The sequence below is a fragment of the Falco peregrinus genome, chromosome 8 (assembly GCF_023634155.1).
Source record: "Falco peregrinus isolate bFalPer1 chromosome 8, bFalPer1.pri, whole genome shotgun sequence".
Classification (NCBI taxonomy): Eukaryota; Metazoa; Chordata; class Aves; order Falconiformes; family Falconidae; genus Falco; species Falco peregrinus.
The window spans coordinates 30,595,155-30,666,082 of record NC_073728.1 but is presented as its reverse complement, the minus strand read 5'-3'; the positions used below and the strand labels follow the sequence as shown (position 1 = coordinate 30,666,082).

Below are 70,928 nucleotides of genomic sequence, written 5' to 3'. Positions count from 1 at the left end.
ATTTTTCCTGCTTTGCCTTTTCATACACATCCTTGAAGTATGGAAAGGGCCCTCCCCGGTGAGCAGGAGCCTGCTGGGAGAAGGTTCAGTGCAGAAATTCATGTAATACTGACCTCAGGGAGGAGAGTACAGAAGATAAATCTCCATCCCCTGCTGTGATGAGGAAAAAAGTCCTGCAAGAGTTTTGGGAAGCTGCTGGGGCGACACAGTCATGGAAGTCAGCCAACATCAGGCTGGGGTAGAGGGTGTCTCTTGCTAGTTTAGGTCCAGAGAAAGACCATCCTTCTTGTGACCCCCAGGCATGGATCCATTAATGGGTACCATGGGGTTATAGCTAATATGTGCCTGTGAAATGGGCTGGAGGAGGTTGTTGCAGTAGCAGGGTCAGTATCTGAATGCCTGCACTGTGCACGGCTCCCCCTGCCAGGGCAGCGGTCATGCGTGGGTGGGAGGACCATTACACCGTTGCAGCCGCTGTGCTCCCCCGGACCGCTGCAGCTGTAGCACACGAGATCCTTACTTGCTTCAGGTTCTCCCTGGTGATCTGACTGCAGCCAAAGGCTTGGGAAATACCGGCCTGTTAAACCCCAGGCCCTTACGCAACATCACTCCGCTCTCCATCCTGCTTTGTCATAACTTGGCAGGCACCAAAACAGGCCAAGCAAAGCCATTGCTTTCCAAAAAAGGACTAGTTATATCCAAACACGAGTGCCAGCTCATTAACCAGGAGCCAGCAACTCTCCTTGCTGCCCGGCGCTGGGGCCAGCGGGAATGGGCGCTTGTCCCTTGGGGTAGGCAGGGTGCATGGGGACAGTGCTCGTGGGGCTTCAGCCTGCTGAGGGACCTGGGGCCAGAGGGCTCCGCGGCCAGCAGCCGCTCAGGTGTGATGGAGAGCCAAGAGCTGTTTGGGAACAGAGGAGACGGGGAGCAGCTGAGTGGGCAGCAGAGGGGAAAGCAAAGGCGGCACAAACCAGACGGAGCTAACGCGGGGCTGGGGGGATTACAGGGTGCCGGGGAAGCTGCTCGCAAACGCACTGGGGACAAAGCAGTCCTCCAGAGCTGAGGGGTAATGAGTAATTAATAAGGAGAGGGATGAAATTCATAATGACTCAAAAATGGCTGAGATAATGAACTGCTTCTCTTTAAATCCACCTTTAACAAGAAAGCTAAGGGAAAGGATTTAGGTCAATTAAGAAGTAAAGAAAAGCAATCTTGTAAAAATAGCTATTGACACAAGTGCTAGAACAGCTGGAAACTCTCTCTGTGGCAGAGGCAGCAAATGGTTGAGGCCTATAGCTGAGGGGGGAAGATCGGTTCTTAAATGATGGAGAATCGCCATGACACCTCCCCGGACCCAGCCTCACATTTGTGCCGCTGTCCCTGTGCAGGGAGCAGGGGTGATCCTGGACCAGCTGGCCTTGAGGAGCCACTCAGACTTTGGAGCTAGAGGAGATGAAATGGAGTGAAAACATGCTCCCCTCTCTGCGTGCTGGTGCTGGTGCAGGAGCTGCGTTGCTAGTGATGTGGGACAGCCGGTGTGTGTCCACACACCTCTCTCGGCGATCTCCATCACGGGCAGTGGTTGCTGGACAGGTACCAAACCCCAACTCTCAACTAAGCAGCTATGGCATCTTTTTTTTTTACAGAATCACAGAATGATTTGGGCTGGAAGGGGCACCTACAGATTGTCTAGCCCATCCCCCCCTGCCATGGGCAGTGACATCTTCCACTAGACCAGGTTGCTCGAAGCCCCATCCAGCCTGGCCTTGAACACTTCCAGGGATGGGACATCCACAGCTCCTCTGGGAAACCTGTTCCAGTGTCTCCTCACTCTCACCATAAAAAAAATTTCTTTCTTACGTCCAATGTTGCAGCCCTTTCTCTTCTCCTGCAGATAAAACTGGGTTATACTGAAGTCTGACAGTGTGGCAGAGCTAAGCACCTCTTTTATTCTGTTTAGCATACCCCAAGGGCTAACATCGAGGGTAGGTTTTTTCATAATGAAGCTCACCCTCCCCAGATGTATCTCTGCTTGACATCATTTGTGGTGAAATCCAGACCTGGGAAAACAGGAGACTGAGAAAACTGGCAATACCCAATTTCTGTACTTAATGACTGTGTATGGCATAAAGGCACCCGTAAGTGACAGCAGATAGAGTAGCAGTCAAAGGGGAGCCTCAAGAGTATGACACAAGTGTGCTCCTGGACCTGGGGATGTGCTGACTGCCCTTGCCAGGACCCACCATACACTTTGCCCGTCTCCTGGTCCCAGCCATCGGATGTACAGGGCACTTGCAATGTGAACTCTACTGTTTTTGGTGTTTGCATGACCTCTTCCTGGAAACACTCATAGATTTAACAAATCCCCATGAATTTGGCCGGGAGCTGGTGATTATGTCTGGCTGTCCTCTTGCCGATGAGCTCTGGGGTGACCGTGGTGGGGAGCAGCGGAGGGTAGGGGCCACAGTCCACACAGGTGGAATGGAGCAGCCCTCTGTGAGCATCAGCAGCCACTCGTGGGCAACAGCTACACAGTGGCCCTCAAAGTGACGGCTCCCATTACCTTCAGCTGTGCCAAAGCTCAGGGGTCACAAAAGAGGCTGGAAACATTGGAGTTGCCCCTAAAACCTGTTCATTACCTTCCCATTAGAGGAAATATCTTTGGTTCACTCTTACTGCTGTGCAGCAGGGCACTGGGATATTCTCTTCCTCGTCCTGGTAACCCAACCTTATACCGTAACCCCATCCTTGCTGACGAATAGCCCCTGTAAGGTCCATTGTGCCCGGATCTGCCTGCTGCCCCCTCTGTGGGTGCCCCAGCGTGGGGTCTCTCCTGCTTCCCCTGTGCTAAAATGCTCCCTCACAGCACAGGCAGGGGCTGGCTCAGCACCTCTGGGTGGGTGGGTGCTCGGGGCTGGAAGGGTTAAATGGATGGCCCTGTCACAGGGGCAGTTTCTTGACTGCTGGTCTATAAATAGGAGCTGGATTTCTAATCTGCTTGCCACTTGTTTCCACTCCCTGCCAGTTTTTTCCTGCTTTTTCCTGCAAGGAGTTACCTGCAGCCACAATGGTCTGCAGCCCCGTAGACACTGCTGGGAGAGGGAGGCAGCAGCTGAGTTCCACCCAGCAAGACTCGCAGTCTGTCAGTCCTCCTGTAACTTAGCCTGATTAAAAATATATATAAAAAAAAAAGGAGGGGGGGGGTGGGGGGTGGAAAGGAAGAGGGGAGAGAAACAAAGCCCTCCTCTGGCAGGTGCTCCATGACCCTGTCTGTGCTGCAAGTCCCCGTCCTAGTTTACTCCCTGCCTTGTCCCTCCAGGGCAGCATCAGAGCCATCCCCTGTTTTGGGACAGGTGAAACCCCAGTCCACGTGCTGCAAACTGATGTTGAAAACCCGGCTTTGCTCCCTGTGTACAAACTCCCCGCCCAGCGGCTGGAGAGGGAGCAGGGAGTGGGGGCTGGCAGCATTTCTGGGCTCCCGGCAAATCTCCTATCTGCTGGCTCCCACCATGCCCACACCTCCTGCCCTTCTCCTGCACCCCTCCAACAGCGCTGACAACTCCATTTCCACCGAGTAACATCTGGGTTGTAAATCCTGTGAAGGGCGTGAGGACCTGCCGGGAGAAGGCACTAGGGATTTGCAGAGAAGGGCTGCGAAGAACGGCTGGCTTTGCACTGGCACAGGGAAGATGTGGGCAGGTTGGAGGGAGGCCAGAGATCAGCAAGGATGTGATGACTCCCAGCAAGCTCAACCTGCGTTGGATAATGGGTGACAGAAGTGACCCAGGGAGACATGAAAGCAGCCCTCAAATATGCAAGAGGTGAATGCAGAGAGGGGTGATAATCTCTTCTCTGCAGATGGGGCAAGAAATCTTGAACTTGGCAAGAAAAATTTATATGAGGAATACTTAACAGTCAGACTAATGAAATAGACTTATTTCCAGACCTAATTTTGACAAACCGATGATTTGACCAAGCACGCAAAGGGGAAAGTAACTCTTAAAGAGTGAATGAGCCAGTGGGTGAATCCTTCTATTGTGTTGACCCAATGCATGGTGGTCTACTTAACCTGAAAACTCAGCTTTGATGACCTCTTCTGTTGACGGGGAAGGAATAGACTGGAGGGGAACTGGACAAGAAGTGGGGTGGTTTGTTGGCATGGCTCTTCCTGAGCAGTGTCCACGCAGCCAGGCCAGGTGTGTGTCCCAGGGGCCTTTCCCCATACACACGCCTCGAGCTTCACTGCTGTCAACAGGCACTTTCCAAGGCTGCTGACTCACCAAAATGGAAATGTTCTGCCAAAAAACATTGTTTGATAAAACTGCTAATGGGATCCTGCTGGCTTCCCTGACAGCTTGGCTCCGTGCCATGCATTTGGAGTAGCTGCTGGGAGGGAGGTTGGTCTTCCCAGCTGAAGGAATGTGATGCTCAGGGCTCCCAGGGTGATGGCTCTGCTGAGGCTCTGGATAGGCTGTGCCAAGCCAGGGCACGCTGGTGGCATCTGCAGCCCCACATCCTCTGGCACCCCACCTTGCAGCTGCCCTTAGTGCTTGTTGTGCCATGGATTAGCTTCCAGGGAACATGTCTTGTTTCAGACACCAAACTAACCTTTTACCTCAGAATCTTGACTTTTCATTTTATTTTATTTTATTTTATTTTATTTTTAGGAGTGAAAATTCAGCCTCCTGGCCAGCTTCAGCGTTGCCTTGCAGCACTGGCCTGAGCTAAGGATGCTGTGCTGGAGACTGTTAAATAGGATGCTCTTATCTATACTCCAGCTCCTCTTGCCCCGGGAAGACAGGGAGCACCTACCCAGAGTGACAGTGGCAGCAATTTAGTCCCCGTCTTGCAACAGGCCAGCTCTTCTTGCCAACGATGAGAAATAAATGGAGGTAGTTATTTGCTTTGCAGAGTTAACCCAGGTAAGCAGAAATGCCCAGTGGCTTTCACATCCCATTGACGCTGGAGAAGCAGCACCAGCCCAGTGCAGCTTGGCTCCCATCAGGCTCAGCCTGCGCTGTCCTTAGCTGAGCCCTCACAGGTGCCTCAGAGCCGGGGCTGAAGGTTTGGCCACCCTCTTCCTCACAGCTGTGCCCTCTCAGCATGCTCATGGGTGTTCCTGTGACCATAAAAGGCTCCTGGTGCCTCTTTGTATGTCCCTAGTCAGCCTTTACTCAGCCCCAGTAAAAAACCCAACAAACTGATTAAGCATCTAATTCCCCAGCCCTGCCTCCAACATCCCCATGAAAACCTCAAACCAGGCACCTGGGCTCTTCAGCACAGTGCTTGGTGCCCTCTAACCAGCTGGGCCAGGCATCTTGTTGCAGCACAGAAGACCCACAAACCCAGATTCTTTATCTGTGCTCACCTGAGCTGTTGTTCCCTCAGCTTCCTGGTGCGGAGCAGCTCCTCTGCGAGGCAACAGCAACACATGCCCTGAAACCCCCAGCCCTGCAAGCACTTGCCCTTTGCACCCTAAACCTCTTCTGAAAGCAGCAATTCCTCCTTTCTCTGGAATCATTTTATTTGTGTTAATAAGTGAAAAAAATACTCTCATTTATTACAGAATGTGAACAACATGGAGCAACCTCTCCCCAAAACGCTACGTGTGAATGACAGGCTGCCCTGCTTGGAGGACATGGTCTTCCCAGTGTATAACTGCGAGGATACCTGGTTCTCCCCTTCACACACAGTTTAGCCTCTCAGCTGCGTGTTCCCATTGAAATACAAACTGCAAAAGCTGTGTCCCTGCTTCCCTTGCATGTCCAGCTGATTTCCCACAGCCAGCGAGCATCTGTCTGCTCCTGCGGGCTTGGGGGGAAGCACCACCCCACAGCCAGGGTGGCAGGAGCTGCAGTGAATGGTTGTCTGAAGCTTCAGGGTGTCCTTGCCTGGGACATTGTGCACAAAGCAGGCTGTTCAGTCATGGCTGGACCCAGGGCAATGCTGGGCTCCACCGCTGCTGAGATTTTTACATTCCCCAAAACTCCTTCCAACATCTTCAGCATCTGCTGCAATGGGTCCTCTTCACTCTGGGAGCACCTCTCCACTCGGGTGGGTACTGGGGCTGCTGCTGTGAAAAGCTCAGGCTGTCAGCCTCTGCTCCCAGCTTTAGCTGCAGGAAGAACATCTCCTCCTGGGATTTTGGTAGATGCTCCTGCCAACTTGTACTGACATGCCTCCCTGGCCATCACCATGTGGCCTGGGTGAATATTGGTTTCACATTTAGGGATGTTTGCAAGACTTCTGCTGTGGTTCATTAGTTCCCACCACTTCTTGTTGCAGCTCCCTGATTTATACCTGTCTGCAGATGGTCTCCACTAAAGGACCATGGTGGGATCTGTCTCTGAAGGTTGAATGCAGCTTGAGAAGTCCCTGGAGGTTTTCCTTTCCAGTGAGCTTCTTCACTCTGCTGGAGAGTCAAAGCTGTTCCCATCAGCCAGGGCCTGAGAGCCAGGAGGTGGTATCCTTCCCCCCCTGCTGCTGGGAGGAGCCTGGGTCCTACTGCTGGCTAATTCTGGGTCTTCAGCAATAGGTGATGGATCCAGGGTTTCCTCTGGGACAAATCCATGCTAGTGGGAGGCGGGCACAGGACAGCCCTTTTCCTTCTGAGTCAGAGGCTTAAAATCTTTCCCCTGCCCAGGAGTAAGCCAACACTCAGAGCAAGCAGGACCACTGGAAAGGGATCCCTGGAAGGCATCTCAGCTCAGTCCTTGATAGCTCTGCAACCAGGGGAGCGTGCTTTGGCTCTCCAGGCAGTCCTCTGAGCGCAGTTAGGCTCACTGCAGTGAAGGGATGGAAACTTCACAGCTATATGTTTAGAAAAGCAAAATCCCTGTGAGTCGCTTGGCTCTCAGCATGCAGCGTGGCAGCAGATTCCCCTCTTGCTTGCTCTGGGATGTTGCTGCAGATTGGCGCATTCCCTTGAGAGCAGCGCTGCTGGGATTTGGGGATGTCCTTGCAGTATAATTTTGCCCTGCAATCACTGCTGGCACGTGGCTTCTCACGCCATTTCCTTTGGCATTTGTCAACCTCCGTGTTTTGGGCAAGTGCTAAACTTGTACTTAATTACTTAGTGGTGTGTTTGGAGCCCAGTGCACAGGAGGAGACACACTCAGCCCCCTTCCCCTACCCCTGTCAAAGGTTTAGGAATGCCAAAAGAAGAGAGTTTCATTGAGTGTGCACCAGCGTTCACTGAACACACACCTGTGCTTGGCTGAAGGCATATCCAGGTGCCCACCAAGTGCTCTTTTCATCCACCAAAAGCCTTTGATTTCCTTGATTAACATAACTAGGAGGACCTTGCTGATTTGAAAGCAGAGTAAAAAACCTTCTCAGCAGAAATCAAAGCCCTGGAGGGGACCGGTATGTACAGGAATGGCATTAACAACTAATCCCCTCTAATCCAAGATGACATCCTTATCACATGAGGGCATAAAACGTAATTAGACTTATATAGTGCTATCTCCAGAGTACTAAGGAAATATTAACCAATCCATCTCGCCAGTGCTGCTGTGGGAACAGCCCAGTTATCCTGGCTGTGCAGGTGGGGAAATCGAGGCACAGGATGGTGCTCTAGCAGGGTCCCTTTTCTGGAGAAGGCCACACAAGCCTTGCATTCAAAACCCCTAAATTAGCAAAGCATTTATGACCACTAGGAGGTCTTCTGGGGACACGGAGCATGTCTTCCTTCAAGGCCCCTGTTATCAAGGGAATGGTGAGTCACTGCTGTTTCCCTGCACTTCCAGGATCCCTCCACAGCTATTATATATCTGTAGGGAGATGAAACACATTTTTAAACATGGGCTTCCTCTGTTGTTAAAACGTGGTTAAATGACATCCAACCATCTCTTCAGCTCTCTTTGTATTAGGGTTTGTTTTCTAATCTTGCTTATGCCCCAGATTGTCCCCATCTCACAGATGCTGCAGAAGGTACCTTTTGCCAGGGGGAGCTTTGCTGTCCTCCCCTTGGCTCTCCGAGGTTAATTGGCCCCAAGATGGGTGGTGCAACTGATGGTCCTTCCCTGCATGGAGTGATGCCATTGCCCTTGGGACTAAAGCCAGCATGTAGGCTTTACAGTCCAAACTAAGGTCTCCATCATCCCTCAGTGCTGAGGGTACCTGGGGATGGGCAAGCAGCTCTGCCTTAGACACCGTCTGTGCGATGCCTTTCACCAGGCAGTGGTGGGTTTTTATTTAACAAAATATAGGGCCTGATCCACTTTGAGCAGCAGTAGGACCATTTACGGCAGCCCCCTGTGGTCCTCTTACCAGTGTTGGTTAGTGTCGGTGCCCGTGGCCAAGAGCTGCTTTTGATGGAGGAAGACACAAAACAGCCACCAAAGTTTTCAAGGCCTTGGGATAAGATTATATGTCTTGGACTGGCAATGCCCTTTGTTTTAAAAAAACATTTGGATGTATTTGAGTGTGAAGTATAAATACCTGGGCTCTATCAGTCTCTAAAATCAAAGACACGCGGCAAAAGGCTACTGGCATTTGGGGGACAGAAAGTTTAATGGGCTCCTCTTTGGTGGGGACGGGATGGTATCCCTCCCTTAACTGGAGGACATTATCCTTGATCTGTCACAACATACATGTGTCAGAGGGCTTGGGAAGAGCTGCGCGGTGCAGGGTGAGCAGAGGAACAGTCGTGGTGTCCCTTGAGCCCTCCCTGGCTCCGGGCCACCTCTCCCTGCTATGAGCTCTCCCACACCCTGCAGGAACCGGTCAGTGAACGTTTTGTTCTATTTTCCTCTGGGACATTGGGAGTGAATGAAACAAAGCAGTGAACGTAAGTACTCATGGTTTGTTTTCTTTATTAATAAAGTTCCAGGTTTTCTGGAATGGAAAAGAAGATGGCATCTGCAGAAAACTTTAACGAATCTTTCCAGGCACAAGGAACTCCATCGAGACAGATAGATGTTGACGTGGTTCATGGAAAGCTGTTTTGCCACTGGTCTCTTTGGAGCTGAGACTGTGTTATATCCTCAGTGGTAGTCATACGTCACTGGCTGAGGGCAGGATCTGTCCCCAGCCCTCCCTTGGCTTCTTTCCACCCTGCTCCCCGCACTGCACTGGCACCACCAGTTGCCTGGAATTCAGATCCAGGGACTGATCCAGCTGAGAGGCAAACTGAAGACCAAAAAAACCATTGTTTTTTTTTTTCTCAGGGAGAACGAACAGTTCCTAGAGGGAGCTGCTCACCTCCCGGCACTGCTGGTGCAGGCAAGAGGTGCAGCGTGTCCTGCTGTGGGTGGATGGAGGTGCAGGGGAGGCAGTGGTGCCTCCTGGGCAGGACTGTATCACCCCAGAACCCACTGTGGGATACCTCAGTTGCTGAGAAGTCAGTGTCACAGTGGGTTTCTGCCTGCTGAGGAGCTGCTGCTAACTCTGTGTCTAGGATAACCGCTAAAACCCTATGCTCAAGAGGTTGCCTTCCAAATTGAGGCAGTTAAAACCCCAAAATACCCAAACACTAGCATGCTGCAGAGTAGAGAACAACATTTGCCCTTTTAGGCAGCTCACCTGACACTGCTTTTCTAGCTTTATAATGCTGCCCGTGAACTTGGTAACGTGTGACTTGGCCAATGCATCTTCTAAAAGCCACTAAAACTGTTCCTTTTCCTTGCCCAAGGGGCACTGGCTCCAGAGTCACTGGGTTTCCTCCCTTTGCTTCTGGAGCTCGGGCTGCCCAGATTAAATCATGTATTGAAAAATTCCATAACAGCTTCCGACCTCAATGAATAGCATATTCAAGGCCACTGGAAAGCTCTTGCATTATCTAGTTCAATGGTTTTCAACCTTTTTTTTCTGTTTTGTTTTGGTTTTTTGTTTATTTCCAGTAGAGATGGGAATCCCCCAATATTCAGATCTATAGCCAGCTGGCCAGCTTGGTGCAATCACTTTCCACAGACACCTTAGGAGCAGCCTGGGCCCTTGCAGGGTCTCTGGGTCACTGGTTGAAGTCTGCTGTGGTGTGACTCCCATCTAAGAGAAGTCATAAGATTGCATCTGCAATTGCTGGCATCTAAATCACTGTAGGAAACAATGCAGAGGAACACTTCTGGTCACGTTTATGCATGCAAAGCTGGGCTGAGCTGGAGCTGGCAGCAATACACCTTCAGGTTAGATCAGGCAAACAACAGGTGGTCTACAACGAAGGACAGCCTACACCCAGGTTGAGAAAAAGCCCCAGGCCATCGAAAGGGTGATAGCAGGAGGATAAAGGCTGAGACTGGATTCCTGGGGCACGAAGGGAAGGGAGAAAGGGCACTGAGTCAGCCCTGGTGACCCACAGAGGTGGGGTGGGATGGAGAGACAAAAGAAGGCAGTTGTTGTCAGCTCCAGGGTTCAAAAAGCACATCCCAAAGCAATGAGTGGTGTCCCTTGCACTCTGTGTCACTGTGAGGGATCCCCAGCAGAACCTGGCACACATTTGGTGCTTGGATGATGGACAGATGCTTTTTTTCTTATTGTATGTGGGTACAAGGGCATGAGTGAAGGTGGATTTTTTTTTACAATAAAATCCCCTTCCCCTCCTCCAAAGTCTTATCTTGTGACTTGCTCTGTCATCATTAACCAATGGGCGAGTATTTCCCATGGTCTCCTCAGCAGATTGCACCCTGTGAGCAAGGCTGATGCTCTCTGTTCCAACCCTGTGCTGGTTGTATTAAAACACACCTTTTATTTTTTTTTTGCCTCTGAGCTAGGAGATTTGGCATGTCTCATGTGTCTTCCTCAGTATGTATCACTTGGGTAATCTTTGTACCTTCTGTATAGTTAATCAGATTTTAGATTTTTCTAAGTGAAAACTTAGAGAAAGAACTGTGGTAGTGAAATTATTGAGATTGGAAGGTCTGGCTAAGGAGTTATTTTTACTAAAAGCACATTTCTTTTGACTGAAAGGTGACAACCTGTGACTGTTCTCAACTGCCCGCTGCTGAGCTAGGATAACACCCCGTGTGTCACCCCGATGGCCTCCACCAGGAGCTATCTCCCCATATTGTCGTGTTATTTGCTGCTTGATTCCTCAGACTGGGACAGTTAACAAGCTACTTAAGGAATCCATCCCTCTTCTTTTTAAAATATTATCACAATATGGGTTTTCTTCTGGAATTCCCCATGGATTCCAAGTCATGCTGAACATTGGCACCAATGGCACAAGCTTCTCTTCAACACAGTTTATGCTTGGATTTGCTGGGTCAAACCCATGTAATTTTACCCACTGCTAAAGTTAGAAAAGTCTAGACAAGAAACCTCCAGGAAGAAGAACTCAAGAATAATTTCTTTGATGCATTTGGGAAAAAAAAAAAAAAAAAAAAGCACAGGTGGCATGTATAATGACAAAATCCAAATGGTAGGCACTCCAAATAAATGAAGGCTATTGAAAAGCAGCTATGAAGATTAGAAATAAATCTGACTGCTTGACACTACCAAGTCAATTTGGGTTTATTCTGTTTATTCGTAACAAAAATATGAGTGCTGTCTCATGTAATAACCGTGGTGGTTGTTACTGCTCGCAGCAGGTGTTAGGAGCTGGATGCTGGGCGGTGGGGTCAGTTTCCCATTCAGTGTTACTACCTCCCTTCTGTTTGTGTTACAAAAAGTTACTTCCCAAGAGATGTTTATAAACAATGATCAAGTTTCTTAACCTTGTTTTGATAAACGAAAGCAGATGTTTGGCAGGATTCATCAGTTTCATCTCCAGTATTTATAGACAGCGGGATCTCACTGGCATGGTCCAGGGAGTCTAGGACACTATGCATCCTATCCTGAACAGACGTTTATGTTAGGTCAAACAAGGAAGACAGATCTATACCTTGTAAGCAACTAAAACTATGACCACCGTATCCTCCTATTTCATACAGGTGTATGTATTTTTCACCTCTTTAATCCACCTACAATAACCTGCCTTCAAGACAGCAAATTTCTTTTACAATGGGCAACCTGTACCTATAGCGTGTAACTCTTGATTGAACTATTCTGTGATAATAGAGTTGCTTAGCTGATGCCTTATAAATAGACATGTCAGGAGCAGTTTATTCTATTCCCTGGTAAGGGGCAGCCTGGAACTAGTCCATGTTGTATTTCAGTGTCAAAGAAACCCATGTCCTGGGCTGAACCAGCAAAATTGTTTTATGGATAGAGTAATGTTGTATTTGTATGATCGTATGCAGAGGCTGGGTAGTAATTTTGTGTCATCTTGGCTCTGGTGATGGGAATAAAGAGGGTTGTGAAGGAGATGGTTTGGGTGTTAGACATTTTAGTCTCAGTTAATTGATTGCCAACTCATCTGAGGTGGTTAATAGGTTTGGAGAAGCTGATGGGATGTCTGTCTCAGGACATAATTATTTCTGTTATTCCTTTCTCCAGCTGAACCTAAATGTTGGTTAATTGGCACTGATTGATTAAAGGAGAACTAGGGAAAACTTCCTCTGAAAGTCTGAGGCTTGTCTTTACTATGAAATATGGGAGGACCTCTAGCCTGAGATAAAAATCCTACTGAAGACAACAGTTTCTGCTTGGTACAGTGAGCTTCGATTAGATCCTCAGTGTCTGTTGTCTCTGGTCCAACAGCTCTTCTGCAATCAAACCTAAAGGAGACAAGAAATAGGTAGTTTTTGCCATGATATAGCTAACACTAGTGAATACTGTGCATCTGAACTGCTGTTGACCTTCCCTAACTACATCATGGGAAAAGTTAAAGCAATGGTCCCCAGGAGGGTTTTGCAGTGAGGTTATTTATTTCACTATGAAAACAAACTGACAAGCCTTGGTTTGGAAGTGAGGACGTAGCAGTGCTGCACTTTGGTCACTTGAACCGTCTTATCTGAGGATATTCATCACGGTCCGTGCCCTCAGACTGCCATCCCGTCCGGATATGGGAAGTCTTTACGCACACCACAGGGGCACCTCAGTGGTCAGGTGATTTGTACGTTAAAAAGACTTGAAGTTGGTGCTGATTTGCCTTAAAAAATTTGCAAATGACAGTGTCTTAAACCACTGTAAGTACAGCTGCCCTGGGTTGTGTGGGAACGGGCTAAAATTGTCACATTCCTATTTCTCTCACGAAGTTTATTGTAAAGACGAGTCAATGTACCCCACTGCTGCTGTGGGAAGATAAAGGGTCTGATCCTTCTTCCACCTACATGGCTTTTACATTTCTGTAATCCACTATTTTTTGTCAAACGATTCTTAAGTTTATCTCTCTATGCATAAGAAGAAAGTGAAGCTGCAGACTTCAGCATAGCGTATCCCACCTTGAAAGAGTTGGCATCTCCCTGGTCTGACTGTATGGCTGTTACGGAGACCTAGTCTGTATAGGCTGGGACTCATGGCCCTGGGATTTTTTCACAGGTCTGTCACTGTCTCAGGGATGGGAAGACAATTTGCCCTTTAGTTTCCTGACCCATAAGGTAAGACCACTTGCTTGCTACCTAATGGTGGTAGGATATTTATTTGCATGTGTAAGGTGCAGCCACGCTGTGCGCCATCCTATGAAGTTAAAAGAAATGTATTAACTTTCCCCACAGGACCTGCAGAAACAAGAGGTGACACCTTGAACAAGCAGGAAATCTAGGATATTCTTGGGGAGAAAGGAATATTGAGGAAATAAGTGTATTTGTAACCAGCAGAAGAGATGAGTGTCTACTCACCTCACCTCACCTTACCTTTCAGGGGACTTGCGAGGCTTCATTATTGGACTTGGGAATTGCTGTGCAAACACAATAAAAAAGAGTCTTAAATTTGACTTATAAACATTAAGGGAATAATGTGTTGTTAGAATAATTGCACAAATTACTGTCATTGCAAAACTGCTTTTACGTATGGGTATTCTAGTTGGGAATAATTACAGTCAGACTATATGTAATACAAGAAAACCACACTCCCTTTTCCAGTTTATCTTCTTCTTAGTTTTGAATTTGTTGTGCAAATCATCTAACTAGAGCATTTCTATAAGAAAAACTTCATTTTGATGGAAGAGCACTTTGAAGCAAAGACCAAATATTATAATAATAATGCTCATTATTTTCTCATATTTTGAGTTTTGACAAGTCATAGTATTTGTGAAGGACCAGTGGTCTTGTGAGATGTAAATTGTGATTCTGCTAAGGTACAAAGAGTTGTCTGAGAGACTACTGAAAGGCATTTTGAGTACGTGAAGAGTCTTAAAATGTTTTCCTTTCAAGGAATTTAAACCCTTTCTGAAGTGTTTAAGGGGAGATGAAAGGCTCTGTAATGTACTTCTTCATGCTTCGTGCTGTCCTACAACAGATAAATGCCCTGGGGTGGAGCATTTCAGATCTTTCCACATGCTCAACTGTGTCTAATTATTATCCTGGAATTATTTCATGTCTGAGGAGTTTACATTGGAGATGATGCATCTGTTTGTCACTGTTGCTTTGCCAGGTCCAGATTATGATAATGCCTTTCCTCCAGAGTTAAAAATAACCACTTTTCAGATGGTTTTTGCTTAGAAGTCTCAATGGGGAAGGAAAGCACATGCAGTAGGACAGCATGTAGACTTTTTACCATGAGTCTCTTCAGAAGCTGGAAAGCTGTGGACATCCCACATGTCCTTGTGCATTACCTGTGTGGTAGAACCTGGACATTGCCTTGAGCAGGAACAGGACTGTGGGGCATGTACACTAAAACCTGTGTCAGGACCATAGTATCCCTTGCAGCTGGATTTCATAGACCCGTTGAAATGTTGGTGGGAAGGGACCTCTGATTGTTTCTAATCCAACCTGCACCTCAAAAGAAGGCTGCAGCCTACACTGCATTGAGTCAACCGTGGCACACTCCACTGGAATCTTGAACACCTCCAAGAACGGAGATGCTGCAGCATGTCTGGTAACCTGTTCCAGTCCTCTAATAAAAAAGTTCTTCTTGGTGTTTGATCTAACCCCCCAGTCACAGCTTGTGGGCATTGCCTTGATCACTGCTGCTACTGAGAAGGGTTTGGCTCCATCATCTTTTTAAATGCCTTTGCATCGCCTGTGGGCTGCTGTTTAGTCCTGTCTTCATCAGCATCGGGCTCAGCAAGCCTGATGCCTTCAAGCTTTGCTCACAGGAGAAGGGCTCTAGGCACTGAGTGTTTCAGCAGTTCACTTGCTGCATCGCGTCCAGCTTCTCCATCTCCCACTTGAACAAGAGGCTGAAACAGGTGCAGCCTCACCAGCACCAAGCAGAAGGGCAATAACTTCCCTTGATCTCCTGCGCTTTGAGGAGTGGTTTGCCTCAATTCCAGTGAGAAGGAACTGTTGTCTCCTATTTAAGATGGCTTTCAAGATAACCCATGGGTCCTTTTCAGTAGAGCTGCTCTTCAGCCAGTTGGTTCCCAGCCTGAACTGGTGCATGGAGTTATTCCAGCTTGGTCCAGTAGTTTGCACGTCTCTGCTAAACTTAATGAGGTTTGTATTGGCCTCGAGTTTCCCAGGGTCCAGCTGGATCAAAGCACTCGTGCTTGGCATGCCAACCACCCCACCCAGTTCGGTGTTGTCTGCAAATCTGCAGAGGGTGCCTTCTCCTTCTTGTTCAGGCTTTTAGGACTCTCTTCCCATGAGGAGAGAGTCTGGATTAGACATCTTCTGGCACCTCTTCTTCTGCTTTCACACCCCTGCCCCTGGCAAAGCTGGTTTAAGCAACCCCTGCTGCAGCCTGGCCCCAGCTGCTCCTTCCCCCCCTTCCCACTCCTTGGTTGAGCTGACACCAGCGTTTGGGGCAGGGTGGCAGACCAGACTGGTGGGTGGGTGTGGGATACACACAGCCATCACAGATATTTTCGTCTTGGCTACAGTTTTTTTGCTGCAAAGCAAAGCTTCCTCAGACAGCGGAGCTGAGAGCAGAGATGGTCTGTTTTCGGTTCTGGGTGATGATGCTTTGTCTCCAGCTGTTGCTCCCCACAAAGCTCCAGGTAGTGATGGTCCCCCTTTCTCTGCCAGCCTGGTGTGTGTGAGGATGCGGTGTTTTTATACCACTCCAGCCAGGCCAGCCGAGGCTGCTAGGAGCAGGCAGCACACACGGTGACCTCAGGCAGAGGGACCGCAACTAACCCCTGAGACGTGTATCGGTCACAGCTGTTTGCAGAGTCAGTGCCTGCTGCTGGCCAAAAAGTACATGGGTTTTGTTGTTGTTGTTTTGGTTTTTTTTAAAGTCATGTGCTGCTTTCCTACTAGTGCTGTCAGCTCCAGAGCCCTTCTTGCAGCAATGTAAACACAGCTACTGCGTGTGCTCCATCACAGAGTGCCGGTCCCCGTAATTGCAGCCTGTAGTTCACAATGAGACAGCCAATGCCAACAGATGTATAATGAGCATTTTAAAAGCGCTTATTTTGTCATCCAATCATCGATCATCCTCATTGTGTAAATATTTTCTGTTTCCACAACAATATGACTTTAAAAGAAATGTTCACCAGGAAGAAAGAAAATTTTGATTCTGCTGATAAAATCAGGACAGTCAAAATGATTAATATGACATTGGGGAGAGCTCGCAAATGAGGCTTAATTTCTGTGGCAAAAAGACCTCGTGGATTCATCAGTGCTTGGTTGCGCCTGGAAATTCAGTGGCAGCTGGAAATTTGATGGTGACCTCTGATAAGCAGGAAAATCGTGAGCATTTTAATGAATGACTTGAATAAGAAAATAAATAAGCCAGTCTGTGCGGCATCCTTTCTGATATTTGTTTTGCTATTAAGTTCAGTTAATGAGGTTCTCATTGTGTCATGATGACTGTGTTGACAGCACATCACGACATATGACCATTGCTGGCATTTTGGCTGTCGGGGGAAGGGGATACATCGCCTTAGACACACCAGGTAGGACAGGGAGGTGGCTGTAACAGGCAGGCATTTGCAAGCCTTTGGTGAGGCTACCTCAGAGATAGTAAAGATAGGAAGATTCCTGGTGAGCATCTTTGTTCTCTGTCAAACTGGCCACAGGACGTAAAGGAATTCCTTTCTTTTCTTTTCTTTTTTTTTTTTTTAGGAGAAAAAATCTAGTCTTAATTCACATCTAGGAAATGGGAATGGAGAAAGGGGGCTTTAGCCACAAACTTTGGGAAAGTTGTACTCATGGTTGATTACTTTCCTTGCTAAATTGTGCAGTCTGTTCTTAGCCTTGGTTTAGTAATTTGTGCTGTTTATTCCCTGACTCTTGTATCTTTGCTGTGAGGTTTAGAAGCATTTGTTATGAAATGCTGAATTCCCATGCGAGTATTTATAGACTATGTTTGAGTCACCTGTTAATCTTCCTCTGGGTAAAACCAAACTAAGCTCTTTGTTTCTTTCACTATAAGGCACATTTTCAAGACCTTGTTCATTCTGTTTTTCCTCTTCAGTGTCCTTCTCAGTTGTAACACCAAGACTACATTCATACTCCTGGCAGTAGCCATTGCCCAGAACTGCAGGCCACCAGCTATGCTCCGAGGTGCTGTTCGGTAGAGGGCAATGGGAACCCCTCTAGGCTGGTTTCCATCTGAAAAGTGGAACTGCACAAGATGAAGAGACCTCAGGCATCAGTGGGCTACATGGGAGAGCCTGCACTTGCCACTGGCTGCCCCAAACCTTGTCAAAGGCAAAGCAATGATTTTCTGGCTTTTAGAACAATAAGGGCTGCATAACAACTGGTCCTTTCTTTGCTCAGAACATCACAGTTGATTAAAACCTTGGGTTTTCAGTCTTTTCTAGTTTCTGGTACCTTCAGTGTGTTCCAGGGAAGGCAGACCAAATTAACCGGTCACAGTACAGACACTTCTCTTGGTTATCTTGCAGAGCCTACTTAAACATGGTTCCCCTGTTTACTCCTGATCTCCAGGTCAGAGGCTGGAAACCTGTGAGCTAGAATACACACAGAGGCAACACAAAAGGCACCATGCTGATCCTTTTTCATAAAGCATATTCAGTGCTTGGGTGACCATCCCAGTAAGTCTTCCCACGTCTCAGCAGCTCATTTCAGATCCCTGCAGTTCATCCACACAGGCTGTAACTTTATGGCCCATGCATCAGGAAAAAGTTGGAGTAATCCCTGAATAACCTTGACTAATGCCATAAAGAGCTAATGGCAGCTTTTGGAAGCTCTTCAATACAGTATAATATTCAGCCTTGATACTTTAAGTTTATTTTGGGCTTCATGAACACAGAATTGCTTATCTGACATCGAAGCTACTGTTAGGCTTTTCAGAAGCAATTCAGATGTTTATGGTGGAATTCATAAAGGTATAGAGATGCTTTGTTTCCTTCGAATTTGGTGGCAGTTAAGTGCTTAATTACTTTTACCAGTCCATCTCTGCAGTGTTATAATGCTCCACGCTCACATCCCTTTAGCCCCTTGGCTAACGGAAACACTTTTTTTTCCAGAGGAGAAAGGGAATAGAATATGTGACTGTATCTCAGTCACTTCAGTGCAAAGTCTACTAAGTTGGCTCTAAGTGCTAAGAAATTGATATAAATTTTCACTTTTCAGCAAAGCAGATGAAAAACACACATGTTTTCCACTCAGTGCTTAGCTAAAGGGATTATAATGACAGTGAAGCAGCAAAACAAACTTCTGGGGTAGTAACATCTTAAACTGAAAGTGCAGGTATTAATGCTTGAAGGTTTTGTGTTTGGCGTATTTTTGTGTGTGCTTGTTTCGGGTTGTTTTTTGTTTCAATCAAAAGGATTGACTGACTTCAAAATATTTTTCCTTTTTATGCCAGCTTGAACTCACTGGCACAGTGCTCTTGAGTGCAGGCACAAATGGCTACAGGAAAATAATTTTATTTTTAAAATACTTTTTCACATAAGGATTATCCCTAGGTCCCTTCATAGCGTTACCTCAAGTAGAAGAATCCAATGAACAAAATACTCGCTCAATCCCTTTTAATCATATGAGCAAAGCATTTTACTGTGAGCTATTGAAAAAACATCTAAAAAGAGAGATAAAGAGCAATCAGCGCAGCAGAGGGAAAGAAATTACTTTCATCTGGGAGGGAGTAGGAGGGCAAAAGGAGGTTCGGGTGAGAATGCTGCGGTGGAGAAGACTGCTTCACTGAGGGGCTCTGTTAGGGAAGGAGGAAGAGCAGACGCTGGGTGATCAAGGGAGCCCCAGAGGGAAGCAGAGGACGACTTGGTCTGTATGATGTGGTGGGTTTTGAAGATCAGGAGAGTGTATTTATTTGATGCTGTGATGCAAACTTCCGCACTGGGGGAAGAGCAGGAGTTAGACCAGAAGAGGGCTGAGATTTCTTTCAGGAGAGGTAGACAAAGAACAAAGATGTCTTTTTAGTTCATCAGATTTGGCTAAGAAAGGGATGGGAGGACAGGAAGATTTAGAAGGCAGAGTGGCTGGTAGTCTCTGTAAATTTTATTAGCAGATCTCACCTTATTTTCTACATTCAGCAACAGGCCCGAGAGGAAACGAATGGGAATATTTTCAAGTAATTTTCCCTCCAACATACTTACTTTCTAGAAAGATAGCAAAAAAAAATATTGACATGCCAGACTTGATGGGATCCTTTGTTTTGTACTGAGCAGCTGCTGCTGCTGCTCAGATGTTGTGTGAGAAGAGCAAAGTATTTTTGAAAGCATAAAAAGGTGACAAGGTAACTCCAGCCATTTTGCTTTAAAAGAACCAGCTGTTTGCCCAGCTGTGTAATAAAAGAGGAAAGAGAAACTACACTGAATGGAATTTTTGTGCTACTTCTTAGTATATAACTGAGACAAACAGATATATATATATAATGCATCTTAAAAACTTTAAGACTCATAGCACCTCTGTGAAGCTACTTGGTTACCCTTCAGGTTACCTCCTTCTTCACCTCATGACACATCAGGACACGGACTGCCAATGCCTACAGCTATACTGCATCCAACTCTTGGGCTCAACCTAATGATGATCTATAGGCGCAGTGTCAATATCGATATTCTATAATCGTAGCCGCATCTGACAGTGAAATGCCACTATCTCAGCTGTAAAGTATGGCAGTACATAATGCATGCCAGGAGATGCCCTGGGTAAACTGCCTTTCTCAACTGAAATGTGACTGGGAAGCTTGTGGGTAGGAAGCTTTCTCCCGCAAAACTGACGGGAAGATTTGTAATGACTTGGGGTCGTTAAGGGTCTGTTTCCATGTCTGCTGGTGGATAACAACAGGACCTGGCTCTCCTTTTGTTTCCCCTCCCCAAACTATCAAAGGTGGGAAGGACCGATGGGACAGGGAGATGCCCCAGGAGCCGGGGTTTCGGAAAACGATGGGTACGGGCAGCCCTGTAGGTGAGGCTCAGGATCTGCGATCTAAAATGGTAAAGAACCAGTTTCTCCTTACGGAGCAGGGGAGCTGGGCTGGGAAAGCCAGAAGGGTTTTGGTTAGGGGTGGCTTTTGTCCCCCACACCGTCCTCTGGTTCCTTCACGTCCCCCGGCAAACCGCTTTGGAAAACGCCCCCGAGACCAAGCCCAGGCCGGTGTGAGAGCCAGCCACCCAGCACGGAGGGGAACCCCTCGGCTGCCCCTCATCGAGAAACCCCAGAGGCTTCGGCGGGACCCCGGCAGCGATGTCACACGCGGGCCCGCACGCCCCGCGGCCGGGCCTCGGGGGTCGCTTCAGGAAACACGGGCAGCTGGGGGCCGCGGGTCCCCGCGGGGCCGCTCCGGAGCGGGGACCCCCGCGCCCCAGCCCCGCCGCCGCCGCCCGTGGCGGGGGTCGCCGTGCGCGTCCCCGCTCGCCCAGGGGCCGCCCCGCCGCCTCCGCCCGCCCCGCGGGGCCCCCCCGCCCGCGGCCGCCCCGTCCCCTGCGTGCCCGGCCGCCGGCGGGGCGGGGCGGGGCAGGGGAGGGCTCGGCCCGCTCCGGCTCCCCGGCCCGGCCAACCCGCGGCCGCCGGGGCTGAGCCATAAAAGCGCCGGGAGCCGGCGGGGTCGCGGTTCCAGCCGGCCGCAGCCGTGCCCGGCGCCTCGGGGTGGGCAGCCCGGCTGGCCCCCTCCTGCCGCCCGGCCTCCCCCAGCCCCAGGGACGGCGCCGGGCCCCCTCCCCGCCCGTCGCCCCCAAGATGCTGTTTTGGCACACGCAGCCGGAGCACTACAACCAGCACTCGACCGGCAGCTACCTGCGGTGAGTCCCGGGCAGCCCGAGCCGCCGGGGTGCCCTCGGCGGGGTTCCGGGTGGGCGAGGGCTCCCGCGGGGCTGCCTCCCCCCCCGCCCCCCGTCCGCAGCGCCCGGCCCGGCGGTGCCCGCAGCCTCGCCGGGCTGCCCGTGCCGGTCCCCCGCAGGGGCGGGGGTAGCGCGGCTCGGAGGGGAGGGTGCGAGCGTGGCTGGGCGCTGTCAGGAGGCGGTGGGAAACCTGCCGGCAAACCGAGAGGGCGCCCGGTTACCTCGGGATGGGATTTCTTTCTCTTCTTCTTGGGACGATGCATAAAAAGCTCAGATTTTCACTTTCTAAACTTGTCTAAACCAGCTCTTTCCTGCTTCCGCACAGTTGCATTTAATTAAATGTGCCTAATTTAAGCACAAGGGCTACTAAACAATAGCCTGTAACATGTGTAGCACAATTCCGTATTTCCTCCCTCCAAAAGACATCAAAGCAGGCAACTTTGGGAATTTCCGTTCTGCTGGGTGCTTATTAATAATTTTTTTTCTGAATATGTAAAACTGAGCTCTCAGCTGGTGTCAGTTGCTGCAGCTCCGCTGAAGTGTGATTTTGCTGAATTGCAGCAGTGGTGAGCCTGGCGGTGGCCCAGGAGCCTTCCTTTGGAAATGTCCCCCCAAACCCCGCTGCCGAGAGAGCACAGGGTTTGTCTGGTGAAGCACTGAGTGTAGGTAATAACAGCCCTTCCAAGGAGACATGCGACCTTGCCTATTCCTGCACCTCCCTATCAGCGTATTTGCAAAGGATTTTTTTTTTTTTTTTTGACTCGGTAATAATCTCCCCTTGTCAAATGATAGGATACCATGAAAGTCTTGCTTTCTGGCAGCTTCTCCACTTCTTTATAAAAGGTTCTTCACCTCCTCTCCCTATACCAGTAAGTCTGTTTTAACAGCATGTGTGTGGCAAAAGTCTTCTCTCTTGCTTTGTGCTTGCAACTCTGATTAGTTTAGGACAGTGAGAAGGGTGGCAGCAGAGCAGCATCAGCATTGGTACTTGGGCATACTGTCTCTGCATTAGAGAGTATTTATGGTGCTCAGGCTGCTTCGTTAACTCCATGAAATTGTTGCACTCGAGAGTTGCAATTCAAGTTTTGGAAAAAGTAGGCTTCTACAACAGTTCCCATCCTAAAAAAAAAAAAAGGGTGGGAGGGGGAACCTTTAAAACTCTCCCAAGTTTTCACCTTTACGCTGAAGCTTTACAGTTTTGGTCTCAACCAGCAGCCCACTTATCTGGGAAGGGAGAAAGTTACCTGAGAGCTCAGTCTGCTGGCAAAGAGTAAAATACATTGTGTGTTTATATGAATATGTATGAAGATTTATGAGGATTTTTCTGTCGTATTGTCTTGCTATAAATGCAAATACGACTGAGGTACGGTAGAATTCACATGGTTGTCTCAGGTACACACAAAGCCTTTGATTGCTGCAAAGTATAACTGATACAAACTTTTTCTACAGCTGCTCAAGGACTGTGCTGTTTCAGCTTCCTGTGCAAAGTTGGTACAAGTGGGTATGGGGAGCCTTCAGAAAGGCAAAGCTTGGCAGAAAAATGCCCCTCTAGAAATGCATGTCTTGACACATTCCCATGGAGAGTGAGCTGGCCAGAATTAGAGGTCCTTATGGAAAACAAGGGTTTTAGTCAACTGACTATCCCTGAAACACCTGAGGCTGTTGCTGCCATAAAACGTTTTAGGGCTTTTAGTCCCAGATCAATCAAAACCACCGTGGTCGCAGTAGCAGATACTCAATAAAACTGAAATTTTGTCCTAAAGCATGACAGGTTACCTTCGTACTAGCAGCCTTTCTGCCAGATCAGGTATCTTTTATTCCCCCAGCTAGCATCAAGCCAGCAAAAACAATTTAATATGTTTTTCTGGCCAGTTAAAAGGAATTTGTGTTGTGGGCTCAAGTCTGACCCAGACTTGATACTTTTAAACCTGGGCCAGATTTTGTGCAGAACTGCAGAAGCTTTCAGGCTTCAGAATTTTTTTACCTGTTCTCATCTGTAAAGCAACATGCATTCCAGTAGCACTGGGCAGACGAGTGTGTTAAGAGCAAATGTTGGCATCCAGGGTGAGTGAGATGACTGTGGAGCAGTATCAGATCCTGTGTGTAGCAATGCTATCTATTTCAAAAATCTACTGCAGGCATTTCTGTCACTTCATTACTGTAGTAAATCATCATCACTAAAGGGGGAAAAAAAAGCCTCCCTATGGCTGCAGTTAGGCAAGAGCTGTGATTGTGTCAGTAATGCCAGTAAGCAAACGAGGCTGGATGCTTTTGAGTTGGTGATAATATAGAGGGAGTGGGGTTGGAAAAGAGAATGGAAACGGAGATGGGTGTTTCTTTTCTCCTGTCTGAATCTGAAATGACACGGTTTGCTCTCTGGCTTTATTTTGCCATAAATAGGAGTACCTGTGTTGGAACCTGGTGCTTGAGCAGTTTGCTATAAACTGCTGTGCAGTTTCACTCATGACCTGCATAGCCTTCAAGGTTGTGGGTGCTGTGAGTGAACACAGGGTGGATCATTAACTGAACAGGCAAAGAAAAAATTCTTAATGCTCTTTCCATAAGGAGCATGCCCGTACATGCTGGCATGTTCCTGAACAGTTTTTCTTAAAGATTTTTATGTATGGGATTACTGAAAGGAACAGAACTGCAGCCTCTGTAATAGGACTCTTCATACATCTGGGGGAAATGGAGGAGAAAAAAGAATTGCTTCTTATTCTGAACTGTCTCTGTTCAACATAATCCTCCTAATTTAGAAAGGTATTAATGTCTTAAGTAGACGGACACAATGATCAGAAATGTTAGTGACGTGGGGAAGGCTAATGTGGTTCTTCAGTATCAGACATGTTGACATAAGGATGCTTATTCCTGACATCTCATTTTGTACTAATCATTCTGTTGTGCTCTCAGCCTTGCTAATACCAGTTCTGCTCAGGGATTAGTGCGGGCTGGGATCAGTCTGACACTAAATCAGCAGGCAGGTCAGCATGGAAGCCTTGTAAAGGAGCGAGAACTGGGATGGTGTACAGGTCCTAGAGAAGCTGCTCCTGAGCACCTGTGTATGCATTTGTTGAAGGTAGCCCAGTGCTGACAAGAGCTATGTAACGCCTTGAGACCAGGTTTATCAGAGTGCAAGGAGATGTCAATCGAATCAGCAGTTCATGCCATCATTTACTTGAATGTCTCCTTTTTACACTGGAGCTATCTACTCCTCACCCTTGGCTGCTACTTGTAGACATTTTACTAATCTGACATTCAGCTGTCAAAATAAAGTGCCTTTTCTTGCCTTTTTTTTTTTCTCCCTGAAAGGCTTTCATCTGAGAACCCAAGAACTCTTAAACAAGTGTACTTCCACAAGGATGAGGAATCTGTTTTTGAGAACTTTTTTCCTCATCAGGAAGACTGCTTAATTGAAAAGTAAATCAAATTTATGTTTTAAAAACATAAATTAATTCTCAGAAAGAATAATATTTTGCTAATGGTGTGTTCTTTTGTGTCTAGTGCTGACATCCTAGAGGCAGAAGTTGCCCCGTTACATTATACAGGCTAAACTTTTTTTTTTTAAGCCATCCTAACTTGGTGTTTCTCCAGAGGCCATCCCCATTATCTCAGAGCATGAGAATTCAGTGCAGGTTGAGGCTAGGACACTCCATAAAGTCTTTGTAATTAAATGTGTGTGAATTCTGCATTGCAGAGATGTCCTTGCACTGCCGATCTTCAAGCAGGAAGAACCGCAGCTGTCTCCTGAGAATGATGCCAAACTGCCACCCTTTCAGTACGTCCTCTGCACAGCCACGTCACCTGCTGTGAAACTGCATGAAGAAACTCTGACCTACCTCAACCAAGGTGGGGTTTGCACTGCACTGAAGGAGGGCATATTTTCTGGGAGCAACTCATGAGAAAGAGATGTAATTCTGTATTTGTGTCTTACCGGGAGGGCAATGGGATGGGGAAAAAGAGGGATAGAGATGGGGAGAGGGGAATGGAGGAAAGGAGAAATATTTGATTTTTTGCATTCATATATCAGACTGTCAACTGTTATAAAATAATGAAGTACCACTGATTTAACTGTTGACTTAAAGCAGCATTATAGCATGCACAGTTCCCTGTGGCCAGGATGCTGGCTTGATCTCAGACAACTTAAACTGCAGCCTTCTACCTTCATTTAAAAGGCCAGATTAATTAAGCAGATTGGCAAAGTTTGGGCTTGGGAGGGCTCTTAACATGGTAAGTCCCCGAGCACTGCTGGAGGGCATTGCCAGAGGATGAGTTAGCAGGTATCCAAGGGCTCCTCAGCCATCTGGGCAGAGCATGACATCGCTCCCACTGGCTGGGTGAGGTGGCTCTGCTCGGTCCCTAACTTGACAAGTTACTGGGGTTCCGTGCAGCAAGGTCCTCCATAACTGACCTTATAGGCTAATTTTTACTCCTGGAAAAACAAGCAATGTGTGTTTCTCTAGGCTTTTTCTTCCCCTTTTGGCAGAATTTTTGCAGACACATCTGTGGTTGGAGTTTGGCTGTCACTTTGCAGCACCTCCTGCGCATGGGTCCTGGTGGTATCAGACCTCTCCAGGCACAGATTATGCTAAAACTTAGAACCTGGCAGAAAATAAGTGTAGTAAACGAGGGCACTAGCCTAGCAACAAGCTGAAGGCTGTCTGCCCTGTTACTGAGATCCTCTCCTGCTTCAGGACACTGTTCAGCTCTCCAAGGTTTGTGCACTGAGCGTGAAGCTTGCTCAGGTGCCTCTCTGGCTAGGTTTCTCTTAATGCTTGTTCAAAGCAGAGCTCTGACCTCCCCTGGACTCTGACCTCAGATGCAGTTGGCTGCTGGATCTGTGTTGCTAGTGATCATAGAAACCCATAGAAGGATCAGCCAGGTGCTGCAGGCTGTACTCGAGGAGCCCAATGTTTCCCGTCACCTAAGCTGGCACTGTGCTGTCTCCCAGGATCAAAAGTTGCTTGAGATCTCTGACTGTCTTCCCGTTTTATCCATTCAAATACAGCAGACCCCAGGAGGAGATTATGTGGCATATCAAGGGTGAGATGGAGATGAATCTTCCTGTGAAACACAATTCTTTCCTTTTTCAGAGTAAAAGATGTTCTGTTGTGAAAAGCAGTTGATGGCCAAATATTTTAGCATACATGAGGCAGAGCCAGTTGTGTTGCTTTTTTTTTTTACCTAGGTAGGGCAAAAGTTAGTCAACTCTTTACACAATGCCATGAGTCTTAAAAATCTGTGTGACTAGAGCAGTCTGTTTTTCTCTGCAAGGTAAGACTGTTACTGCCTTTGCAGACAGACCATGTTGTGTTAGGCTTTCTCCTGCTTACTGTTGCAAGGAGTTGTCTCCTGCTCCATCTTGATGCAGTACTGGCCTGGATCCTTGGCAGAACGCTAGTTCCTGGATATCTTTTGCATCTGTCTTTCATCTCTCAAGGGGGAAGGTGGGATGTGTCCTTGCAGAATACACCCTGGAGAGCAGGAGGCTGGACAGGCCTGGAGGAACAAAGCAGGAATGAGGCTGGCAGGAGCTGTGCAGTGGGGCCGAGTTGGGAAGGTGCTGGGGGAAGAAGTGGGCACCCCATAGTGCTTCTGGCTTGCCATGGTGGATGGAAACAGCACGTTTTTGTAGAGTCCTTGGAGTGATTAGTGGTAAAAGGTGGTGCATCTGCTGACAGTTGAATAGTTCACTGCTTTCTGTTCCTCTTGGCAGGAGCTTTACATCTTCCTGCCACCTTAGGAGCATACTCACCTTGTTAATTTAAGCTGCCAAGCAATTTTTCTTGTTCCTAACCCTGAGACGCTCTGGGTTTCCTGAAAAACCTCTTGAAATTCAAGACACTCTATGTGTAGATAGGTTGGTGTGGTTTTCTTGGGTTTTTTTGGTTTGGTTTTTTTTTCCTTGAGAACTTGCAATGTACCTGCTTTAAAAACCATTCTGCTCCACTCTAGCAGCTGCTTCAGAGTCCATGCCATTGCTGCGCTCTTGCTTCCAGCATTTTGACTCCTAGTAGCAAAGGCAGGCCTTGACTGTAAATCTGTCTGATGTGGTCTACCTCAATACAAAATCCTTTAGACCAAAATCCCCTGCCTGTGCTAGTTAGGAGTCTGCTCCCGCATGGGTATGAGCTGCTGCAAGAAGCTTGTGGATTAATTGAAGGTAACTGCAGATATGGGGAGAAGAGGATGATGGACCCACCCTTCAACCAGATGTGGTCAGAGCTGGGCAGTCTAATCTCAGTTGGTGGGATATCAGCGAGGGCATTGCCTGGGGTTAAACAGATGAAGATTTGTCTTGCAATTGCAGGACAAAGAATCCATCTGAAGTGGCAGGTAACTTCCCATTTCACTTGGAGGTTTCTGTTCAGGAACTTCTGCATAAATGGGTGTTAGGTCTTTTTTTGACATCTGTGTCAAAAGTATCTTCCTGATGCATTGACCTTTTGGAATAAAACCAGGAGGTGTGTCTGTTTAAAAACAAATTAAAATGCTTGAGTCATATTTTTTCCTTTCAGCAATACTTCTCTGTGAGAACCACTAATTCTTGAGCTGTATAGTTTCCCAGCATGTACCTGTTGTAGGTATTTTCCCATCCCTTCTCCAAAATCAGAGGAGGGTGCTGCAAGTCTTTACCTTGACCTGCTCAACACAAGCCAGGGAATCCCACCCAGGTGCTGCCACGCTTACCTCGACTGTCCTGCCTGAACTAGGGCTAAGTGCAAGTTAAAGGCTCTGACAGAAAATTAATCCCCTTAATAGAATTACGTTGTATGAGCCTGAGGTGTGTGGCGGAGACCTTGAGGCAGCCCAGGTCTCTGGAGCCAATACTCACAGCATGGCAGCAGAGCTGCCACATAGACTCCAGAGCACTGGGACCCAGTTGCAGTGCTGTAGCCTTCTCATGAAGTAATTTAGACCGTTCCTTACACCTTGCTGCCTTACGCTGGCTGTAAGCAAAGGGAGGCCTCTTGCCCCTTACCCTCTTTCTGTGCTTATCATGGTCTGGCCAAACACTGTTACATAAAACTTCCCTTCTTCCTTGTATGCTTGAGTTTTGTGATGGATTACTTTAGCAAATGGGTAACTTTGTTAATGGATGTCCCTCTACCCTGTCTGTGCTGGTGAGGGTGACAGTCACAGCTGGCTCCTAGTAAGGCAGGCACAAAGACATAGTGGCTGCCCTGGCTCCAGCAAAGCAATTCACATCCAGTGTGGTTACTTACTCGATTTGTGAGGACTGGGTTTGGGGTTTTCTGCTTGCTGGGTGACTCTTGCCGCTTGCTGTCCAAATGTTCCTTCCTGACTCAAGGTCTTTGCCACTCACTAAACAATCTTTTGTCACTGTGAAGCAGCTCTGCTCCGTGCTCTGAAACACTCCACATGGCTGGCTCAGTGGCGGCTGGTGAGTGGACCAGCTTAGAAGAGGGTCCATGTGCAGAACTGGATAGAAGAAAGGTCAGGTCTGACAGAGCTGTGGAGTGGGAAAAGCTGGAGGAACTGGGCAGCAAATTGAAGGCCAAGTTGCACAGCAGAGATCGAAGAGGAACCGGTGCAGAGATTCAGATGAGCTCTGAAAGGGTTTCATATGGACTGGGAAGAAAGGTTGTCCAGTGCCTGTGTACAATCAGGAGAGGGGTGGGAGAGGGCCCCAGGCTTGTGGAGCATAATGACTTCTCATGAGCCTTGCTTCTTGCTGGACAGACCCAGTGAGATGGTCCGTGGCATTGAGGGGGAAGCGGTCTTTGGCCTGGACTCTCCACAAGAGTGAAGGAGGAAGTAGTGAGGGCTCATGAGATGGAGACCAGTGTTTTCAGCAAGGGCAGGGGAAGCGTTTCTGAGGGAGCTCAGCTGTCATGTAAAGTTGAGTTGGGGACATTCAGCAGTGGCAGGCTCCCAAGCTTGTCTGCTCCAGTTTGAAACCATGAGTGCTTGCTGGCTGCAGCTCTAGAACCAGCCTGTAAATGAAGTAACTAGAGTCAAGTCCCTAGCTTGGTTTCCAAAGACTGACTCATTACACTTGTCTTCCCGATCTCTTTCCCCCTGCCTTCCCACATTCTTTAGGAAACTGGAGCCAGAGCCATGCTAGCCCAAATTGAACATGATCTTAGTTTGCGAATCTTTAGGGCAGTTCCTATATTAAGAAATCTGTACTGGACTTCAGGAGGGTTACTCATCCAACAGGATGAAGTATAGACTTACCAGTTTGGTGTCTTAACACCACTTCACCTTCAGTCCACAAGACTGGTAAAGGTGTTGTCCTCACATCAGGAGCTGCTGCTGGCATTGCTGCTTTGGTCAGGGACCACATCTGTCAACAGAGCTATGCTGCCCAGAAGCCTGCAACACAAACATCGCCTAACGTTTTTGGAACTAGCCTGCCTTTTAGCACTATTTCAGTGTCTCTTGTGGATAGGGATTTTCAGACAAACAATCAACCAGCAACCATATTACAAACCACTGCTTTAGCAAGAGGGCTTGATGCAGTTGCATATTCCATGGTCTGCAGTCTTATGGGGTGTGGTTTGAACGTGGCTGGCTAGAACTAGTTTCAAACGTGGACAGAAATGGGAGTAATGAAGGTGGTTCCAGGAATTGCACCAGGAGGAATGTGGAGGAAACAAGCACTGTACAGTAGATTTGAATGCTAATAAATTGAGGAAATAAAATATTCCTTTAAAAAAACAAAAAAGCCAAAAAACCCCCAAAAACCTGAAAGTCATTGCCCAAGGGAATGAGCTTGTAGTGCCAGAACCACTTGTGGACTGTGAGCTATTCAAATCATGATTTTTGTTTCATGACCAGCGTTGGGTTGGCTCGGAGCCTCAGGTGTAAATTACTGCAAATAAAGGGTGGTTAAGGTTGATGGCAGAGGGTCACTGAGAGCAGGCTGTGTGACGAATCTGGCCCTGTCCCCCAGTGGTAATTCAGAGTAACTGGCCGTCACCTGCTTGAAGAGTTTTCCTGGGCTCTGTTCAGCTCTCCAGATCTGTGGTATGTGACTTGTGTTCTTGGCCATGTGAGGATTTCAGTGTACAGCTGGTTAGGCTTAGGAAGGCTGGCCATCTCTGCTTTACAGTGTCTTCCAGGAGTTGTCTTTACTGCCAGTCCTAGACAGTTCAGAAAAGAAACAAGCCAAAAACCCAAACCATGAGAGAAAACTACTAACATCTGAGAAGACCTGTGATGATATTGGGAGCTTTGCTGTGGAGGCACTTAAGAAGCAGATGCCTCGTGAAGCTAAAGATAGACTTAGTCTGGGTCACAGCTAAATGAAAACCCCAAATTTCAGTCCTCAGGTGCAAACACACATATCCAGGTTCAAGACACATGTGCATGAGCTGGTGCACTTTAAACTGTGCTGTGTTTAAAATCTGCTGGTTGTTGTTCTGCCTCAGGTTGCTACAGGCGTGTTCTGGTTTCTGCTCCAAAGCAAGGTGCAGAAAGCACTGGGCAATGAGCAGTCCTGCCAGAAGAGGACACCTTGAAGCCGATTGCTCTTTGCTTGGGTAGGAGATGAAATTGCTTACAACAGAAGACAAAAGAGACGCTTTGCCTCCCTTAAAAAGTCTAAAGTTCAGATTTGGTTGTCTAATCTTCTGCAGCCAGAGAGCCCAGTTTTAAACACTGAGATTTACAGTAAATGAAAAAAGCTGTTTTGTATTGACGTTAACTCCTACGTAATCGAGTTTTTATGGGGTCCCAACTGTCTGAATGTTTGTAGTTTTCCTGGAACAATTCTTTATTTGCCTAAATGAAGTGTAGAGAAGGCTGAGTGACCAGCGCTGCCTGGGTGTGCTTCTGGTTTAATTATAGATCTGTTTGTGGGGATATTTTTACTTTGTCCCATGCTAAAAACTACCTTTTTTCCTAAGAATTACTGTTGTTACTGACCAGGCCCTGGGTATTTTGGGGAGCTCTGGTGCTGTTGGCCTCTCCTGTGTGAAAATGTGCTCCACCCTTAATGTAAAATCACAGGCGCAACAACGACTTGGTGTCGTTGAGATTGTGAATGTCAGGTGCTCCCTGGTGGCTGCCCACCTATGCATCCTTGATCCCTCATCATTGTGGGGTGCTATACTGTTCCTTGATCCCTTCCCATGCTGTTCCTGGGTTTGGATGGCTTAAAAAATGGCTAACAAAGCTGGTTTGTCCTTTCGTATTCTCAGATGGGCTACTTGGTGTTTTCGGTTCTTGCGGTGCACCTCTTTGTCTTTGGAGAAGGAATTTGTCTCCTGTCTGACTTTGAAGACAGCTCTGAGTAGGTTCTGGTGTCTCAGCTGAAGCCATTAATTGCTAGCAGCAATTTCCCCATATGTTTGGAAACTCTGTCTTCACTTGGCAGCACAGGATAAACAACCCTGTCTCCAAACCACACCATCCCTAAGCTCATCATGAATCTTGCTTCAGATGACAGGGCACCTCTGCATAAGTAGAGCATCTGACTTCTGTTGTCCCTAGGAAGCTAGAATCTCAGTTGTCTTTTAACCAAGAGACTGTTTTCTATTCTTTCTGTAATCCTTTCTTCTGTTGCTAACATCTGGATGAAATTCAAATGGGATTGTGAACTTGCTGGATTGTAGCCTGTGTGCAACTCCTACTGGAAGCCCCTAGACTGCATTTTGTTCTCCTGCTTCCATAAATCTTCAATATCTGTGAAGGAAGGAAGTGCTCAGAAGTTCTTCTGACAGTAATGAGAAGTAAGAGACTATCTGTACAATTTTTTCAGTATAGTCCATGTCCCTGTTTTACTTTCCCCCATTATCCATATCTACTTTGAGATTCCTGTAATTATGACGGTGAAAATTTTGCCTGTCGTTTTACAGCATTTGATGGTTATATCAACATGTACCTATCAATCTGAGAAGATGTGGAAATTTTCCGATTAGCTTTTTCTGATTTACAGTGTCCTAAAAGATCACCTTTTAAGTAGCAATAAGAAGCTTAAGAAATACTGTAGTTTTGACATGATTAGCCATTTTATAGGAGCAATATACTTTTTTTATAGAAGTAATATTCTTTTTTTCCTAAAGAGGCTGGAAAAAAGTACCTTTTTTTTCCCCCCTTCTGCTTCAGACCAAGCATTTATTATGTGTTCCTGAAACTAGACAGCAAGTACTTGAGCAGTGAGATTCCTCTTGTCCTAGCTTGGTGCCATATTTGTGCCTGGTGTCAAAGGTACAGTCTGCTTTGACAGAACAGTTGCCAGTCTCATCTTCTCCCCTGCTCTGTGGTAGGCACTGGCTGAGTAGCCATGTGCAGGAGTGGGACTTGCTTTCTCCCAGTTTCTTACTGCAGAAACGTGGTGAAGGAAGTGACTCACCTGAGGGCATCTGAGGGAGATGCTGGGTGGGGTCAGGAGTCGTACTCAGCTCTTCTGCATCCCTCTTCAGCACCCTCAGCCAGAACCATTCTTCTTAGTTATCTGAAACTCAAGTAAATATTACACACAAAGCTACTCTTACAGAGCTATAAAACCTGTTGTCCAAATTGACTTAAAACAGGTTGAAACCAGAAAAAGCCTGTATTTTTTACTTACACAGAGGGGCTGACGTTTTCTGAGCTGGACAGATGTGACTAAGATAGTCTAGGGTGTTTCAAGTATATGGTAGAGAAGTGGAAATACAGGAATAAATTATTTTCACAGGGCAGATATCTTTTTCAGCTTTCCATCAGAAGTCCGTAATGTCTTCACTGATTAATTTATATTAAAAATTGAAGTTTATACCATGGCTTAGATTAGGTGCAGTCCAACAAAATGGACAAGGTGCATGCAAGAGAAGTCCAAGTGCACATGGTGAGCCTAGCAGCTGGGACTGTTTCTGTGTCTACTGGTTGGGTTTGCATCCTTGATTCAAAGTTAGACTGTAGTCGTGGAGGAATTAAATGTGCCTCCCTCTCTTTTGACTGGAAACCACTGTAAATGAGGGTGTTTCTGTTGGTGCCTGTTAGCTATGAAGTGTCACCACTGTAAAACAGACAGTCTTCAAGAGTCTGGGAAGAGTAGGGCTCAGTCAAATGCTTGTATAGTAAATGAGCACAGAAATTTTTTTCCAGCGAACTTGGCTCTGAGGCATGTGTTTGGCTTTCCCGCAAGAGAAAAAAATGGACAAAGAAACCCCCTTGAGTTGCAGGCAGATTGTAAAAGGAGGAAAAACATAGGAAGAGACATGATGACAGTGAAGCTCAATGGTGTGGTAGTAGATTTAGTAGTTGGATTGGGCTGCTGTGTTCCTGTAGTCTTGCAACGCTGGTGGTAGTGGCATGTAGGGCAGGTACCCGCAGTGCTGGACTTAGATGGGTACCAGCGCACAGTGGAGCTAAGGTGGCTCTGCTGCACAGAGAAACGGGAGGAGGCAGGAGAAGGGCAAGACTGAATACTAAAGCAAGGCACGTGTAAATCATGGTTCTTACTGCCACGCTGCAAGCAAGTTTGGAAGGAGACCACACAAAAGAGGAGTTTGTGAGTGTTGGTCATGGCTGGGCAGCTTGATATGGGTACAATCTGAACACTGAATACCAGAAGCTGGGAAGATATGGCCAGGAAGGGGCTGTCTGTGTTCATCCTGCTCCGTCACTGGGTGCTTATAATTGTCTGCTGTGTTGAAGATGAGATGCGGGCCTGCATTGTCAGGATGACTCTTGTGTTGCTTTTGCATTTCCTGGCCCACAGTTGGTCCTCCTTTGCAGGATTTCCATGTTCCTAGCATAGTGGGAGCTTTCAGGGTGGCCTATTGTGTAGCTGGTGAATTCATAATATCCACTGGATAAACATCTCCTACAGCATCTTGTCAAATGAAGCTGCAGTAACCAACTGCAGAATATCCACTGCCATTTGTGTCTCAGGGACAGAGGATTCTGCCCTTGCTCCTTGTCCTGCAGAGTGTCCACACATGGGATGCTTCAGAAAGTCTTATGCTAATTTTTATTTTTGCTTTTGTCTGGCTAAAAAGGTGTGGGCAATCAAGAATGCAAGTTCAGATGCCAGCTCTGTCACTCTTGCCTGTTTACCCTGGGGGTTCCTTAATTTTTTGTGTCAGAAAAATCTTTGTGCCTGATGCCCTGAATAGTTGTATTTGGCTGTTTCAAAGATGATCCTCCTGCCTGCTGGATGTGCTTCGGTTTGGGAGGATAAATGCTTACCTTTTTTTTTTTTTTCCCTACTGTGTGCTGCATTTGACTGTCAGCATTCCTTTGCCTTTATCTGTGCGCTATTTAGGATGTCCATATAAAGTTGCTAAATGGAATTTTTATTGGCCAGCTTGGCTTAATAATCAAACAGTTTCCAGGCTGGTTCTGTCTAGTGCTGTGTGGATCCATTCTGAGAAAGAGGACTTGCAGCTGTTTTTTTTGTTGTTGTTGTTTTTTCCACAGATTTTTGTTGGGGCTATTGCTTACTCTAAGGTTAGGGTTTAATTAACTGCTGGAAAGGCAAGCAGACTACTTGGCTAGATTAAGTAAGGCCTGAGTCATATTGGTCTGGAACACCAGCATCCTAATTGGGAATTAGTGTATCATATCGGTGTATCATGCAGAAAACCACAAAATGTGTAGTACAAGTATGTAATGCCAAAACAGAATGTAATCTTGAAACGTAATGCCAAAACAAAAAAAAGCAAGTTTTGTGTGTGGCTGTGTAGCAAATTATCTTTGAACAAAATGTAAGTTTGAGCTTGAAATAACGATAACCTTTTATAATCAGAAATTGCCTAAAATTCCTGATGGCTGACTAAATTCCAGCAATGGAAATCAGTTAAGCTGTTGTGGCTTGCACCTTTTGAGCAGGTGAAAGCATTTCCATGTTGAACTAAATTATTTTTCATCCATAGCAGATTGTTGACTTTGTCCTTTGGTCCCCAAATGAAGTGGTCATGCCTGCATTTAATGTGTGTTAATTACCAAAGGCAATAAAAGGTTAAAAAGTAAACGGTCTATAAATCCTCTTTAAGATAGATGCAATTGTTTAAGAATCACCAAGCAGGAACTCTCTGGACCTGGGTGGTTACTACTTTGCTGGATATTACTCTTGTTTGTAAAGCAGAGTTGCTCAAACTCTAGCCTAGGAGGAGATTGCATAAATTTGCTGTTGCTCAGGGAATGTCTGTTCAAAATACAAATTACAGTGTATCATCACCCGCCCAGGTTTTTATTGGTGCCCCTGAAGCTTTCAGTGAAGCCAGGAGACAAATTGCATCTCAGGAATTTACTGTGGTTTTCTAAAAATTTATTACCGTACTGCTCTCTGCCCGAGGTAGGGAAGAAGGGTTGCATCAGGCTGTGTGCAAGGGGAGCACCGGGTCGCCCAGGCAGGCGGGAGGCCGCTTTGGCCATGCTGGCGATTTGCTTGCACATAGTGGCAGGGATGCTTTAGGTGCCCTTGTATGCCTGCACCCAGTATTACAGTATGAGCAGAGACTCAGCTCACTGCCAGCTTTGAAGCTACCTTGGACTTGTGCTGCCTGTGGTGGTGCCACTATGGCCAGCTTTGAGAGCACGGAGGGAAAGGGGTTTCAGCAAGTTGCTGGCCTTGAGCACTGGGCTTAAGACTAGCATTCAGCAGTCTTGCATGTCATCTGGGTCAAGTGGGGCTGCTCTAAAGCTGCCGCTGCTCTCCATTGCCATAGATGTGTTCTTCAGGCTTTTCTTTCCATCAGAGCCCCGTGGATGTTAAACCCTTGGCAGCTGAGGATCACATACGACCCTGGTCAAGGTCAGATCGTTCAATCACATCGTTGCAGAATCTCAGTGTTGGTACCTTCTGCTGCTGTCTCCAGCTTTACAACCAAGCGATGACTCAGAAAGATGTAGTCTAACCTGTATTAATATGTATTTCCATCTGAGACAGATGGAAAAACTCAGTATAGGGAGCTCTCCATATTTCAGCTGTCTGTTTTGGGCTTAGCTAGTTGCAGTCTGTCTCGGCAACTGGGAATACAGTTTGTTTTAGTCACGCTTGCAGCCACATTTCTTTACAGATTTTGATACCCAAGTAAGAATGATCTGTTACTGATTTAGTTTTAGCAGAAAACTGCCAGTTTATGCCTGCTAGTGCTGGTGAGTCAGTGATGCAGGATTCATGGATGATCATGTACCAGAGCCTTGAGTGACTTCTTTGCCCTCGTTGACACCAGGGGGACTTCAGCTTTCTTGAGGTTAGGTCTCTGTTACTCCCTTTATTTTACAATGGAATCTTGTTTTCTAACATCCAAGTACTGATTCTTTAGGGCTTTTTTTCCCTGCAGTTGTTCTAATTATAAGGCTGAGATCGTAATTCACCATTTCAGGAGCTTTGCTGGTAGCAGTGGTGGAGAACATAGGGTAAACAAGATTTGGAAGGTATTTTTCAAGGAAAAAAATATAATCCAAGCAATTTGGTGCTATGAAAGTACCAGTATCTGAATGCTGTCCATGCTATACCAATGAATTACGGGTACCATGAGCTGCAAAGCAGTGAATTTGCTGGAATAAGTTGTAGGGAGAATGAATTTTTCAAAATAAATACCAAAACTTTTATACATAAAGGAATTGTGAGGAATTAGGACATAATTGTCACTGACAGAGTTCCACAGAGAGGGAAATAAACTGTGTGTTTTCTGAAGCCTGGCTGGGAGCAGCCTTGTTTTGATAACAGCTCTGTGTAGTAACTGGAGTTAAACATTCAGAGGTCAAAGGGAAAGCAGTTAGCACAAATGACCATTTTGACTGATTATTTTTTTTTTGTGGTGTAAACCAAGTTCCAGGGCTTACATCAGATGACCCATATATCTTTCATGAAAACATTTTATTCCCTTTTTGGCTTTCCATTTAATATTAACTCTGTCTCCACTACAGTTTCTTTTTTACCAGTAGGCAGAATCTGTTTTGAACTCCATCCAAACTGAATCACTCCCGTCAGGAGATGTGCGGTGCCAGGTTGTGGTACTGTTCCTATCCCATGCAAGTGGTTGAAAGGTGCATGCTGCGGAGTTTTTGAGTGATAGATCCTAGTTTGACAGGAACATGGCCGATGTTTTTGTCCCTGTTATTTTGTTGCCTCATTGGAACTACAAATAAGCAAATCAGGCTGACCAAAGATTAGGAGTTTATCAGTGCACAAAGGTGTCCCCAAAACCTGCTCATTCCTAAGATACTTGCTGAACGGGTGGCAGTGCTTCTGGTTCTATCATTGCCTTCCTCTATAGTACAGCTCATGCCACTTCTTCCTCTGTCCCTGCTACCCCATCTGAATACAGCTGTAGATGTTTTTTGCTACCTCTTGGACTCTCATGGTCTCAAATCCTAGATTAATTTTCTATAACTATCAGTTAGCCTTATTTTTGCATGGGAATGAACTGTTAATGCAAGACGTGCTTGGCTGTGTAAATTTGGGGCAATTAACTGTATTGCCCTATAGCTGGTGAAATCTATCCCCAAAGCAAGGCACTGAGCAGCCAAGTACTTCATACAAGAGATACACACATGTGGTATATACACGGGTACGTAGTACAGCCCGTGTGGCACTTCAGAACATGGTTTAATGGTGGACTCGGTAGTGCTGAGTTAATGGTTAGACTCAACGATCTTTAGGGTCTTTTTCAACCTAAATGGTCCTATGATTCTATGAGAGAAAACCAGTGTTGTGAACCTGAACCTGATGTTTTTATGATAATGCAACAGTATTGATTATGCGGGGAGATGCGTACGTATCTCTGAAGACTGTCAAGTGAACAATATTAATGTCTATCAGTGGGAACATCAGAAAGTCTCTTGAGTTAAAGTGTGGAAGACCTCAGTTTCACAACTATGATTTACAAAAGCCACTTCTGTTGTCCAGCAGCCTTCAAAGGAAGGTCACTGTTGTCATTTTGGTTTGCTTATGTGCAAAGAGATGGGTTAAGATCTATGCATGCATCCAGTGCTTAATTTGGTACTTCATACGGTTTCTTCTCCCCTCTACCCATGCCCTAAGCCACTTGCTGGATTCAAGGGTCGTTTCCTGTTTGCAGAACTCCTGTTGACACGAGTAGGAGTGTTGTGCAAACATTTGGGGCTTCAATATGGCCTCTCCTGTCCTTTTTTTTTTTTTTCTTTTCCTGCCAGCCAGCTGAATAAGCACCATTATCCTGGTGCTGTAGCGATAGGGTCTGTACTCACGTGGGCAACTGGAAAAGCTAGGATTCCCAAAAGGGAACCTGCCTGAAACACGGTGCCCTTCTGACACATCTGCTGTTGTAAGTCTTCTATTTCTAGATCCAGATCCAGAAATATAGCATTTTTTTGTCTCTGCTGGCAGCAACTGCTTAGAGGGAGATAGATCTGCTTTGCAGTTTTCTGCAGGGCGGTCCTGCAGAGATACTGGTTGAGCCAGAAAATCCAAACTGATCTCCTTCTCGGTGCCTGCTCTGTCATACCCTGTACATTTTTCAGTAAAAGGGAGGATAGCAAGATGAACAAGAAAAACCGGCTATGAGGTATACATATGCTCCGTTAATCCTAATGATCCTGTCCTGCCTCTGCACCGGCTGTAGGTTTATTGTGAAGAGTTGACCCTATACGATGAACTTTCGTGGTGTCTTAGCCATTTATGTGTAAGCTATTGAGACATCATTCTCTTTTGTCTGCTGTCAGGCTTGGAGGGAGGTGTTATTTCAGAAACCAATTCTACTGAACTGGCTAATTCCTTACGCTGAGGGTGGCGGGGTGCTGAAGCATGAATTCTCTTTCCCAGCACTGGTCCTTGCACACACTGTAATACCCATTGCTGTTTTCATGTGCATGTCTGAAGGGGTATTTGTGCCCTGGGCAGCCACGTTCAAGGCCTTATGGAACAAATCTTTTATTTCTGGTTCACCAAAACACCTTACAGGCCTGACTGCTCCCTGAAGGTGGCAAGAGTTTGCTCAGGTTGCCTCCTCTGCAGAATAGTGCCTAGACCTGTTGTGCCAGCAGCTCTTCACACAACCATTGCTTCAGCAGAAGGTACAAGCAAAGGCAGTGCTGTTAGAGCCATATAGCCTGGGGAGACAACTGCCCTGAATTTCTTGCTGACTCTCTGAAAGGTGACCAGAAAACTGTAGCACCCCGGGAGACAGAAAGGATCGATGCCCTTAACTGAGAGCTTTTAGCTGCCAAAAGATAAACCTTCCCCTTGGATTTCTGCTGTGCTTTAGTGCCTACTCGATTACTGGGGCAAATGCATTATGTTACCAAAAAATGAGTTTTCCCTGATCAAACATATGCTTTATTAGCCACTTAAATGCCAGCATGACTCTCTCATTGCTACAACATATTAAACACCTTGGAAATGTTTCCTTAAACTCTAGGTCAGTCTTATGAAATCCGTCTACTTGAGAATAGGAAATTGGGAGAGTTTCAAGATTTAAACACAAAATATGTAAAGGTAAGGAGAAATAGATTTCTTTTCTTCCTGCTACTACATACAGCCTCTAATGAAGGGCCTGACCTTGCTCACACTGAGACAATGGAAAATACTTTGCCATTGTTTTTAATGGGAGCAGGGCTGATGGAGTCATTGAGTGCTAGTTTCATGGGACTATCTGGCTTGGCTTTACAGGGCTTCAGGGGAACCTTTATTCTGGTTGTGATCATGACCCCAGAGTTTCACTGTGAATATTGGATTCGGGGGAATCCCAAAGTTCAGAGGTGAACACGGTCAAAACTGCTGAGAGGCAGACTTGTCTCCCTTCTTAACCCCAGCAACGTGCCTGGGTTGTTACATGTCAAATGGAGGATCCTGGTGTTTATATCATTCTGCCATGCAGATTCTACATAGCTCCAGTTCACTTTGGTAATGGGCATGATTATGAACATCTAGAACTTGATCGTTTAGTTTGGGGGATTTTTTTGTGGTTTCCCCCACTCCCAAAACAGTTCAAATTCAAAAACTTTGGTCCAGACTTTGGTTCTGGATCCAACCTTCAAGCCTTCCTCTCCCCAATTCTTGGCTGTTCTGCCTCAGGATTTCTTTTGAGAAGTGGGGACTAGTTGCAAAATTTGGATTCAAGTTTAGGCAGTTCTCAATTTGTCTTTTGGCCCATTTCAGGAAGCATGTGGTTTGGGGTTCCAATTTTGCAGGCATTTCCACTGTGGCTTACTTGCTTCTTGGAGCTAGGGTTTGATTTGGGGTGTTTCTCAGGTTCATTGGCAAAAATTGCTCACTCATTTGAAATGGAAGTCCCAGCAGGAGCATGGACTTGAGAAACTGGGATGTAAGTTGTCATTAACTCACACAAGTGTAGCAATCTGAATATGCAAAAGGATATATTAGTTAGGAGTACTTTGGACTTGTCTGCCCTTATTCCAGCCTTTTTTCTCCAGTTATTGAGGTGGCTGCACCATTGCAGACCAGAGATGAAAATACTCCTGTTACAGAAGCTTTCCTATTCTATACTTGTTTAACTACACGGGGGAAAATCCAATGACTGGCTGTTAATGGCTGGAATCAAGTTTAATTCCCATTGACAAGGTGTCTGGGCATGCCAGCTCCCCCGGTGCAGGGACAGGTGAGCTGGCTTTCGCATTTGTTAATCAGACTGGGATATACTGGGGTTGGCCATGGTACAGACACATTAAACATTACCCCCATGTGAGCCGTTTTTGGGTATGGAGGCAGTACAGCAATGTTTACATGGCACAACACCTGAGATTAGGTGGACGTTGCTATAGTGCTTCCAGACCAAATCCCAGAAAGCTGTACAGGGCTGCGTTATGCAGTGTAGTGTAGAAATGCCCTGTGAAGGGGAAAGTGTGTTGCTCTCTTACTCGGGGGTCCCTTAGGAATTCATTAAACATGGTGATGGGTCTCTTAGGTAGACCCTCTACTCTCCTCCTGAACTGGGGTGAGAAACATAACAGATCAGCTTTTGCTTCTACTCTGGAAAACCAAAGTCATCTCGAGAGAAGGGCCTCTGGATCACGTTGTTCATCTTGCTATCTTTTCTTAACAGAGCATAATTCGTGTAGTTTTCCATGATCGACGCCTGCAGTACACAGAGCATCAGCAGCTTGAGGGCTGGAGGTGGAGTCGTCCTGGGGACCGCATCCTTGATATAGGTGAGACTATTTCATTATGATTCCTGTGCGGTGTTTGGAAATGAGATGCTGAATGATGTATGGATTGTTTGCATCTATGTTTAGGGTTTTTTTTGTATCTTACTCTCTTAGGAATCCTGTATGTCTTTGGGTGGGAAGGTGATCTAGCACTGTAGGTCCCAAATAGATATATTGTTGGTGGATTAGCTTTTCACGTACATCTTGTGATTGTATGGAAATGCTTTCTCTTCTTCAATTTAATATTTTTAAAATTTTAGGGGTTTTCTTCTACAGATATTCCGCTGTCAGTTGGTATCTTGGATCCCAGGGCCAGCCCAACCCAGTTGAACACTGTTGAATTTCTGTGGGATCCATCAAAGAGAGCCTCAGCATTCATTCAGGTAAGAGAGAAGTGATATTTTTGTGACAAACACAATGGCGAGATCTCTTATAAAGATGTGGAGAGTTAAGGAAGCCAAGACATGAAGAAGAGAGAAAGATGCTAATGATAATACACAAACTCACATGACAATCATGTATAATTAATTTGTAGGGTAATTGCTAAACCAGCTTGCTAGCAACTTGCTAGCTTTGGAGTACTACCTGCTATAGCTAGGATTTTCTTTTGGAAAAGAAAATAATTCACGTTGCTTTCTAAGCATGGGTTTTGTCTGGAGGAAATGGTTCACAACCTGTTAGTTTTGCTTGTTTTTCTTTCATGAGCGTTTCTCATCCCAAACACCAACTATCTGTTTTTAATCTGTATGTGGGATTTGCTTAAGTTCAAGGATGCTTTTCCTGATGCCCTGTTTCTTTCTGGGCTGCTTGTTCTTCTAGTTGTTTTGTCCTGAGGAACAGAAATGAAAACGTATGAACTCTTCTGCCTCTCTGTTTCTTGGAAGGAGCCAAAACCTCATGTTCAAACAAAATCTGAAATTCAGATTTGCACAGCTTCCAGAGATAAGCACAGCTTTTGTTTTGCCAGGTACATTGCATCAGCACAGAATTTACTCCACGGAAGCATGGAGGAGAGAAAGGGGTGCCCTTCCGGGTGCAAATCGACACCTTTAAGCAGAATGAAAATGGTGAATACACAGAACACTTGCATTCTGCAAGCTGCCAGATCAAAGTGTTCAAGGTATGAGGTAGTTTTGGCTTTGTCATCAACTAGATTAAGACTCAGAAATATGCAGTTTGTAAATTTTGAAGGAGTGATGTAATAGCAGAGTAAAAGAACAGACTTTTAACCAAGTATGCTCAAGATCTTGAACAGGACTCTTGCACACAAAGCGACCTAAACACTGAGCTACACAGCAATTCTAGTTAAAATGAGATGACCCAAGTGCTGCACCAAGACTTACACTAGTCCATTGTGCCTTGAACACTCTACAAATACTGAGCTATTTAGGGTATCCACTGTATTCTGGTGCTCCTAGGCAATGGAGACATGATGGCATCTCCAGTTTCTTTCAGTCCTTCATGAACGAGAGTACATCTTGAAGATCTCAAATACCCTCTTTTTTATTGTAGCAGCGTTCCTCTCCATGCTACCTGGAGGAGAGAAAGATTCAGAGAGAAAGCATCTCTGTAGCTCCTAGTCTGGGCTTCGCAGAACTGTAGCCACTCAACAACAAGGTTTTCATAGGCCTGCTATCTCAAAGGATCTGCTGCTCCAGTTTTGCTCCTGTGAGCAGTGTCTTTCCTGTTCCTGGAGAAATGGTACAAGTACCGGTTGAGGTGCATGGGCCTTATGGTCTGAAATAGTTGGTATCAAATCTCAGGGCTGTGGTCAGCATATTTTGGAATTGCAACAGGCGTTAATGAGGGATGTTTTAGAAACAGTAGAGATGCTTGTCTAATTTTTTTGTCTAGAGAATGCAGATCTGATCTTGTTCCTTATGTAGAGTCCCCATAAATCTTATGGAGACTTGTGAGCAGATTAGGAAAAAAAAAATATCTCTTGGCCTCTGTCTCCAAACTTGTAATACTTGGCATAAGGGAAAGCTTGTGCTTGTGCTTATAGCCTAAAGGAGCAGACAGAAAACAGAAGACTGACAGGGAAAAAATGGAGAAGAAGACCACCCAAGAGAAGGAGAAGTATCAGCCTTCCTATGAGACAACTATTCTCACAGAGGTAAAGCGTTTTAGACACATTGTACTACTTCAGCATGTTGGGATATAGATTTGAGATAAAATGCGGTCTTACTGAGCACTGTAGATTCTCTTGTAGAGACACATATGCCCAGATTTGATTGGAATTGGGAGCAGAGTGAAATTACAAAGTGTTTCTCACTGCTGAAGTCTATAAAAAATGTCCATGTTTCTTATGTTTCAGGCTATAAACCATCCCTTAACAGCCTAGCTTTGAAAGAAACATTTTCTCTTTCTGCTCTGCTCTTGGGTACTTGTCATGGCACTGAGATGCCAGTTGTATGAGGTATTTTCTTCAGAACTGTCTGTCAAAAGCTCATGCTGGAGATGGGACACTTGAACAGATGAATAAGATTTCTGATTAAATTATTAATCTGTTTTTCTGTGAATGTGCCTCTGAAGCTACTATCACATGCAAGATCTGAGAAGATTCTGGCTTGTACTCTAGGAATATTTTCAATGTCTTATATTCTGGTGCATCTGGTTAGAGATGTATGTGTTTCTACCCCTCCCTGACGTTACCAAGATGTATACATAAGCTTATCCTAGGCTGCAGAATTGCTGAGCAACAGGACATAAGACAGTGGTCTAGAAGTGCTGTTCTGTATCCCTGTGGGAATGTCTTGTCACTTGATTTAGTTCTTGTTTTCTTGAAATGGCTTGCTGGACTTCTAAAAATGAGGGGGTTTTCTTAATTTAAATGAACTTCTTGCTTGCGAGATCCAGTCCCTCCCACTTGGTTTTCCTCACGTTGTCAGGAGTGACCATCATGTTTTCTAATTCAGTGTGGTGGTTTTTAACAAGGCTTTTGTGTACACAGACCTAATTCTACTGAGTTGGCAGATCCTGAACTCTCCCTGTGAGCTCTGGTGCACTTTGACATATTGCATGGGGAAATGTGGGTTGCCAAAGAGTTAAATATTTGCTAGGGCTTGTGGAGATGATAACACTCTAAAGCTACACTTGTCTTTTTATCATTGCAAACAAGGATACTACAGACTGTATTCTTGAGCCCTCGATGGCAGGGGGTTCCACAGGGCTAGATTTCTTCTACTGATTACAGTGGCTTAAATTCAGAACAGTCACCAATTCTAGCTGGGTTACTCTGGTTTTACAGTACTGTGGTGGAATACAGAGTTTGACCTATATTTGTGAAGGCTTTTAGTAGCTTTGTGTCTGTCTATCTTAAATTTTCTCCATGTAATACCCATTTATAACTCGAGCTCTTTGACTAATAGCCAGGGGTTTTAGCAGGCTGGTTCAGATTCTGCTCTTTCACTGGTATAAACCTGAAGCAATGCCACTGGAGCGTATTTGTCACTCTTGCCTGGATTTAATTAGGGATTTATAATTGAGACCAGGGGTATTTCTGTATCATTGCTGCCTTCAGTCTGAGTTGACTTACTGGCGTTGCTCTGACTTACAGCTGTGCACACTTTGGCCCAGTGTTATTTGGGGACAGGCTTTGTGAAATGGGAGAAATGTGGAATGCACAACTGGAATCAATCTGGCCCCCTGACAGCCCGCTTGGAGAGCAGTGTAGAAAATCCATGGCTCGTCTCCTCCTCCCAGCAGGGGTGATGAGCTGAAGTTAGTGGTGTGGCAACAGCATGACTGTGGTATGAGGGGAGAATCAAATCCTTTATTTCCATCCTTATGAAAGTATTCCCGATGCCTTTCTTCCAACAGTGCTCTCCCTGGCCAGATGTGCCTTATCAAATGAACAATGCTCCATCTCCAAGCTACAACAGTTCTCCCAACAGCTTCAACCTTGGAGATGGGTATGTAACAAATAAATGCTTTCTTTCCTGTTGATATGGTAGCCTTTGTGTGCATGTGTTTGGTGTGTCCATGTGTTTCATACCCTGGAAGAAGAGGTCGAGGACCACCCTTCCTAGAAAGGGGAAAATATTTCCCACAAAGCCTTTTAAGACCTTCCATCCAGGAATTCCCTGTAACACAGAGTACTGTTTGTATGTCTGCTGCTTACGTGGTGGCTAGGAGGTGACACCAGGTCAATTCTTGCCATGAATTTCCTCTCTTCTTCTTTTATGGAGGTCAGAGAACATGGCATGCCCTGTAGCAGCAATTCCCAGTATCTTCTAACAAAAGTGTGAGAGGCTTTTAGCCTTCACTACCTCTTCAGAGTTGGTATTCCTTCCTTCCTTTCTGTCTTGAGGTAGTTTGGGGTGCTGGATTCCCGGTTGAAGGGGATGTAAAGAAATCCTGTTGGGCAAAACGGCCTGGGTTTTGAGAATCTGTTTGAGAACAAAGGGCTAACAGGAGGCATGTTTAATTCATTAATATAACCATCATAAAGGAACAGTTTTAGTGGTCCTGAAACACCCAAGATGATAGCTGATGACAGAAGCACACAGCAGGGTCCCTCGGTGCTTCTGAGTCCTCCCTGCAACATACTTTCCCCATGGAATTGGTGCAGGCCTTTCTTTTCCTCCTCGAAGACTCTAGGCAGCCTTGTTGCCTTCCCATACAGCTTATTAATTAATCAATGTTGTATTGCAAATTTTCAATGAGTGACCTCAGCCTGTGAATAATGACGAACACTGAAATGACAAAAATTGGTGTTAGTAGAGAGATCTGTCAAGTGTTTTCCTCCAGTGGTAGATTATTAACTCTTAGGGAAAATCCTTGACGTGTTGAAGTCCCCTCTATATTTTAGGAGGATTTAGTAGAAATGTGGTTTTGTGTAATATAGTTAAATTGCAATTTACCATGTTTAAGATAACACCAGAGTTGAATTACAAGGTCCTTATTCAATTTTTGTGAAGAATCATTATTAGACAGTGGATTTAGTTGGGGGATTTCTGGATCATAGAAACTTTGAGTTCAGTCACCCTGTAGGTTACAACTTCTTTGCTTTGGTGTCATATAAGTGGGTCACCCGTATGGAAAAGCTTGAATGAGGTCACTAAACTGAGATTTTCTCGCAGTGTTGAGTAGGACCTCAACTCTCCAACAAAAGGCTCAAGTAGAGTGTTTTTTTTTTCTTCTTTTCTTTTCTTGGTCCAGATTTTGGACGCCTTTTTTACAATCTGATAGAGAAAAAAGCCAGCCCAGTTGGTATGTAACTTGTGACAGTTGAGTCAAATGGAGGAGGGGGAAGAGGATGAACACTGCAATGTAAAATTTAAAATAATGTTTTTTTTCTCTTCCAACTTTATATAATCTTTTTTAGCAACAGTTCTCCAACCCACCAAGTGGAGCTCCTGCCTCCCAGCAATGATGTAAGTACTTGAGATCATGTTAATGTGGTGCTTTTCTTTTTTAGGACACTGGTGAACAGTTCATTTCAAGACCTTCTTATTCTTTTTGCAATGTAGCATCTCCTTCCTTCTGCTTCTATTCAAGATGCCCAGCAGTGGCTTCATCGTAATAGGTTCTCTCCATTCTGTAGACTCTTCTCAAGTTTTTCGGGTGAGTTTAAATAGTCCAATTATTTTGTCTTTATTCTCTTTTGTAAGTGCAGCTTATGCTTCTTACCAATAGCATCTGCTGCTAGCCACTGTTGATGGGATCACTGGTCTGATCCAGTGTGGCTGTTCTTTTGTTCTTACGTTAGTTAGCATTTGCCAAAACAGTCTGTAGAAATATAGAATAATTAAAGATGGAACAGAATAAATTAAGATGGAGAGGACTTGACTTCAAGCAGGGGATTGCATTTAATGAAGCAAGCCCAGAGCCTTGTGCAGTTGCATTTGAGTATCTCCAAAGCTGCAACTTCCACAATCTCTCCAAGTGACCTCTTCAAAAATTTGATTACTCACAGTGAAAAAGCTTTTGCCTTATACCTAATCAGTGTTTCCCATCTTCCATCTCCTGCATGTTGCCTTTCATCCTGTCCCTGTGCATCTTTGAGAAGCATCTGACTCCACCTGCAGCTCTGTCTTCACGGTGCCTTCCCATTAGGTAGTTGTACACAGCAGTAAGGTGGTGGAAAGGGGAATTTTTAAAGATGCTGAAACCTTGAGGAGCCTCTCTGAGTTGCAACATGATTAAATAACCTGGTAACATGGCTGTTAAAGCAAATTGGGCCATTTAAGGGCCAATGTTAAATATCTGACTTGTCTCCGAGTTAGCTAGAATACCTTCCAGTGCAGCACTACTCTTTTGGCAGCTTCTAGCTTTCTGTTTCACAAGATTGATTTGCCCAGTGAAGTTGCAAATTCATAGAGGTGTACACTGCAAATCTGTCTGAGCTTTATTGATTCTCTCCCTCTGTCCTTTCCTGCTGCCCATACCCACAGTTTGGAAGCTAAGATTTGCTTAACTTCTGAAAAAAAATCAATTTGAAATATGTAGGTGCTGACTTACTGAAGATGTCCAAAGAAGATTTTGTTCAAATCTGTGGGCCTGCTGATGGAATTCGGCTCTTTAATGCAATCAAAGGAAGGTTTGTACTTCTTCCTTCCTATTTTTTTTTTTGTTATGGTAGCATCCCTTGGTAATTTTAGCGTTAACTAGAAGTTAATCCTGGAGCTGTAGCATTTAGACTTCCTTTTTAACACTTAAGAGGTCATCTCAGAGGCTGGAGATCAAATCCAAGCACAGCTCAGAAATGTTGCTGAGAGGAAGCATCATAATGTGGATCTCCAGTGGTGTATTTGCTACCAGCTGATAGCTTCCATCCACTTCGCATGAGACACAGCCTGCGATACTCTGTGCTGCATCTGCATCACCGGTAGCAAAAGCAACCAACCAACCCCTGGAGCTTCAAATGGCTCTTAAACCTATTTTTATTGCAATAACATCATAAATTCTACAGCTAGGCAGGATTCAATTCAGTAAAGGCAGGAATGATGAGCTGCTTGGCAGGTGCTGTAAACTGTTTATTCTCGTCTGATCCTGAAGTGACTAAGGTGCTCTGCACTGTACTGTCACCTCCCAGGGAGCTCTTACTAGACCTCCTAAGACATCTAGTCACCAATAGCTGGTTATTTATGCACAGCCTGCGTGGTTCCATCTCTCATGGTTTGGTAGCAGACTGGAACAATTTTAGATCTGCTAAATAACTCATTACTGTTTTTTAATAATCTGTAGAAATGTAAGGCCCAAGATGACAATTTATGTCTGTCAAGAACCAGAGCAAAACAGGTCCCATCTCCACCAAAAACGAGAAACTATAGATGGCAGTCTTTGTGGTAAGTTTTTATGTATGGTTTTTGTTAAACACTTAGCTGGTGAGAATGCTTTCTGCCTGAACTCCTGCGTAGGACAGCTTGGCACCTAGAGTGTTTGATGGGGTCCTGTTTATCCCACTTCTGCCACTTGGGTTAGTTTCAGGGCTACAGATTCCAACTGATACCTTCTGCCTGGGGAGCAGACCCAAGCTATAAGCTGTCTACAGAATGCCACAGCAAAATCTCTGATCAGTTCTTAATAGGGACCATGGCATTAAGAACTACCTTCCTTTCTGTAATTTACTTTAAATTATGGCTTGTTTGAAAATATTCTGGGAAAGGGAAGGTCTATATGTCTTAAAGTGAGGTTCTAATTCTTGGAAGTTTAAAGCCTTTGGGGACTCACTGTTCTTAACTATCCCTCATGACGTGAGGTACGATTGAAGGAGAATAGAAATCGCCCTTGGTTCTTGAACACAGTATTAACCAGGCACAGCTTTTCTACCTGGTTGTTTCTACCATTTGGATTTGATTTAAAAAATAATGCTGTCATCTACAGTTATTTGATACGTTGTAGTCTTTAGTTTGTGCCCATGGGATCAGTGGGATAGCATCTAATAAAATAGTACTTTTGTGTAACATAGTATTATATGTTTTACTGTTTAATTGCATCTGATTTAAAATGTCAAAATCAATAAAAGTAGATTATCCAAAAGTATTAACAACTTTGAAAGGATTTTTTTTTTGTGCCCCATGACACGTGTTGCCATTAGTCCCTGTGTTTTCCTCTGGGCAAAAGTGTTGTGGGCTTTATTTGCGTGCTCCATCCAAATACCCAAATACTGGGTATTTTTCTACAAATTATCAAGCTGGACATTTGGGGGCTGCTTTGAAGGTACTATACTTGTTTATCTACTGTCAGGATTTGAACCTTCATCTTAAACCCATTTGGTTGTTGATACTGAGCATCTTGGTGTTATCTGTAGTTGCTACTCTGTAGTTACTCTAATTCTGTAATTACTTTCAACTTGTTGCAGTATATCATGCAATCTTCTTGGAAGAATTGACCACGCTGGAATTAATTGAGAAGATTGCAAACTTGTACAGCATTTCTCCACAGCAGATAAACCGAATCTATCGGCAGGGACCCACCGGGATCCATGTATTAGTGAGCAATGAGGTAAGGGGTTAATGCAAACACTGTCAGAGCTGTAACAGTTCTTTGACTTCTCGAAGTTAGAATGACCTTTTATGTTTTGGAATGACTTGTCAAGGCAAGGAAGCTTTACAAGGTTACTAACCCCAACAAGTTAAAGCAAATACTTAAAGCAAATCATTCATGCATACCATTGATTCTGGTGTGGTTTTGAGATCTTCACTCTGTAAAAGAGGTTTTTGTTTGTTTGTTTTTTAAACAAACCCAAACACAACAAAACTCACTTCCTTTTCATGTTGGCTAATTAAAGAAATTTTGAAGTGAGGTTCTAATGTGAGAACCTTTAAAATAGGAAAATTTCTTAAAGAAGGAAAGTTTGAAAATCTGTAGGGCAATTAGTCTTACATCTTGGCCAGTGATTACAGCCACTGGGTCAGAGTTAGTGCTGCGTAAGTGCACACTATAATTTAATGGACCTCTAGCTGTTTGTGTCCCATTATATGATGGCTTAATTTAGTTCTTTGCATTAACTTGGCAGGTTAATAGTGAGTTACCCTTCTTCTTCTTCTCCCCCTGCCCCCACCCAATTACTTACTCATTCATGCACCGGAATCACTTAAGGAGCTTCATTTATAAGAAACATTGTTAAAACAAATGAAGCAGAGCATAGGTCTCAACTGGAGCCTAAATTGAAGGCTGTAATGCTTATTCCTAAAGTTTCCTTGCTATTTCAGCCCGATTAAATCTGAAACCTTGATGCTTTATGGATGTAAAGTGCTTGGAGGCAACTCTTGGTAGGGGAATTGCCTGAACCAGCTTGGGTATAAGGATTTAAGTCAATTATTAACAATGTTATTGCTCTTTTAATAATTCTTTTCTTGTTCTAGTACTGTAGTGGCAAGAGTGAGGCACTCTGTGAATGTACTTCATGCATCATTAGGCACAGACACACAGACTAGCCAGTGAAGTTTGATTTGCAGGAGCAGGGAGTGGATGTTAAACCCAAAAGAGAATAGGGAGATTAGTCTAAGCTGAAAAGGATATTTGGTGTAAGAATTTACAGCTGGAAAGTGCTCTACTTGAATGATACTCTATAGCTTGGAGAAGGCTTTTGCTTAAAGCCTGACTTTCTGAATTGATCAGGGAGATTCTGGTCACCTTACCTCTGAAGTTAGGTGTCCAGCATCTGCTTCAACTGTATGAGACACCTGAAGGTAATTCACTTCCTCTGTCCTGCACAGCTACTCTAAATTGGGAGGAAGCGTTGACTAGGGGTGAAGCTTAAATGAGCATTTCAGATTGGATAAATCAGCTGAATCTCTTAACTCATCCCTTTAGTTAGGGGCCTCACTAGAAGCTGCTTGTGTTTTGAAAATCTAGTTGTTTCTCATGAATAACTCAAATTGCTTTAGATACTGATCTTGCTTCCCATGATCTGCCTTGCCTCTCATGGCAGTTTCATTAAGATTCCTGTGCCTCAACAAAATACAAACAGGTAAATGATTCCTGCAAGCATGTATACTAATGTCTGGTCAAAATAACCAGGTGGACGCTGCTGCTATGGCTTTTCAGTAACAATAGTCCTTCATTCAGCAAGGGGTCTGTTTCTCAGGGCTGACCACCTCCAGATAATATTTCAGATGCTAACGTTCATTCAGCTGAGCTTCGTCATTCAGCTGGATGTGCGTTACCATCATTAGATTTTAGGAGAGGGACTGTCTTCATCCAGTCTAAACTAGTATAGCTTCACTGAAGGCAATTAGGAGCATGGTCTTTAATAGACTAATTGGAGCAATGTAAGAACTTGCAGGATCAAGAGCTGCAAAGAGGATGGTAAAGTGCTGAACAAGCTAGATCAGTTCCAGGTAAGCACTTTAGCAGGAGCTTCTCTTAAGCACATTAGCAGCTGCAAGGACCTTAATTAATCAGTCATGCACTTTAATAATCTTATGGGCAGGATTACTCAGGACTGTGTAGGACTAGACACCAAATCTTGTTTGATACCTCTCCTGTAAAGTCTATACCAGCACTAAAAGAAACTTGAGTTTAATTGGTAAAATATTTTGTGTTGTCTTTTTTCCTTCTGCCCTTCAGATGGTGCAAAACTTCCAAGATGAATCTTGTTTTGTTATCAGCACATTAAAAGGTATGTATTGCTGCTACTATTACATGTGGCTCTAAAGATAATTTCTCTTTTCAGTTGCACTAAACATTATCACAAACCCCGTCCTGTTCCTCTGAAAAGATAAGTAATCTTATCTTTTAAATAGCTTAAGTCAAGGTGTTGCATCAGCTTCCACTGTGATACTGATTGATCTATGCTTTCCTCTCAGTTACGCTGTTACAAAACTTTGATAAATCCATTGATACCGCTGACATAAATAAGCAGAAAACCTTTGGGTAAAATGATAGAAGATGATAGTTTGTATGTTGTATTTTCTTATGTAAATGCTTTGACCTAGATGTTCAACATCAATTTACTTAAGTGGGTTGTGGAACAAGAGTGCAAACTACCTAAGAAGAAAATTTGGAATTCTGTGTCTTGTGCTGTTTTCTAAGAGCAATGGAAAAATGCTTTGCATTTCTTTATTACAGCTGAAAGCAATGATGGCTACCACATCATTTTAAAATGACCGTGCTACACAGAAAGACTTTAACAGCCTATAATTTAGTGCCTCACTGAGATTGCTACAACCTAGACTGGAAACATGAAGAACCTTCAGGATAAAATGCTCCTATGAACTAAGAATTACCAAACAGCTTAAGGACAAAACTTGCTTTTACAGATACACATTTTTGGTGGTGTGTGGTTTTGTTTGTGGTGGGTTTTTTTTTGTTTTGTTTTTTTTTTTTTGCTTTGTTTGTTGTTTTGTTTTTTTTTAAGGTGGAGCTGAGAACATCCTCAAAGCTTGTACGTGTTTCTTCCTCCCTCCCTTCCTCTTCAGTCTTAAAAATTGTCAAGGTTTCTGCTTATTACTTAGAAACATCTGCCTTGTGCTAAAGGGAAATGAAAGATAAACAAAACCCAATTCTCTACACCCCTCGTGGTTGGACGAATTGATTTATTTACTGTTCTGAGTGCTCTCTTGCTTTCAACACACACACTGTTGCTGATGGACATAGGCTCCCTGGGGCTTCTCTTCCACCCTCTGAGGTGGCAGGCTTGGCGCTACATCCAAAGCCAAACTGGGCAATGCAGAGGCTGGATTTGGTGCCCAGTCCTCACCCAGAGTGTCAACTCTGGAAGCCCACTTTTAGCTGTTCTCCACCTGTAGATGTGCTCAGAGTCCCTCCTGACAGAGTTTCTGTAATAGTCATCCAACAGAACAAGTGTGCGGGGTTCCAGGGAGGGCAGACAACCTGAGGCAAGCAGCTCAGTACCATATTACATCTCTAGCTTTAGAGCAGTCTCCCTGAATGGAGTATATGAAGCTTTTCCGAGGAAACGTTTTGAACACTGAAAGTTATAGTGCTCATGAAAATTCATGCTGTGGATTTATTCTGCTTTACAAAGTGTTAATTAACTGCTATCTTGACTGTAACTGGGAATTAGATTTTATAATCGTAATGATTTTTTTTTCCTCCTGTTACTAAAGTAAAACTGAGTTTTGATTGAGTCTAGGTAACAGATCGTCTTAGTTGCTGCTTCTTATATTCTTGCTATTTCATTCTTGATTCCTGTTTCCAATATCTGCAACTATGGTCAGCTCCACCCTCCCTTGGTTTTTTGAGATGCTGAAAAAGTGACTTCCACTCGTGTCAAAGGCAAACTGGATCACACCCTTCTTGCATGGATGGAGTAATTTCACTTTTGGCAGCTAATTAATAAGGCTGTTTCCCAAACTAAACGTCCATATAGCATCAAATTCTGATACTTGAACATTTAATTTAATCCTGAATTGAGATGGATGGCTGAAATACCAAAAATTTTCCTGGAATGGAAATTTTTCAAAAAATGAGAAATTGTCAGTTGGAAAACACTGAATAAAATGTTTTAGCCTTTTGAAATGGAAACATTTAATTAAATCCATTTGGCCCTTAAAGCAGCATCACTTTGAGCTACTGTTGCAGACCTCAGAAATTACCATTCAAGTGCCATGTGCCCTGTGTCTCCCTTAGGGCTGAGCACTTTGGCTGGGTTACAGATCCCATGATGCTCTTACTGTGGGTTAGTCAAAGAGGGAGTGCGTCATGAAGGCTGGAGGGGTGCCCAGGAACCCAGTCTTCTGGGAAAGAGGGGGACATGGAGCCCGTGAGTTACAGCTCCCAGCTGACACTGGAGGAATTCGGACAGACACGGACTGATATTTTTCTGACAAACCCAACGTGTTTCAAGTTTTCCCAACAGAAATAAACAGCAGAATATTGAGAAAAAGCAACCTTTTTTTTTCATTAAAAACACTGAGTTTTGCACAAAAAAATCCCAGCCATCCCCACCAATTTTTACTTTTTTTACACCAAAAATAATACTAGAATAGAAAAATTGTGTTACAATGGGAAAACCTTCAGCCAACTTGGTTAATTAAATAACAGTGCCTACTTAGGCACGATCTTGCTCAACTGGCTGTCCTGGATGCTCCATGAATTGCAGTGTTTCTCCAAAAAGGACTCCCAGGCTTTGGGACACGCAGATTCCTCCCCCTGAAGTGAAGGAGCTTTAGGCTTCTTGGTTGAGGACCAGATTGTGTAGGTGAGGAGGTTGTAAGTGGTCTCCCGACAGAGAGAGGAGGACAGACAGAGAGGCTGGGGGAGCTTTGGGGGAAGAAATGCCTTTGTGGAGGGTAGGAAATTCTGTCTTTTTGAGAGGAAGGTGATGCCAAGTCAAGCTCTCCCTTGCTTTGGTGCCTGTGTCACCTCCCTGGCTTTGCAGCCTGCTCTGTGCTGCTGTGCATGTGGAGGTGGGGGGGAACAGCTGGGGCTGAGGCATCCAGCTTGTGGCCACACAGTTACAGCTGCCTTCCAAAACCAGGAATAAATTCCAGCTGGTTTTGTGAGTAGGTGGGACTGATGTGCCCCTACGTACCAGGAGCTGTTTGGTTTATGCTGTGGAAAGTGAATTGGCTGTGCTTTTGCATCCTGTTTTTTAGCACTGGCCCAATACATGGCATGTCTGTTGGCATGCAGCTGGGAGAGGTGAATCTGACCTGATGAGAAGGGTTTAAAAAAGATCTTGGAGCTGCCAGGAGTGTGGCATGTACTGTACAGTATATATACTGTACTATACTTCCACGTGTGATAGCCTTGTAATTCAGGGGATGCAGCAATACTGAAACGGCAGCGTGAAGAAAGGGAGAGGTAGCTTTGCTCCCAGAGCTAGGGACTGAGAATGGTTTGCTTATTTAAAAAAATATAACTTGTTCTTGATTATTTAAAAAACAAATCTTGCCTGTACAGAATTATACACAAGTCACCACAGTGTTTTGGTAGCACTTGCTTGATTAATTTTGAACAAAAATAATGCTCTTTTAGGGCTGCCTTATATTTAGATTTTTAAAAATGAAGTAGTTTCATACTGATACAAGGGTGAATTTGACAATACATCTGTTCTCCTTTCTGTGCTGTAAGAAGGCATGCCAGAGTAAACGATCCCCTAGATTAGAAGTACTGTCCTGCTGGGTGGGCTCTATGTTTAATCAGTGTTAGCCTCTTTGTAAAGCTGCAGAGCTTTAATGAGTAAGGCTTGCGCTTGCTCAACAGAGTAGTTCTAGTCCTTGTTGAACCTATAGTGCCAGCAGAAACTTGGAGGATTGTGGTCAGGTAACATACATGCCCTTGAAGACGCAGTACAGCTAGTTGTGTGTTCAGGAGGATGCTGAGTTACTGCAACTTGGAATCATAGAATATCTTGAGTTGGAAGGGACCCATAAAGTTCATTGAATCCAACACCCTGCTCCTCACAGGACTACCTGAAACTTAGCCATGTGACTAAGAGTATTGTCCAGATGCTTCTTGAACTCTGACAAGCTTGGTGCGATGACCACTTCCCTGGGGAGCGTGTTCCAGAACCGACCACCCTCTTGGTGAAGAACCTTCTCCTAATGTCCAATTTGAACTTGCTGTGATGCAGCTTCATGCCATTCCCCTGTGTCCTATTGCTGGTGACCAGAGAGAGATCAGCACCTCCCCCTCCGGTGCCCCTCTTGAGGAAGGTGTAGACTGCAACGTACCTCTGGGTGTTAGGAAAACACGATTCACCCTTTGCCCTTGTTGCATGATGCTGCGTAACCAGCCGGTTGTTGTACGTGGGCAAACTGGCCATGAACCATGGTGGCTGAGCGGCTAGTGCAAGTGATCAGAGCAATGTTGGTGTGAGATTGGACTGCGGGTGAACCTTCCCCTCTACCTCCTGAAAACATAAAAGCAAACCCTTGCCCTGTTGGAAGTTGGTGAGTTTGTCCATGCAGGAACCAAGCAAAGCCTTCAGGATTTGTGTTAGTGGCTTGTGTGAGGAGAGAGACTAGTCTCAGCTGTGTCAGTGGCAGCAATCTTACACTCTCCCCATGGTTACAGAGGGTCTGCCATCCCTGGAGAGACAAATATGCCCTGGTTGAAGATGTGACAGCCTCCAGAAGGAAGCTTTTGCCTCCTGAATGCTGGAGAAAGCACAAATGAATAGTTGGGGCTGGGTGTCTAGATTCTAGATAGGCTAAAGGCAAGGGAGATGAAAAGCTCCCTCTCATCTAGATGTTCAAAAGGGTTCTGCATTTACGTGTGTATCCTAAGTGCCTCTTACATTTATTCTTGCCTTTTGTTGTTGTTGTTGCTCCTGTTTCTTTTTTTAAAAGAAACAAATGAAACCTTCTGCTCAAAGTGGTTTAAATGACTTGTTTCTGCTCTATATGTGAACTTTGTACAGCAGGCCTTTATAAGGTCTGGGGTTTAGGATTATAGTGAATAGTATGGTATCCCAAACTGTCCACCTCTTAGGTTGTATGTATGACAACAGCCACTGAGAGTAGAAGTGGGCTTGTTGCAGGTGAAAAGGCAGAACCAACATGACTCCAGCCAGTACTGCAAACCATAAACCTGGGTTCTCATCTGATCCGTACTGGCTGTTTGAAATTATTTCATAAATTGCAGCATTTTCTCTGACAACTGAGTACATTGATACAGGTCAGTTAGTATGACTCTGGTGATGGTCTGAGAACTCATAGAAATGTCCATGCAGGGCAGGGCAGGGACATATAGTCCAGTGATAGAAATTTGTGCCGTCTGCCCAAGGTGACTGGGCTGGTGTTATTAAAATTAAAGCTCCTGTTCTTTCAGCTGGCCCTGCTTGGTTAATTGGCTAAAATAGAAATAATAATTAAATCTGGAAAATATTGGAGTTCTCATTGTCTTGGTGTGAAATTTAATGGGACGAAGTTTCAAGACTTGGAGGTGGTAAAAGGATTCTTGCAGCTGAGAAGTCCGGAATGGCACTGTCCTTATACTGTAACATATACATATTTATGCGTATATATATACACATACGTACTGTACTGTATCAACACATATATGTGCCGAGTACTTGTGTTCTTTGGCTTTAACTGGTACTCTGCTTTGTTTAATTGCAGTTCAATGTAAAAGACTCTGGTTGATCAAGCTTCAAAACCCAGCTGTTCCTTAGGTAGAAATGTAAAAATCCATAATAGAGACTCTAGGTGATTTGGACGTGGTACACTTGGAGTGATGTAAATTTGACGAATTTCTGCAATATAAATCCCAGGCCTTGGTGAAGATGAGCATATTCTTGCACTAACACTGCAGTTCTATATTGCAGCTTCTGAAAATTAAAGAGAAATAGATTGCCCAAGGCTTTGTAAAACTCATAAGAGCTACTCCCTAAGCAGAACAACCGTATGATGACTTTCCTTGCTCAATGTTGTAGTGCTTAAACATCGGCTGTAATTCTAACAATCATCTGGTGGATGACTGGGACAGGGCTTCTTTTTTTTTTTTTTGGTCTGTTTCTGGTTTTGGTTTTTACTGTCCTCAAAGAAATGCTTGTAGTGAGATTGTAGCTTCTCTTTCTCCTCCAGTTATGAAATGGTTTAACTTTATGCTACTAATAGAAATACTGTCTTAAGATTGTTATCTGTTTGACAGCACAGGGTACTCAAAGTGGGGAGTGTTTCGCTTTGATCATCACAGCTGTGGGTGAATACCAGAAGGCAGACTGGAGAGGTATATTTAACATCCTTGCCTCTCTAACAAATGGGTTAAGCTGGTGCCTAATTTTTTGTGCATTTCTGATTTGTACCTTCCCCCCCCCCCCCCATTCCCTCAAAATTCTTCCATTCTTCCGCTCCCTGAGGGGATGCATTGGTGAGCAGCTGGTGTGTCCAACTTTAAGTAGCCTGCTGTTGTCCCATTTTGCTTGGGGTGAGTGTTTATCTTTCAAAGGGCTAGGGGAGTTACCTCTCTTTACTGACAATGCAGCCGTTCAACAGGTGATGCTGACCACAAAGTCGGCATGATGGGCGAGGGTGCGTGGAGGTGGGTCGGTTGGAGGCTGAGGCGTACCAGTTGTGAGTTAAATACTGCCACACTGTCTTCTCATTTGTTGGTTTTTGGTTTTATTTGTACATGAATAATAATAATAAAGCATATTTTGCACTGGCTCTTGTACTGTTGTGCAGAAGACATCTGTATCTAGAATCTGTGCTCCAGTCAAAATGCAAATAAACCTGTTTGTAAGAAGCGTGGGTTTTGTCTCTGCTTTGCTTGGCGGGGATGGTGCAGGAGAGCCTTGGCATCGGCTTCTGCTCAGCATGCAGCTGTAATGTGCTGGGCACCCTCTCAAAAGCAGTGGAAGCGGAGTTTGCAAAGTGCTGGTGAGAGCGCGTCAGCTGTAGCCAAATGTCCTGCAGCATTTTCTTCGTGTTGGGACTGGCTTCATTTCTCTACAGCACAATGCAGTGACCAGTTCGTATGTAATCCAGGTCAAGGCATGAGGAGAAATGCTGAATTCTTGCAGAAGCCATGACAATGGGCATGTACTTTAGTGAGACCACAAGCTGTGTTAGATGACAGCTGGCTTTGGTCTTGCAGTGCTCAGAGGATGCAGGCATTTCAGAGCTTGGTCCTCAGTAACACCAGAGATGAGTGAAAAGCCCTTCCTGGTAGCCATGTTCTCTCCCGTGTAGCAGCTGTTAGACACACACACGGGAGAAGAGGCAGTGAGGTTTGGACATGAAGCATTTGCAATGCTTTGCCTGGAAGAACTTTAGTATCGTAGTCATAGAATGGCTTGGGTCGGAAGGGACCTTAAAAATCATCCAGTTCCATCCCCCCTGCCATGGCAGGGACACCTTCCACTAGATCAGGTTGCTCAGAGCCCCATCCAGCCTGGCCTTGAACTCTGTCCTCTAAGGGTTAAGCCGTAGATCTAATAACATACATGTTCAGCAGGCTGATGGATGTTCAGTGTCATTTGGAAAAGATGAATCCCAGTTTGCAAATAGTATCTCCCAGCAGCCAAATTTCACATTAAGGCAAAGGAGAGGGAGTGGGTGTACTACCATGTAAGGGTGCTGCTCAATCTGAATTGACCCCAAGAGCAATTTCAGCTCCTTTCTTTTGCTGAAGAAGTATTTGAATCACAAAACTAGAAAATGCAGCATGTGCCTCTGGATATATCAGTTCATATGCAAAGTGTAAGGGCACAGACGATGTTCCTAGAGGAAGGTAGATGAGAATTAATTATTTTTCCCTACCGATGACTTGGGCATCCCTGAGAAGAGAAAGGGGACTGTCCACCCCAATTTCTGTTACCTTGAAGTTTCTCCAGAGGTAGAATTCCAGCTACCTGAAGCCTGAGACTGTTGAAGTTCATGGTTAGGCGGTACCATGTCTCACAGGGCTGCTGGGGTTCAGGGCAGCTTCAGCATAAGTTCAAATCCACTTGCAGGCAGCAGCAGGGGAGCTGGATGGGTCGTCATGATGGCAGGGTGCTGGTAGGCACTCAAGGGTCTAAGGTTGGCAGGGCTCTTCAGGGCTGGCTGGAGGGTGCTGTGCGTGTGAGGCCACTGACAATAAGTGTTTTGTGGCTGCATGAGCCCTGCCGGCTGCAGGGGCCATCCCTGGGGCTTTCAGGAGGATGGAGGTGAATCCCTCCCTGAGCCCAGCCCCCCAAGGTGTGGGCTGCCATGCCTTGGTTCCCACCAAGCTCCACACGAAATTATCCCTTTTCTCCTGTAAGCCTGACCCACATGCTGGCAGGGATTGATAAATGCAAAAAAGGAATACCAGTGAAGGTTTTTACCTAAAATTGCCTGATAAAAAGGGTTCAAAAACAGGGAAAGGGGTAATACTGCACAGTGTAATTTTTGTGGGAAACACACCAATGGAGAAGCTTGCAAGGAAAAGACTTCCTAGGGAACATACCCAGAAGTCAGTGGCAGCTGTAATTAAGAGTGGACAGAAGCTGAAAAGAGCTTTTTATGAGCGAGGAGACCCAAGAGGTAGGACTGAAGCTGCTTAGCCAAAGCATTGGCCTAATCTCATCTAAATCCTCAACAGTAAGCAAACATTTTAATTTTCCAATTTACAAAACAATGCAGTCTTTCAGTTAAAAGTATTAGCCACAACTGTGGAACAGGCAGGGAAATAACATCCCTCATACCCTTTCTGCAAAGAAGCTAAATGCTTCCAGGTTTACCTGGGTAGGAAAGATTTGACACTGCGATAATTTAAAATTTGGTTTTAGTATATTACAGCAGAGGCTGGTTGTCCTGATCAAACTGAAGTTTCAGACAAGTGAGGACTTCCCTGCTCCCCAGCGATGTGTGGCCCAGGGAGCCAGGGCAGTCGCTGGATGTTGGGATGCGCTGGATGTTGGGAACCAAGGTGTCAGGTGCTGTGAGTCAGCCTAGGAGAACAGAACGAGCTGTAGCTCCTGTCTTGTCTCATCACAGAAAAAAACATCCTTTCTCCTATTTCTTGGAGAGTGGTGATGCAAATCAGGCTCTACACTCAATGTTACACTATGCTGCTATAGTTAGAGCAACAAATAAAATCCACTTTGGAGACTTGAGTGAGGACAACGAACAGCTGGAAAAAAAGAATGTTTTAAATGAAACAAGATTAAGCAGTAAAAGGTGGTACACCACCATCCTGGGTAAAGTGTCCCCACAGGTGATGAGTGATCTTGGGGTATAAGATCACTGGTGTCCTTATGCTGGGACTTGTAAACCAACATGCTTGCTCCCTGCTGTGGATGTGGAGGCATGTGACCCTGATTTGTCCTTTTTCCTCTAAGGGTGCCTGACAGATAATGCCAAAAGTGCTGCTCATTATGAAAATATATACACTTTTGTTTTTCTTTTGTTATATATATTTCTAATCCTAAAATCTTTGATTTTTGACTGTGGCAAACAGTGCTGCTATCCATTTTGCAGCCTAGAATAGGCTCATTCTGATTTTACTGTTATTAAGTCATATGCAAGTATGATATAGCTGGAAAAAAGATTGATTAGCAGGGAACCAAAATTGGCTGAGTGCATTAGTGCACTAAGAAATTTTCCAAGAGTGAAAATTTAAATGCTGAAGTTAAGGCTATGCTTTAGAGAGGAGCTACGCTAGAAATACTATGTTGGATACACTCAAGCAAATGCAGCTAGGAGGAATTTCTTTGTGAAAATATTTTCAAAGCTTAGCATCTCCCAGAAGAAAGTGTTCCTGGATGGTTGGCACCACTTTGGAAATTAAGATTTCCATGACATCACCTAATTTAACCTGTGGTAGTAAAACCAGGGAAGAGTTGAGTAAAGGAATGAGCACGTGCAGGAAGAAAAATATGGCTGAGGCTGCATGGCTGGAGCAGCCCAGGAAAGGAAAGCTCGAGGCAAAAAAATGGAGGCCTCATACATTAAGACAATTGGGTGCTTTGGCACAGTTGTCCCGAGGGCAAAGAACATTGTCCTAGGCAAAATTATTCCAGAACCACCCACAGTTTCCTTTTTAAAACAGATTTACCTCATTTCATGGTGGTGCCTGTGAAGGCAGAACTTTTGTTTCTTGAGCAGCCATAGTTACTCACTGTCACATGCATGGCCTGAAAGAAATAAAGTCCAAGTGAGAACATGGGGATAAGTTTTATGATTGTTGAAGTAATTAGTGGGAGAGAGGAAGAAAAAAAGAGGCATTCTACTTTGCTTTTTCAAAAGCTTTGTCTTTCTTCTGGCTCTGCCTGGCTTTGCAGCATTGCCACTGCATCTGCAGAAGAGGAGTGCCTGTTCCCAAACAAATATGCACACAGCCATGTGGCTGGTTTAAATGCACGTCCACCTCCTGAACACATTGCTCAGAAATGTAACCTCCTGACACTCTGCTCAGAGGGACACCTCTCTCCATAGCTGTTTAAAAAAACGCGAGTTCTCAAATTTTGTCATGAAGGCAGGGAGGAGGGTTTTGCACTATCAGCTTTCTCCACTTGGCTTGGGAATACGGATAATGGGAGCCTGAGCTCCCAGTTAGGCTGTTCTTCCTGGTTTCTGGAGGACATTGTGTCTCCCTAGGGATGATACTGGGTTTTTTTTGATACCAGCCTTAAGTGACAGCTCGAACTGAGTGGTGGGATTGTCCTGTGGAGTCTCATCTTTGGACACCTTTTTAAGGAATACTGGCAATTCATATTTAAAATAGGTTATTTCTGGTTTGTCATCAAAAAATTTAGTTGATTGCCATGTAGTTAAGGTTATAATCAGAAATTATATTTATTGTTTGGATGCTGCTTTTTTACTCCTATCTTCCCCCAAGTAACTAATAACTGCACACACTATTTCAGGACTGTTTGGGGAGGGGGTTCAGCTAACTGCTGGTGTAAGGATGGTGTTGCCTATGTGAAATGACAGAGTAGCCATTCTGCTTCACCATGGTAGTAGCCATTGTGTCCCAGAATAATCCGGGGGCTGTATATCAACACCCATGTCACTCTTGGTGGATAATTGACCCAGCCTTAAAGACTGTCTGTGATGGAGAGGGGGGAGAAGCAGAGTGAAGCACACCCATGTTACTGCAGCAGTAGGAGCATGGCTGGGGTGGTTTTATTCCTGTTTTGTGTGTCCCTGCTTGGAAGGGAGCTGGATGCCAGCTAAAGAAATGGTCTCCAGCCCATCCGCCAAGAGGCATTCCAGCAAACCCACCACTATTAGTTGATGGTGACTAAGGCAAGGAAGCAACTTAGCTTTCGCTTCAAATCCAGCATGAATCCTTTTTAGCACCATGAGGACAAAGTGGCAACACACTTCTGACTCACTTTGAAACTCAGCTGGCTGGTGGCAAAAGGCTTACTAAGCAACCTCTGAGAAAAGCAGCGCTCCCACTCCCACGTTATTTCTGCGGTAGGGCCATGCCCTTTATGCAGCTCAGGAGCCACAGAGAGCTGTTTGGCACGAGTGCTGGACAAGACGTGCAGTGGCCTCAGCTGAATGTTGGAGGCTCAATATAGACGGAGAGGGGACCACCGTGATCCTGCCCGATATGCACAGCTGAGCATGTCTGCGTGGTAAAGAGGATCCTGCTGTTTCATGTGAGTGATGCAATTTTGTGCCCAGTTTTGGGTTGGTTTTATTTTGCACTTTTCAATTCTTTGTTGAACAGTTGAATTTTCCATCTATTTGTGGTGATGATTATGGTCACATACTGGCCAGCTACACAAGCAAAGTAATTGAGAAAATGAGTCTTTTGATTCCTGGAGACTCCCACTTTAGAACAATGAAACAATTTTTCCTCTCTCCTGAATGTCACCCAGAAGTGTTAATCTGTCACCTTTCAGGCTCTCACACCCACAGGTGATGTCCCTCAGTCTCTCTCAGTGAGGAAATCCTTTAAAATTACACTTAAGTGCAAAGCCTCTGAGCCCCAGTGGTGCAAAGAGCAGGAGCAGAAGCCTGAACTGAAAGCCTGTGTGAAAGACATGTGCGTGTTCATCAGGGCTTGGTGTCTGCAGAGAGGAACTAGCCCAAACTGCCCAGGTCCACCAGGCCCTGCTGCAGGGGAAGGATCCCTTGGCTGGAGGGAAGGGCCACTGGGGGCCCTTTTAAGCTTGTTTTTTTAATGAAATCCTCATGACATTACAGCAATGTGGAACCTAGACCATCAGACTCCTGAGAAGTCCTGACCAGATGTCACCAATCTGGTTGAATGAATATGGGAACATGTGTGCAGGTGATTTCAGGCAGAATAAGGTAATAAATATAAAATGCATACATTAAAAAAAAGAAATGAAATTTTACATGGCACCCATTAAGCACTGGAGGAATGGTAAGAACTTAAACATCATGTGCATCACTCAGCTAATAACTGACCTAAATATAGAGGTCTGTTGTGACAGTATGTGTGTTGTCTGTAGTGCCTGTTTAGGGTGCATCACTAAGTATAAGACAATTTTTAACTCTAACTGTTAAAAAATTAACATGCCATTTTGGTAGTTGGGAGACACTGAACCCCATCCTGGCAGAGTGCTGGGTGCCCCAAGGCTCCGAATTACACCCCCAGGGTCCTTTCTCAGCTTGTTTTCCTGACACCTTCAGCAGGGTGCCAGGTGGGTTGAGGGCAAGGAAGCCTGTTTTTTTAGTAACTGTTGAGGAGGAAAATAATGGGCCTTAATTAAGAATCACACTTATTTACCGACACATTTGACTTTTTAGGGAGGTCTTGAAAGGAACCCAGGGCTGGAAATCCTCTTTCTACCAAAGCTGGGAGAATATTCCTGGGAGATGCAAACAAGCCAGCAGGTATTCCTGGGAGTTTTAATTTCCCAGATTGGTTCCTGGTGGGTCAGCCTTACTACCACAGAGAGAAGGAGCCTTCCCTGCACCTGGTCAGGGGACTTGGCTTTATAGATCTGGTCACTTGCCTAGGTGGCTGTGAGAGAGGCAGTGCCGGGGGGGGGGGGGCATGATGGACTGAGCGACCCCTCCCAGGTGAGTGGCTGAACTTTGTTGTTAACCACTAGTGTGTACTACGCTTCTTGCTGGGCTTTATTATGCTCCTTAAAGGTCTGTCCCAGGTCTTGCAGTGTGAAAATCCCTAGTGCTTTCCTCTTTCCCCACCCTTAACAGTATTTTCCCTGCCTCTTGGTCTTTCTCTCTCATTTTGTCACGGGCTAGGCAGAACTCGGTCCGTGCCAGCTGTGCTACAAGCTCTGGTGTCGTAGGAATGGGTGATGCTTCCTTAGGAACGAAGCTAATGGCATAGTTTGGAGAAGTCTTGTGATGGGAACTTCTAGTGATCCCAAAGATCTCTTTCTAGTGAGTGATGCTTCATCTGTTCTTTCTGCCTTGTTCCTTAAGGGTCTGTGTGACTTGAGGTTTTGCCTGTCCAGCCATGTAAACGGGACAGCTGAGCAATTCAGAGCAAACCTCTTCTAAGGGATAAAAATGGGCACATAAGCAAGTAGCTTTCAGACCCCAAACCACAAAATCAAAGTTTTGGGGTAGCCAAGAGTATTGTCTGCTGCTGTAAACTGTGCTGATCCCTCCTGATGTCGCTCACCTGTGGGTGTTTAATCTATTACTAGCCCAGTGCTGGTTGTGTAGTGCTTGGCATTGGTGGCAGCTGGAGAAGGATGCAATTAAACTAATTACAGTGATTTTTCACTCAGTGAGATAATTACTCTTGAAAACTGGCAAACTTGCTCCCAGCCTTTATGTCTGGTTTCACTGTCTTCTCAGAATGTGTGATTGATGCCAACCTGTGATTGTGACAAAGGCTATAAACTCATAGGCTCATAAAATAATCTAGGGTGGAAGGAGTCTCCAAAAACTATCTGTCCCAGATGCTGCTCAAAGCTAGTCCATTCCAAAGGCTTCTTGGTGTTGTGTAGGGTCAGTAAGGGGAAGCCTGTGGCCAGTACTAGCCAGGAAATCTAAGCAGAGATCATAATGCCTCATTCTTGCTTTGGGTAATCAACGAATACGCTCACTAAGAAAATCTATTCTCTTTTTAGCGTTGGGTGGGAGAAAAGTAAAATAACACAGGTGTGCCAAGCCATAATTATCTTCCAGATCATCCCATAAGAATGACTATTGAAAAATAAAATTGGGATGCAATTGTTTACTTAATATTCTTCCTATTTTCTGGGAGAAATTACTACTTGGCAACTGTTTTCTACTAAGTCTGGCAGTTCTTGTGGAGATATGATTGCCAGCTTATCTTATAACTTGTCATGGTGGAGCTGAACGCATATTATACTGCAAACAAAAATTTAAGGTTTTGCTTGCTAATAGCGTTGCTTTGGTGACAGGTGGGATTGGCAGTGTGAGGGGGCTACTGGGCTTTAAACTGGGGTGAAACTGCAGTGGATGAGCTACTCCATACTGTGGGGATGCCCTCTTGCTCTGCATGCTGTGGTGCAAGGCAGCATATGCTGCCTTTTGAGCAGCTTAGGGTACTGGTGCTGTGAATGTTTTAAATCTCCAAACCAGGATCTTGTGCAATTGACTGTGTGTGCTGTAAATTTGCAGCTCTGCTTGCTTGCTCTGCTGTCCTGTGTAACCGAGATGTGAGAGTGCATTAGCTCAATTTTTTTTTGTATATAGTAAAAGAACACACAATCAAGAGGAGAAACGACTGTGGAGTTGGTGGGTAAGAGATGCTTGAAGTAAATGAAGATGGAAGTTATTTTCCTGTCAGTGCTTTTAAATTTGAATGGAGAGGCTACAATTGGAGGGACTTTCTACCGTGAAACTAAGATAAGTCTTAGAAGCTGAGAAGCTGAGTCTGGTTTGTAGGCTATAAGCATAAGAAGCATTATGTGGTGTCTTCATGCCTTCCCTTTGAAGGAAAGCATGATTGTTTTGCTCTCCTTAAAAAAAAATAGGATTCTAGCATGTGCTTTGGCAGTTTCCTTGTTCATCTGAGTTGTGACCATGGGCTCCACACTGAAGAGCCCAGTCCTAAGTGCAGTGCTCTCATGATGGATATGGGCCATACCGTAGGAAGGCTTTGACCTTTGAAAGACCTAAAATGTGGAGGACAGCATAATCTGATGAAAATAATAAACAAGTTATATATTTCAGGTTTTTCCACCTTTTCATCTCCTACATGACACTCTGCTGTGAGTAGTCCCTATCAACATTACTAAGGATCTGTGGGAACCATGGTCTGTTTCATAATAAACTCTTGTGGATTTCAGTTTAAACTGCCCTCAGACAGTCCAGTCATGTCTCTGATATGGCTTGTAAGAAAGAGAAGGCTACTTTGTGTTTCATAAGTGGCATTTTTAAAAATAATCTATATTTAGCATGAAAATACCACTTCAAAACAGATTCAATAAGTGGTAAGTTTAGGTTTTGCCATTCTAAAATACTCCTGCCTTGTTTCCAAAATGGGATATTCTGACACAATTCAGTAATTCAGTAGATTTTTTTTTTTTTTCTTGGCAAAGCATAATTGAATTCATTATTCACCTCAGTAAATGAAGGGCAGCAGAGCAGGGTAGAACACCAATTGTCTAAGGTACATTTTTGTTTGTTAATTTATTTAGCCTGTATGCTTTGTTCGCACTGCTTTGAGTATGCAAACTGTCTTCTGAAAAGATACCTGACCTGGTGGCTTGGCCAAAGCACCTCCCACTATATTTGCGGTTGTGCATGCTGCAGGTCCTGGCCTAGGAAGGATGTGGGTTTGGGCAGCATGACTGTGGTGTCCCTCATGCCTTCAGCTAAGAAAGAGTAGAGAAAACCCAAAGAGCATCACCCACTTTACTGCTCAAACTCTGGGCAAACTGGCTTGTCTAGGTCTTCTCATCCCTTGGATCCCCACGCGTCCCTCATAGCTAAATAGCTTATTAGATGTTCTACTGATGGATTGCTTTGCAATATCTCAGCATCTCCCAGGCTCTTCTCAAGAGCCTGGGGAGGTCAGGAGGTGCTCTTCCCCTGGTTTGGTAAAGGGATTCTAAACCAAATAGGTTTAGATTTAGAGCCTCCAAATTATTTGGGCACCTGACTCATCTCCACACAATTTGCCCAGATCCTGTTGTGGACTTGAGGACAAATGACTTGGGAATGGGCTGAAGGCTGTGGCAGAGTAGAGATTTGGTCCACAGAACCCTGAGTCCCAGTGATGGTGCATGCTTAAGGGTAGGTCTGTCTGCCAGGGGCAGCAACTCCTGATTTCCATGGCAGCAGTCACAAGTCTTGATTCCTACTTTGAATACACGACAGGAGTCGGTGGCGTAAGATGTGGATATCATAGATATGGCAGAAGTAGGGAGGAATTTTTAAAATCCTGTATTGGATCAAGTTTTTAAGCATGTCCCATTCGGGAGGAATGAGACAAGTGTGCAGGGCTTTGTACAACCTGGGCTTTGCTGTAGCCACGGCTGGCACGGGGCAGGGCCATCCACAAGACCCATGGAAGAAGGCAGGATGCCTCCTGGCTACAGTTGCAGCATCCTGGGGAACAGGTCAGTTGAGATCTGTAGGTTTAATAGGAACTTAGCGTTGGGTTTAAGCCCTGCCTTTACTAACTAGTCTGTGACATGTTTGATTTTTTTCACATATTTTTAATGGAGTGCCTTTGAGAGACCTTAGGAGGACATGGTGTCTGGTGTGTGTGTGTGAATTTAATGCTGCCAAGGGTGGGGTTTCTCAGTCCACGAGAGGCAGCCATGTTTGCTGAAGATACCCTAGTTCTTACAAAACTTGCTGGAAAAAGGGCAGGTTTGTCTTTTGGTTTTGTTTGCTTGTATTTTTTATTTTTTTTTATACTTTTGTAATACTTGGTTGGACTTTCAGAGGAGTGGAGGTTTTTTGGTTTTCTACAGAAGCTTTCTAAAAAGGAAATTGTATTGTGTAAAATAGCTTTGCTCTGGCAGAATCCTGTGACAATATCTGTACTAGTGAAGCGCGGATAAGCTTTCTTTACTACAGGGTGACGATGTGCAGTATACCATTGCTTGGTGTTTGGGGTTCCCACATACTGTAACCAAGAATGTTACTACTTCAGTGGTGGTCAGTGAAATAACACTGTTACAGAACTAGTCAGGGAGAGCATCCCACCACAAAGAACAACATATTCACTATGTATCCTTGAGCAAGGGCTATTCTGTAGCATCACGTAGCAGTTGATAGGTGGTAATGTTTCTTTTTGAAGGGCTTGCCTGAGCACTCTGATGTTCTTAAGCAGATACAAAGGTTCATGGGTTAGTAAAATATTTTCCCCAAGTAACTATGACTGAGCTATTGGCCTGGTTTTGCTTAAAAGCTGCAAAATTAGGTGAGGTGTATGTCATTCTGCAGCCAGAAAACTCGGATGTCTCTGTCAGCTTCCTTGAGGTTCACTGGAACAACACTTAACAGATGCTACTGTGGAGAAACTGGTGCTGCAGCAAATAGTGGGTGAAATTATTCAGGAGTACTCATGCTCATAGCATGAGCTTTAAGTCTATTAATCTTTCTGCTCCTTTTCCACCTAATTTGGCACAGCTCTGTTGCCACTTGGTTGCTGATATTACAATGCAGGTGTTGATAAGCACTTGCCAGCATTCAGAAACTTTCCATTCCCACACTCTACAAGCCCTGGCCATTTTTCAAGCCTGTCATTTGTAGCTGTTTGAATCGTGGAAGAACAATGACAAGTAAGGGAGAAAGTGTTACTACTACTGATATTTATCAAAGAGCCTCCTTTAGTGCAATTACTAACTGGGGAGATAAAAAATGTGGTGGAAAAGAGTGTCTGTGGGTGATGGAGATGCATGGAGGTTAGTGCCGTCTAAGAGAAGCCATATAAGTGCTGGATCAGCATCAAGCAGTTACAGCATATCACACCATACAGGCTGGGCCCTCCACATGAGAAAATGTAGCAGGGAGCCGTGGCTGCACCAATTCCCACTGTCACCGGAGATTTAGGGCTCAGAGGTGGGACTCTGCCCTGTGCAGGCAGGAGCAGTATTTCATCCTGCTGTATGGGTAAGGCAGGAGTTGTGGGCAATCAGAGCACCTGCTGGTGACACTTCTAGCCTGTGCCTCACATCTCTTCAGAGACTGTGCAGCTTGTGAACTCCCACGAGGTAAAATCCTCATGTAGACATTACAATGAGCCTGCTCGTCACTGCTTAGCACACCAAAATAAGCCCTTACTCCTCCCTGGTCCTGCACGCTGCCTGGGTTGGGGTGGGGTCTGGCCAGACAATCGAAATAGATCGATATATGTATTTATGACCAGGCTTTTGCACTGTCCAAACATTTGCCGTTGGTGCAATGCTCTGCTACATGCTTTTAGATAAGACCAGAGAAAGTCTGCCACGCAGCTTTCTCTTTCAAAGTATTTTCCCCCCATTTCCTTCTCCTTTCAGCTTTCCTACATGTGATTTGCCCTACTCCTACTGTCAATCCTACACTGCCTGTCTCAGGATGGGATGTCTGTGGGTTGCCGGGGCTGGGCTCTAGCAACAGGAGGTGTTTGGCTGTCACACTGCCACAAGGTATATTCCTGCCCTGCCTCCTGCTTGTGCCTGGGCTGCAGTATGCTGCCCGTGCCGTGTGCCAGAGCATGCACAGTGACTAGTCTGGGTTAGAAATAAATGGGTTTGACTTGATAATTTCCTGATCTGATTCATACTATAGCTGCAACAATGGTTAAATCAGCCCAAGACGATGTTTTTGAGGTTGCTGGGGAAAAAACCCCACATTTTCAACTATAACGGTAGCAGTCTTTAATGAAAAGTGTGTACCTTGTCCTCCTGCAGACAATACCAGAGAGGTCAGCAACAAAGTTGTGCTACACCCTGGAGAGCTGGTTTCCTTTTCCAGTTGAGTTTGAATGAGAGGCCAGATCTTGGTGTATCAGTAGCCTCCAGGAGTAACCCCTGTGATGGTTCAACTTCACCCCTTCCTACCATACTGCAACCACAAGGCTGTGATTGCCCTCTTGGTCCTCCTCATCTCTTCCATTGCCTAGGCTGTCTCTGGCACAGGTCGTGGTGAAGCTTCACTGTGAAAGGCGTGGGTGAACTGGGCACTTAAAGTAAAGTGTCTCTTTATACTTTTCCTTTAATCAGGGTCTGTTGCTTGATCTGATTCTTAGCACCCCCATCCCAGGCTGCTGAAGCCTGTCAGAAGGAAGGGCTGGGTTGTATGGCTTGGTTGCTCGTGGCAGAAGCTGCCATTAGTGAGGCAGGGCAGTGTGGGGGATGGGGACAGTCTGTGTCCAGGTGGCTGTGTCAAGAAGATCACAGGACTGAGGTGCCTGACAAGGGTGGAGGTGGTTCTCTTGGCATTGTTCTGTGCTGCTGCAGGTGTCCGTGGCTGAGGGGCCAGAGGCCATGACCACCCTTGCTGTCTGCTGCTCCCTTCTTAACCCCCAACCCTTTGCTTCTCTACAGGGAATATGAGCATGG

At 45.2% G+C, this 70,928-nt stretch overlaps 1 protein-coding gene across 3 annotated transcripts; it reads left to right on the top strand.

Moving 5' to 3' along the window:
- Positions 1–20,888: 20,888 nt before the first annotated feature.
- On the top strand, positions 20,889–52,635 carry TFCP2L1 (transcription factor CP2 like 1). 3 transcript variants are annotated; one of them, XM_055812481.1, is made up of 16 exons: positions 20,889–21,085; positions 24,819–24,970; positions 39,424–39,500; positions 41,068–41,173; positions 41,447–41,553; positions 42,138–42,290; positions 43,176–43,286; positions 44,993–45,084; positions 46,334–46,384; positions 46,500–46,548; positions 46,645–46,738; positions 47,624–47,714; positions 48,362–48,462; positions 49,479–49,621; positions 51,692–51,743; positions 52,193–52,635. In XM_055812481.1, exons 1-16 carry the CDS (start codon positions 21,024–21,026, stop codon positions 52,228–52,230), a joined length of 1,479 nt encoding a protein of 492 aa, XP_055668456.1. In that variant the 5' UTR covers positions 20,889–21,023; the 3' UTR covers positions 52,231–52,635. The 3 variants fall into 3 exon arrangements, with proteins under 3 accessions (XP_055668456.1, XP_055668457.1, XP_055668458.1); XM_055812482.1 differs by lacking the exon at positions 46,334–46,384 and having other exon boundaries at positions 20,890–21,085; XM_055812483.1 differs by lacking the exons at positions 20,889–21,085; positions 24,819–24,970 and adding an exon at positions 25,005–25,032.
- Positions 52,636–70,928: the final 18,293 nt, after the last annotated feature.

Excerpts from the sequence above, each read along its gene's own strand:
- TFCP2L1 (XM_055812481.1), top strand. The coding sequence starts at position 21,024 with ATGCTGTTTTGGCACACGCAGCCGGAGCACTACAACCAGCACTCGACC. Across the intron at positions 42,291-43,175 it reads GCCAGATCAAAGTGTTCAAG|CCTAAAGGAGCAGACAGAAA; the intron begins GTATGAGGTAGT and ends TTGTGCTTATAG. Across the intron at positions 48,463-49,478 it reads TATAGATGGCAGTCTTTGTG|TATATCATGCAATCTTCTTG; the intron begins GTAAGTTTTTAT and ends AACTTGTTGCAG.